This window comes from Lygodium microphyllum, chromosome 17 (genome assembly GCF_053477565.2).
Source record: "Lygodium microphyllum isolate KBCC chromosome 17, Lygodium_microphyllum_v1.1.10, whole genome shotgun sequence".
NCBI lineage: Eukaryota > Viridiplantae > Streptophyta > Polypodiopsida > Schizaeales > Lygodiaceae > Lygodium > Lygodium microphyllum.
Window position 1 is genome coordinate 21,659,794 of NC_141151.1, and position 72,089 is coordinate 21,731,882.

The 72,089-nt window shown below is 39.1% G+C and overlaps 1 protein-coding gene across 4 annotated transcripts; it reads right to left on the reverse strand.

The window, feature by feature from the left end:
• Positions 1–21,761: 21,761 nt before the first annotated feature.
• Positions 21,762–45,816, reverse strand: LOC148021667 (ethylene receptor 1-like). 4 transcript variants are annotated; one of them, XR_015694374.1, is made up of 8 exons: positions 44,790–45,813; positions 43,348–44,353; positions 42,863–43,231; positions 42,442–42,708; positions 42,162–42,286; positions 41,862–42,056; positions 22,159–22,605; positions 21,762–22,072 (listed from the first exon to the last, which is right to left on the reverse strand). XR_015694374.1 is itself a non-coding variant. In XM_087697151.1 (8 exons), exons 3-8 carry the CDS (start codon positions 44,239–44,241, stop codon positions 22,248–22,250), a joined length of 2,208 nt encoding a protein of 735 aa, XP_087553277.1. In that variant the 5' UTR covers positions 44,242–44,353; positions 44,790–45,589; positions 45,666–45,816; the 3' UTR covers positions 21,762–22,247. The 4 variants fall into 4 exon arrangements, 2 of the variants coding, with proteins under 2 accessions (XP_087553277.1, XP_087553276.1); XR_015694373.1 differs by having other exon boundaries at positions 21,762–22,084; XM_087697151.1 differs by having other exon boundaries at positions 21,762–22,605; positions 44,790–45,589; positions 45,666–45,816.
• Positions 45,817–72,089: the final 26,273 nt, after the last annotated feature.

Below are 72,089 nucleotides of genomic sequence, written 5' to 3' on the forward strand. Positions count from 1 at the left end.
TCGATATCCAGGAGCATCAATTGCCTTTCACCTTCCATTTCGCGAATAAATGTCCCACGGATTGCTTCTGGATAGAGGTCTGACTCCTTCAAGGGAATAGTGTCATCATCTGATGTTCTACTAGAACCAGTGTCCTCCTTCTGAACAAATGACTCATTTGTTTGTTGGGATTGCTGGAAGGATATCAGAGCTTTGTTTGTTTCTGTGTGAGTGGTGATTTTTTCTAGACTTAGGGATTCATCTTGAGAGGATACGTCTAGGAATGTCACATAGCACAGACCTTCTGTAAGCCGTGGCTCTGATGGTTGTGGCTTCTGTTGACAAGGGGCATCATCATCATCTTTTCTCCAGAATGAATGGTCAAGGTGACAGGAGCCACTGCTGAACTTAATTTTTATACCTTTGATTCATAGCTTATGCAGATTCTACATACTTTGTGGTCTATTGGTCAACCCAAATGGAACCATGGTCATTCCATCCAACACCCCGAGATCTTCAGCCTCTGAGGTCTCTGTAGGGACATCAACAAGATCGTCTGCTATCAGAGGAACGTTTTCATTTGCACTTTAATTTGTTTCCAAACAATTTGCCACCAAAATGCAAGTTTCTGTTGCTTCAACAGGAAGAGGAAATAGTCCACCACATAGATCTTGCATCATGATGGTAATATGTTTCCGCCATTGTGGAATGACTTCTTGTAGAAAGTGGATTTGGCAATAGGAATCTCCAAGTCTTCAGTGGAGGAAGGAACTTTGCAAACATCCATTAAAATCTTCTCTTCTTGGCAATGCCGTTTCTTTCATTTTCAGTCTCTTCTAATGCTTGTTGATGGCAAGTTTCCCCGGCTGCACACCAAAAATATAGAGCCCCAAGAGGAACACCAAGGAAAAGGGGTTTCTACTACAAGAAAATCTATCTTGTAACATCAACAAGCTTTTGTTTCATTCTTTAGAGGACCAAAACATCATAGTAGATATCTCCCATAGATTTGATAAAATCAACCATAATCTTTAATTTTTTCATAAAATCCATCATAACAAATAAGAACACAAAGGAATACACCACTTTTTAATGGAAATCAATCACATAGTATTCATCTTCAATGTCTTCATAGTTCTTTCTCTATCTCTCATAATAGATACATTATTTTTAGGCATAGAACTGAGTTTCTCTCACTTCTCTCTCTCTCATACTCTTGCTCTCTCAATAATACATCATAGCCTCACTACAATACTCTAGAATGGCACTCAATTCTCCTCTCTTGGTCGTGGATACACCTCCCAAAAGGTATGCCTGATGCAAAGAGGCACCAAAGACATCATAGTGTCATGTGAGATCTTGCTTCTGTCAGTGTTCTTCCGTAACCTTCTGTGAATCTTCAGCAGCTACTTCTTCACTTCAATTAGCTTGAATAGAGCTTCCATTCATCCTTTCCTAAAACAAAAACACTTCCCAAAACATCTATACATCTAACATAACACTCAACAGAAACGAATAGAACAGACTACAGAGCAACAGGACAACAGAAGCTACAAAGCCTTATAAAAGATCAACAAAGGCTATAAAAACCAAACCAAAACCAATCCAATCTTTCATAAACCTTTCAACACAACCTCAATCATCTCTTAAAACATTCATTCAACCATCTCAACTACCAAAACAGAAACAAAACATAAGAAAATAGAAGAAAATCAAACCTTACAAATAGAAAAAAATACAGAACCCTACAAAACAACATATCCTCATCAAAAACCATCATAAGCCCTTCAAACATACTCAAACCATTCCAAACACTTCAAAACATCTTCAATTTCAAAAAATTCATCACCAAAAACAACCATTCATCAACAAAAACAACAAAAAATTAGCCCAAAAAACATATCATTTCAGCACTCAACAATGCTTGCTTGTGGTTTGACCCATCTCTCAGTTGCATTGGCACATGCACAAAAGTCACAACATGGTAAGTTAGACACCCCCCCTTAGGAAGTGCACATATTCTTCTATGGTGAGAATCTAGCTTGAAAAGCAGCTCCACTAAAGCAATGATATCAGTGGCCCATATCATCTTGATCCCTCTCTCTTTTACCTTGACGAGGAACCTACATCCCCGAAGCTAGTCCCATTCCCACCAATAGTGATGCAAAGCACAAGGATACTAATGGTTACCCTCTACACGTCCAACCGACACCCACATATAGATCCCACCAAAGCATAAAGTGCCATGGGACTATTACAAATCTAGGAGGAGGGTATAATTAACCCCTTCTAAAAGACAAAATCGAGGAGCATGTAGAAAAAGGCAAAAGATAAATTTAAAATTTTATAGAAGCACAAGAAAAGCAAAAATGAAGCAATGGTTTAGTGCATGCAATTTTTTCAAACTAGAAAGTTAATTGAAATTATTTTTATAAAAGAGCACTGAGCTTGCTCGTATGCAAATAGTAACAATGAATCTCGACCAAGCCACTCTTAAAATGATTGAAAAAATGTAAATGGTGTGTGCAAGTGAAAGAAGGCCAATATCTAGGCAAATGCAAAAGCAAGGTGCCAAAAAAATTGAGGCCATTTATAAAAATTGGAAAGTGAATGGATAAGCTCATACAAGTGTTACAAACTTTACAAGACTTCATCATAACCTGCCATGAGGCACAAAAATGGCACAGCCAAAAGGTGCACAAGATGTATCAATAAGGAATCTTTGTGTTCATGATATTGAAAAATAAAACATTGAGGCACATCTCAAGGGACTACACCCTCCTGATGCCACATGCGTGAGGGTTCACCATTGAGCCTAGGGAATCACATGTAGAAACACAATCCAAGTAGAGCTTGAGTGAGTACTACTCCCTATACAGGTGTATCCATAGCCATCCTCATGGTATACCTACAAAGCCCTTATCCTTACACTAGTGTGCAAACTTGAGAGATCTCTCCTTATTTCTTGCTTGCATCTTGTGTGTGTGTGTGCATGTGTGTGTGTGTCTGTGTGTGTCTGTGTGTGTGTGTGTGTGTGCGTGTGTGCGTGTGTGCGTGTGTGTGTGTGTGTGTGTGCGCGCGCGGGGGGGGACTATGAGGTGAGGGATTGGTTGAAAAAGCTCGTATGTGAGAGTGAGAGAGTGTGTGAAGAACTTGAGAGGTGAAGCCTCTTCCTTGCATGTGCTCTTGTCTTCTTCCCCTTCTTACATGAGAGGAAAATTGGAGGAGAGGTTGGGTTACTTCTCTTCTTCTTCATGTTTCCTCTCATACATTAGGTGCTTGCATATCAAATCAGAAGCTATGCAAAGGATGATGTAGATCGAATACCATCACAAAAATCGTGGAGCCACCATTGAGCTTTTACTTCATTTCATTGAGGAGAAGGTAAGACAACAAGTTCACTATATCTCATCAATTTGTTTGTTCTTGCTTTCATATGTTTTGGGAAAAGAATGGATAGATTGATGAGTAGAAGGGATATAAAGGCTATGTGAGAGGTAGCCATTGCCCAATTGAATAAAGTGCTTGAAATAATAATCATTCCAACAAGTTCAAGGTCAAGCTTATGAAAGTTTTGATACCTTGGCTCCTCTGGACCTCTTTCCCTCTTTCCCTTGGTATCCTTCAAGGCATTTCTTGTCTTTGAAGTTCCCTTTCTTTTATTAAGGCTAGGTGGTGGAGAGTTCAAATGTTCAAAAATATCCACATGCCTACAATAAAAATCTTGGTTGCTTTAGAACTTACAAGCTAGACATAGTTTCCTTTGTAGCAATCGAATGTGAAGTGCACAAATGAGACCATGGATGTTAGAAATAGTCAAAATAAAATCCCAACAACTAGGTGGTTCACTTAAAATCATCTTCTTCTTTCTAATCATAAAATTTTCTTCCAAAAATCTCAAAGCATTTGCTATTACTCTCCATTCACAAGTAGTACTATCTAATTGATAAGGGTTTCATTCACCTCAACCTTGCCAGACCCAATGTCGATTACCTATGGCTTTTATGTCCCTACTTCTTTTCTTATACAAATTATCAATTTGAATATCATCATGAAGTATATCATTAATATTGGAGTGATTAAGACCCAAGTTTCCTTAATGATAGTCTTGTAAATATTTTCATCATAGAGATATGATTAATGAAAGCTTTATTCACAGCCTTGGTAATGGGTCTTTTTGCAACGATTGGAATGTGCTTAAAATGGCTCTTCATTTTCAAGATGTAGTCTAGCATGCTCTTCTCTTCTTGTTGTTCAATATTCATTAGTCAAAGAACAATGAGATTATCACCATAACTAGCTGTTGCAATGTATTTGTCAAAGAGAACCTTGAGCAATGTAAACAAGGCTTTTTCTATACCTCCAAATCTGGTGAATGATATTCACCCCTTTTCTCCTAGGCATATCAAATTTCTTGTGCATGCTAGCATAATGCGTAAGGCTGTTTGCTTCTTAGACTTGCTCGAAATGTTCAATGAAGCTATAAGGGTCATCCCTTGCCCGATACTTTCCAAATTGCTAGAGGATCTTTGCTCTTTATCCCTTTTTGAGTGGGGGTACTTCTCCTCCATTGCAACATATACTCTTCTTCAAAACCCATTTAAAATTTAATAAGGGTCCACATAATAGTGGAGACACCTTACTTTTGGAAAAAATGATGCCTATAATAGTTTGATATTCCCATGAAATCCATGAATGAAATACTCTAATGTGAACTCCATGGGAAAAAAACCAAGATTAGGCTGCTAGAAAAATTCAAATAATTTAACAATCAACATCAAAAAACCTTAGTGCTCATGATAGTGCTAACAGCCATGTGTGTCTTATGTGGTCATCTCCTACCTTTGAGCCTTAGTCTAAGTCAAACGAGGACATTAGGAGCTCTAACATTGTCTTTGTCTATCATTTTATGTATTTGACACTTTAGGTGGAGGGCACATTAGTGCATTTCTTTTTGTGTACTTTTGGCTAATTTTTAAGGGTTTGACCACATTTAGAGTTTTCCCTCTTTTTCACCATATATAGGCAACATGCCCTCCCACTTTCATTATTCATTATCCATCATTGATCCTTTGTGGTCAGCCAACCCTCCTCATTCTCTCATCACCTTGCTATTTTTGGTGCCCACACTAATGTATAGAGCTGCATGTTAGGGCTGACTATTACAGCCTTGTACCTTCAGCCATTGTAGTCATATTTTTCTCTCTCCTATGTTCTCTTTGTCTCCTTTTCTCCGTGTTCACTTTTCACTTTTTATTGTGCACTCTCACATGGTATCATAGCCACACATAGGAGCCAAAGATGTTGAAGAGGAGCATGTTGTTTGCAAAATGAAATTTGTTGGGTGCCTTCTACACATGCTGCAAATCTTGCATTTGGAGTCAAACAAGGCAAGGCTGCCTATTTTTAACCCTTTATTATTGTATTACCAAGGTAGGATTTCATTTTTGGCCTCAAGAAGCTTTTTCCTCGCTAGGCAATTTCAATCTACACCTAGATGGCTTCTACCAAGCTAGCAAGTTGTTTTCTTCCTATTCAGGTTTGCATTTCTAAAGGCAAATCCCCTGCTTACTACATTTTTAGGTTTGTCATATAGCCCCTATATCACAACATATTATTCCTATCACAACACATTCCAAAATATCATTAAAAAGCCATGCATATGAAGATCAATATTCTATGCATACAGGCTCAAATACATGGTCCATGCAACACGCCTTGAGAGTGATCAAGGAATGGAATCTCTTGTTCTAAAGTTAAAGCAATGTTGTGCATACAGATTTTTCCATGGTAGCCTATTTCCTGGGCAAGCCATTGACAATGATAGTAGGTGCTTTATATTCAAAATATCAAATACTACGCCAACCTCAGGGGGGATTGACTAAGTGAATTGTATGCGAAGGAATGGCATTGGGGACCCACGCAATAGTTGGGTATGCTTTGACCACGTGCATCGCATTAATGATTGGACCATCGTGGCAGCACATGTGTATGACCCAAGGTAGTTTCTCTTACGTGATTCTACCGTCACAACATGAACTTAAGTAACATAGTTCTCCTTACTCTCCCATTCCTTTCTTTGTTTCTATAGTAGTGTACAAGAGTTAATGGCTCTGGAAATATGTGAGATTAAGGAAGAGGATACATATGCACAAGCTCTTTTTTGGACAAAGATGAATGAAGTGATGGGCAAGTGTGGACACCCAAGTGCTGATTTTTGAGGATTCATGGTAGATGAGGCAACCACCAATTGGAGGGCCATCCGCACAGTGTTCAATGGTGGTCCGGACAACGTAATGCAAGGAAGGGAGAGATCTTGCTTATTTCATTGGGAACAATGTCTCCAAATACACACATCAAAGTATATGCACAAGAGTTTCCAAGATGAGCATAAGCGATTGTGCCGCATGTGGAGTTGTGTAGTCATGGAAGATGATGCAACAATGCAATATCGATTCATTTGGGCTTGGTAGGCCTCATGGAAAGTTGTGGATTGCAATATACCAACAATGGATTGTTGGCTTAGTTGATGGCATATCAAATATCCATGTTGGAGGCAACACTTTGTCAGGATAAGACTAGTTCGTAATAGTAGGATGTGACATGTGGTGCATTTATTTTCTCACACTCCATACCTTCTCGTGTTGTATTTATGTCCAGTGGTGGAGGACCTTGCTCATATGCCAACCTTGAACCTAGCAAAGCCAATGCATGCAAGTTGGTTGTCAAGGGAGGGATTCAAGGGATCTATCAGCTTGTACGATGCATGTGTCTGTGATTTGGCCAATGTTCTACTATAGAGCACAAAATGACATGCATTCCTTTTTGGTGGAAAGTTCCATGGTGTAGGACCCAATGCAGAGAATCTTTTGAGTCGACTACAATAAGGAATTAGCCCCACACCACCTCAAGCAATAGTAAGGATGGTTGGGGAGGTGGTAAGAGGAACTGAATTACATAAATGTCCTAATTTTCAAGGGGAAAATGTGATTGTAGCAAGAAAACGCAAGGTTGGTGGGAAAGTGGGGTCCGAGGAATTCAACGCCTTTCACACGCATGAGTATGTGACTGAAAACATACCTAGAAGAAAGGGTACAAGAAAACTAAACTTTGAGGATCCTTTTCCTTTTGACCAATCAAGGGCAGTATCACCCAATTGTTCATAGGAAATGGTGGTGGAGATAGTCCTTCATGACACCATTTGGGCTATAAGAAGAATACCAACCCGCGGCCATGTGGCACAAGGCACTAATTTGACCATAGAAGAAATCCACACACCGCCCAAGGTTCCACAATTATGGCCAATGGCACAAGGCACTAATTGACCGTAGAAGAAATCCACATGTTGGAGAGTGGGGGGTTTATTTTACAAAAGGCGACACAAGAAGCGGATGTTAACAAGGGCTCGTATAGATATCGAAGAGGTGTTTCGTAAGCTGCAGGGAAAAGGATAAACTTAGCTTTGGCTTTAGATGCAATTGTGAAGGGCCACATAGTGGTGAAGCCCTTGAAGCATGAGGCTTTCAAACTAGAGATAGCTAACTCAAGTGTCATGCATGAGTGTTATGATGTGTACATTGCAAAGAATCCAACAAGTAATTGCCAAGATTTCATGAACCATGCCGCAAAAGGAAAAGCATATTTGGCATGCAAGCACCTATACGATGTGTATCTTCGAGTGTTTGGGATGGATGCAAATGCCAACATGTTTATACACCAACCCACACTCACTGAAGAAAACTTGCACATTGTATTTGGAAGCAGAAGAACTTTTCCAACGCCACCTCTACAATGACCAGCAATGCAATGCCAACACTACCTCTTAGCACAACCGCATTCTGATTTGTTGAGAAAGTCACCGTTATACAATCGAGTTGGATGGCAAGCCTTTGGTGACCTTGTCTCTCTTAATTTGACAAGCAAAATAACCTTTTCTAGAGTTAGCACAATACAAATGTACATTTGGATTGCTTGTATGAATTGTCTTGTACATATTTGTTGGAGAGAAGGGGGGAAGGGAGAGAGGGGGGAGAGGAGGGAGCTATCAATCCATTGAAATTAAAGTTCTAAAAACACCAAGTGGCTAAGCATTCACATTGTGTGTGTGTGTGTGTGTGTGTGTGTGTGTGTGTGTGTGTGTGTGTGTGTGTGTGTGTGTGTGTGTGTGTGTGTGTGTGTGTGTGTGTGTGTGTGTGTGTGTGTGTGTGTGTGTGTGTGTGTGTGTGTGTGTGTGTGTGTGTGTGTGTGTGTGTGTGTGTGTGTGTGTGTGTGTGTGTGTGTGTGTGTGTGTGTGTGTGTGTGTGTGTGTGTGTGTGTGTGTGTGTGTGTGTGTGTGTGTGTGACATATTTAGGATTTAAGAGAAGTGTTTGTTACAACACGTGTCGTCCATGCAAGTATGCAACACAATGGATATATTCAAGAACTCGAACTTGCACAATACTATGAAATAAAAAGATTATTTAATATTTTTTAAGAAAATGAAAAAATTAAAGTCTTAAACTACTTTACTTCCTACTCAATGTCCAACAAGTGGTTGTGTCTTGACTTGGCCTTTCTACCTAGCTGTAGGAGCATCTAGTAAGAGACTTGATCCTTTAACCTAGCTCAACTTCTTAGTCCCCCACTTCAAATTTTTCTAATTTAGTCATGCATATTTTATACTAGCCATTCCTTCTCTAATGAGAAAGTAAAGCTCAATCCTTTTAAGCAATCATGGCCTCCTATTCCAACATAAGGTGAGAGTATGGGCTCTCATACAAAGAGGATTATGTCCTTGGTCTTAGCAACAAAGCCAACAATCATGAGCATCCAAGGGTTGGGACTTTGGGTGGACTCATACTCTAAAAGGGATTCCTCAATGTGTAATATAAAATTACATCTCACTTATCTGACTCATAATCTAGCTCCAATTGTCAAATATCTCTCCCTCTATCCCCAAGAAAGCAAAGAAAGCATGGATGGCTCAAAATCTAGTGGTTCACTCACTATCTCACCTCCTTCATTTTATTCCATGGTCGAAGGAGAAATAAATAGCCATATAATCTAAGTGAATACCTCTCTTGCACCAAGATCTCAATATCTTACTAATTTGCTCCACTCCACACTGCCACAAGAAGAGGTAGAAAAGAAAAAAATGAGAAAAAGGCTTCGCCTTCCCAATCCCTCATTGTCTTTAACTCTCAAGAATAGATATGGAGACCAAAATCAGCCCTCATGGTATGCAAGAGGGGAAGAAGAAGAGAACGAGGTTAATAGAAGTAAGAGAGGTCTCTCTCTCTCTCTCTCTCTCTCTCTCTCTCTCTCTCTCTCTCTCTCTCTCTCTCTCTCTCTCTCTCTCTCTCTCTCTCTCTCTCTCTCTCTCTCTCTCTCTCTCTCTCTCTCTCTCTCTCTCTCTCTCTCTCTCTCTCTCTCTCTCTCTCTCTCTCTCTCTCTCTCTCTCTCTCTCTCTCTCTCTCTCTCTCTGAAGCTATGTTGGAATCAAGAAAGTGAACAAATAACTTAAATACTCAAAACACATACACAAGAATGAGACTCTGTATAGGTTTTTCGAGTGGGTAGCCTCAACTCTTGACTCTTTTGGATCTTAAGGGTGCATGTATATACCATGAACAAAAGATAAGATACAAAATATGACTTTGGGAGATATTACAATTTTCATGTGACTCTCACTTTTATTTACAATGTACGGTATCATTTGTTGAATAGTTACTAGCTTTTAGGTTTGAACTCTTGCCACCTATAGACTTTTTATGCATATCCTATATTTATTATTCCTCCAAAAGCATTCACTCTATATGTCTTATTATCATTTTATGTGTAGCTAGCCTTATATCCTTCTCTCAATCCACTAAGGACTAGTCTGCTTTCATGCCTTTGGCCAAGCTTCAACCCCTTTGATCCACTATTGACTCTGATGTTTTTTAATAAATTCTTCAAACGTTTTAAGCCTTTTTTATTTAGGGTTAACACCACGGTATAAGATATGCACTATAAACACGATTGTAAACATTTTGAGTAATATTTCATCTTAGGAAGAACATTTGGGGATGTTTTTAAATATTCCCCAAAAATTTTGCCTTTTTAAACCACCTATTTTTTAGTCAAGATTTTCAAAAGGACTATGAAAAAGCCTAATTTTTTAAAACTTGAATTAGATTTGTTCTCTTGAATAGTAATCTGATTATAGGAGACAAATTGAAAGAATTATAAGAGAAGAGAACAATTGTTATCTTCATATAAAACTTGCTAATTAATATGAGACCCCATGTAGGCATTGTAATGAGATTTAGTGACAACTATTAAATTTTTACTAATTGTAAAAATTATGGAAATCTCAAAAACCATGCATGTTGAGCCCAATTGGACATCCTTCTCTCTATTATTAGTAATAGCATTTCTTTCAACTAATTGCATGTCTTTCTTTGCAAAGTCTTCAAATTTACTTCTAGCACATCCGCTTTCCCTAGTTTCACATATGATCAACATCATGATCATCTTTTTCAAACTAAGAACTTTTTCCTTGAGAATCACAATGGTTGACTTTCTAATATCTCTATTCTTTGTGAGGAAAAGATCAAATACCAATATGCCAATACTAGAAAAAATCGAGTAAAGTCAAGATGATGCATAGGCCCATTGAAACTTGATATTTATTGTTCACTTCATGGCTAGTGAACTTAACTATAAGCAAATGCTTATGTTTTATTTAAAAATAATGCTCCTCTATAGAGAAAATAACTCTTGAATTTTCATACTTTTTAACTTCCAAGACTTTGGCTATTCAAATGGATGACCCGTCTCATCACTTTGCTCTTGTTCTTCTACTGCCAAGATACATTTATTTTTCTTCAAGATGTAAGATCTTCTAGATCTCTTTCAACATTTGTACTTCACTCCCTTTAAGTTTTTTTTATTAGTCAACTTTCTAAGCCGAACAAAGAGACATGTAAGTTACCAACTAGCATATTGTATTTTAATAAGTATTTTCTCTTGATCCTAAAAAAACTCCTCTCACCAAGTCAATCCTACATGCTCACATAATTCATACTTTTATGCTTTTTTGATTAATTTCCCTCTTTCTTCTATGCATTTAAGATGGACGATGTGCCAACTCTTCTTGAACTTTTTTTCACTTCTTTCATGGAATCAAGCAGCTATTGTTTTTCTACAAGTATGACCATTTTTGGAATGTATATCAAGGACTTAAGTCTCCTTGAAAGCATAGGTCATTCATCTTGTGCAAACATTTTACATTTTCCTCTTTTGATTAATATATAAAAATCTTAGTAGATACATCATAAAGATCCAAAGACAATGTAGGGCATGCTTTGATAGAGATAAAAAAGATAACTCATTGCTAAGAGGAGAACTAGACATAAATAAGTGAGGCTTACACTAAAAACCAATGTTAAGGCTAAAGGTTCTTTATGAGCTCCAAGATTAAGCTTAGGTTTAGGGTTACGTTTTTAGGGCTAGGGTTAGGTGTAATTTTAATTAAGATTAGGACTACAGACATGTGTAAAGATGGCCTTTCGATATAGGACTTACTACATTTGGTATATTTCATGTATAAGAAGTGCCATCTATCTCATTTCTCTCATTTCATGAGTCAAAGTTCAAAACAATAAACCACCAGCATTTGGAAAAAGCTTGCAAGGGCAATCCGCACAAAATCTAGCACAACAACTTGCAACGATCACACAAAATGCTAACGTAAGCTATTTCTAGCCATTATAAAGAGCTCTCAAAACATTCATTTATTTGCAAAAAAAATTGAACCGCATATTTGCGTTCTAAGGGTTTGATAATTGGGTCTTGCACATTACTTATTAGATGCTTAAGTGATTGAAATAAATGGTGCATGACATTAGCTTAACTTGATGCAAGGCATTAAGATTTAGATAGGACATTAAACCTAGTTGACAAAACTTTACCTCAAACCAATGTAATGAATCATATTGTTGAGCATGTTAAGAATGCAACCAAATTAACTTCTTTAGATTTAAAGGCAATGTGATGAAATGCATGAAGTTGCCAAGAATAAGAAGTTTTGGGCTAACTTGATGCACTCTATCAAGTTGTTAATATAATCTAATAAATTTTCAGCCAACTTAATGCAATGCATCAAGTAACTTAGAGATTTTGATAAATTTGTACCCAAGGTAATGCAATACATAAAGTTGTTTATAGAATTTGTTAAGTTTTGAGTCAACTTGATGTAATGCATCAAGTTTCCTATAAATTTTATTATAAAATTTTTGGTTGACATGGTACATCTATTAGGCCTTTCAACAATGTTACTTTTTCAAGGAACTTGAAACTTTTTGATATTTTTATGATCGTCAAGTTTTGTCACTTTTCCCTTGCTTTTTTGTCACCATGGTTGGAAACTACCACATTACGTAATTTTTTAAATCAATTTGCTATAGTGCATCAATCTTGCTTTGCTCAGTTGAGATTTTTCAATTACGTAATTTTTCCAGTCAATTTGATGTATTGCATCAATCTTGCATTGCTGAGGTGAGATTTCCCAATAACTCTCCTAATTGCATGGTTTTTCAAAGGGTGCATCAAATTCTGCTCCCACTTTTACGATTTCTTGAGTTGCTTTTATATCCTCCTTCAACTTTTTCCTTGCTTTCTTTGCCTTCTTGCTTACATCATCATGCTCTTCTTCATCCTTGTCTTCATGGTGAGCATGCAATTCTCAATGTTTAAGTAATCCTACATTTTAGGAGAAACATTGGAGTTCATTTATTTTTCCAAGGAAAGGGAAGATACACTTTACCATTGGTGGCTTGATTTTTTTATTTTTCATCTACTTTGCATTTCTCTACTAGATGAAAAGCTACATATTACCATTGACAAATTCAAACCATAATTTTCAAATCTTTCCAAGTCCTATACATAGCATAAGAAATCATCTAAATTTTGATTCCTTGAGATCCTTGATGACAAAATTCCAATTATTATTTTTGTGTTTGAATATACTGAGAAAACACCCCAGAGTTATAGTAGATTGAAGCCAATGAAGCATAATTACAAACCATGGTTGACCATCAAATAACTGCTTTAGAAGGTGAAGTACAACCTAAGAAATTTATGTTGCACTACCTCTAGGCTAAGACCAACAATACTCTATGTGACTTGCTTCAATGCCATAGCATGCCCCTGCTGCTTAGAGTCATCATACTAGATAAAGAAATGGATCAAAGCATCAATTTATTTTGAACATGGTTGTGAGAATGAAAATAGAGTCGAGACACAATAGTCATATTCTAATCTCATAGAGGCAATGACATAGGAAACAACTTTTTTCCGAGGTTTACCAAAAGCACTCTCTCTAAAATATTAGGCACATAGATAGACTTGACATTTATCCTTTCTCCATCTATTTATACCTACACAATAACAACATGAAAATTTCTTCTAGCCATGAAAATAGCATGCTCATTGAACTTCGATGCATGACACCCATCACTATCTAATATCACTTCTTATAGAGCTATAGTGACCAGATGGCTTGCACTGGGATATAAAAGACTAGTGAGGAGCTAGCTTGGAGGTGTCCTCAGATTTTTCCACCAAAGTTTAATGGATTGGTAACTACCCTAAACACTTAGCTGAGACCCAAAACTTTTTACATTTGAGAAATTGTGTACACTATTAATAGAGGAGAAGTTGGGGCTTAAAGCCTAAGAAGGTAGCAACAGTGGAGATGTTGCATTTTTCACCAATGCAAAAGGAAAAGGTGGTTCCTCTACTAACAGTGAAAATAAGAAAAAGGGTGCTAAGAAAAAGTTTCAAGAAGAGTGCTTCTACAATAAGAAGAAAGGACATGCAATGTTGCAGATTGTCGTACCAAGAAGGAAGATAAAAAGAATAGCACTGTGAAGACTAAAGGAAAAGAGACACCCAATATGGCTGTTGAAGCAGAGTTGAAGTTGTTCATGGCAACCATTGAGAAAGTGTATTCCTTTGGTGCAAGAAATATCTAACATTGACTCATGGGTATTGGATAGTGATGCCTCCTATCACATGACCAACAAGAAAGGTCTATATAGTTCTATGAAGCCTCTACAAGAATCCATCACTGTGATGGTTGGAAATGATGTAAAATGCCATGTTGAGGATGCAAGTACTATTTACTTTGTTACTGCAAATGGTAAACTCAAGAATCTTTCAAATATTTTGTATGTTCCAAAGATTAAGAGAAATCCTACTAATCAATTGTTTCTAAGACTAATTTTGGCCATGAGGTGAGGTTCATTAAGACAAATGTAGAAATTATCGACATTGCTGGCAACGTTGTTGACAAAGGAGAAAGAAGGAACAACCTATATGAGCTAAGTGCTCTTATAGCCACTGCTAGTGTGGGCACAAGTCAACTTTGGCATAAAAGATTTGGTCATATTGGTTTTGTAGTGCTAAAGGAGATGCATAAGTAAGGTATGGTTACTCACCTACTTGTAGTAATTGAAATGAAAGAACCATGTGAAGCTTGTATGATGGGCAAGCAACAAAGAAATGCACAAGAAAGAACTAAGTGAAGGTTCCTCTAGAGTTGGCGCATGATGACTTATGTGAAAATATTCCTACAAAAGCCTTGGGAGGATCTTCTTATTTTATGTTAATTGTCAACAGCTATAGTAGAAAGATGTGAATGTACTTCCTTCGTGATAAGGTTCAAGATTTTGGTAAGTTTAAAGAAAGGATAAAACTTGTTGAAAATGAAATAGGCCAATGTGTGAAGAAGTTTAGAACATATAGTGGTGGTGAGTTCAACTCAAAGGAGTTTGAAGACTTTTGCAAGAGCAAATGGATAAAGTGTCAATTGACGACACCTCATAAACCTCAGTATAATGGCATCGTTGAATGTCAAAATCGCACCATTGTGAAAATAGCAAGGTACATCTTAAGGGCAAGGGATTTTCTAACTAGTTTTGGAAAGAAGTTATTAATACTATAGTCTACGTTCTCAATCGGAGTTACACAAAGACTCTTAAGGGCAAAACTCCTCATATGCCTATTCTAATAAGAAACCATCTGTCTCACGTTTTAGAACTTTTAGATGTGAATGTTATACGCATGTTCCAAAGGATAAGAGAAATAAGTTAAATTCAAAAAGCACAAAATGTATCTTCTTGGATTATAGTGATGAGCAAAAGGCTTACAAATTGTATGACTAAAAGGTAAAAAAGATCATAGTGCATCGTGATGTGGTATTCAATAAGTAACCACATACAGTGGAGGAGGAGAATATAAGTTCTTCTACTTTATCATCCAACAGAGAAGTAGTCTACTATAAACCTATATCAAGAGTTGCCTCTACTCTCAAGGAGGAGGAACCATCGTCTTTTTGGATGATGAGGAAAAAGTTCACCAACCTGCAATCATGCCACTTGAAAAGCCATTACCATGATGGGTGAAGCAGTTCTATGATCGCAATAATCCTATGCCTACTATAGTTGAGGATTATGGACCAAGAAGGCCTTTGAGAATAAAGGAGTGAAGAAAAGCTTGTGCTCACATAGTCAATATGGCCTTGATGGTTGAGATTATGAGAGAAGTAAAGAAGCCACTAGACTTGGAAGAAGTGCTTGTCGATTCAGCATGGAGAGCAGCTATGCAAGTTGAGTATGACTACATAATGAAGAATGATGCTTAGGAGCTAGTGGATCGGCCAAAAAAGAGAAAGATTATTGGCACCAACTAAGTCTGGAAGGTAAAGTACAAAGCTAATGGCAGCTTAGAAAAGTACAAAGCCAAATTAGTTGCACAAGGATTTTCATAGTTTTCATGAAGGATTTGATTTTCAACAATCTTTTGCTCCAACTGCTAGAATGACCACTATTCACACAATACTTACAATGGCTGCTCATAAGAAGTGGCTAGTTTACCAAATGAATGTCAAATTAGCATTCTTGAGAATGGTAACCTCAAAGAGATGCACATGACTCAGCCACCAAGGTCTGAGGCCCTCAATTCTAAGAACAAAGTTTGTAAGTTGAAGAAAGCATTGTATGGGCTGAAACAAACCCCTAGAGCATGGTAACAACAGATAGATAAATTCTTTTTAGGCTGGAGTTTCAAAAGATGTGCCTCAGATGCTAACTTGTATGTTTAGAGGGATGGTGAAAAGTCTGTAGTAGTGATTGATCTATATGTGGATGACCTTATTACAAGTGACTACAAAGAGATGATCCATCAGACTCGAAAGGCTTTGAGCTCTGAGTTTGAAATTGTGGACTTGGGCTTATTGCACTATTATTTGGGATTGAAGTCTAGCAAGTGCCTAGAAAAATCTTCATCTCTCAAAATAAGTATGCATGGGAGATCTTAAAAGCATTTGGCATGACCGAGTGTAAGGAGAGAGCCACACCTATGGAGTTCAACGTGAAGTTATCCATTGAGGATACATCAACACTAGTAGATATTGGGAGGTACAAGAGGTTGGTTGGCAGCCTCATCTAGTTGTGTAACACCAGGCCAGATATCAATTTTATTGTTAGTGTTTTGAGCAAGTTCTCAAACAAACCTTGAGAAAGTCATTAGAAAGCTAGGATACAAGTGCTTAGATGTTTTAAGGGAACTCTTAACTATGTTATCACATACAATTCTGGAAGTGCTCCTATGGGAAACTATGGCTCAGATTGGGCAGGTGACAATGATTCCAAGAAATCAATTTCTGGATATTATTTCTCTTTAGGTTCAAGAATCTTTTCTTGGATCAGTAAGAAGCAACCAACTATGGTATTGTTTTCTACCAAAGCAAAGTACAATGTAGCTTGCTTCGTTGCATGTGAAGCAATATGGTTAAGGAGGATCCTGTGGCATATGGGAGTACAAGATGAAGGTTCAACAGTGCTAAGATGTGACAATCAGAGTTACATCGCTATTGCTAAAAATTTGATTTTTCATGCACACACCAAACACATTGAGATCTGATATCACTATGTGCTTGACTCGATCGAGCATGGGATAATAGAGCTAGTCTATTTTTCAATGGAGGAGAATGGAGCAGATATCTTCAACAAAGCTCTTACAAAGGATCTCCTTCGAATTCATCTTCAGAGACTCAACATTGCGTCGAGAATGTAGTTTACCTATTGATGAACATAGAGGGGGAGGGTCGGTGTTAGATATACTCAATGCCCCACCCTCATAAGGTGCCACCAATGATCCATGGTGCTCTAAGTTGTAAGGCCCCTATTATGAGGAGAAGCCATGTGTGAGCATGGATATTGGGTGGGTCCTGACTTATATGTCAAATGAGGTCTATATGATCAGATGACAAAAAGGTGACCTTTGTAAATCTAGCCTTTGAGTTAGATAGAGTAGTTATGCTAGTAGCAACTGAAGGCACAATGCATCGAGTTACGCCTAACGGTAAAGAGAATGTTCCCTAGTCAACTAGGGAAGGTTCATAATATGGTCGGACATGCCGACTAGACTACCTTCCTAGGCTATAAAAGGAAGACCCCTCTGAAGCCATCGTCAATCTATCTTTCACCCAATCAAAGTTCTTACAGCTACCCTTAAGATTTTCACATATCATCTATCTGGATCACCAGCTAAGCTTCACAATGGGAGCACACCAATGGATAGAGCCATCTTTGTATCACTTCGTTTAAAGATAAATTTGTCTTTGTTCTTCTCATATTTGTTGTATGTTCTCTGCTCCTTGCTCAGATTCTATCCATTGTGCCGTGTAGTTTCTACAATAGTCACCCTTGTAGCCAGCTATGTTGCACAAGGCACAATCTCTCCTAATGATAGAAAATAAAAGAAGACCACTACCATAAAATCCAAAGCATAATGTTTCCTCAACAGATGTTAGGAGAATACACCAAGAGCTCTATGGATGCGCTTCTCTCCCCCAACATAACCAACTTTAATCTTGTTTTACTGAACAACTCCAAGTTCACATAAGAGCGCTTTCTCCACTTCTAGCATGTCGCACTGCACTGACTTTTGTTGTACTCGATCCTACTATGCATATACACCCATCAAAACACGCCCCGTATGTGCGCGCGCACGTATGTGTGTGTGTGTGTGTGTGTGTGTGTGTGTGTGTGTGTGTGTGTGTGTGTGTGTGTGTGTGTGTGTGTGTGTGTGTGTGTGTGTGTGTGTGTGTGTGTGTGTGTGTGTGTGTGTGTGTGTGTGTGTGTGTGTGTGTGTGTGTGTGTGTGTGTGTGTGTTAAGCAATCACGTACACTTATGCTCTCCATGTATAGTTAACTAAATTATATGATGAGGGGGTTTTTTTCCCCTATTTGTATTTGAAAGTGTCACAACTTAGCACAATATAACTATGATATAGGTAACTTAATTTCAGCACATGATGGAGAGAGACGAGGACAAGGAGTAAAAGAGCATGCTTAAAGATCAGCATTGGGCAAACAAAGAGAATGCTCCACCCCAAAATAGTATCTTGCTTAGGAGAAGAGCTACTAAAGGATTAATCTCAAGAAGATGGCCAAGAAGCTTCTTAGTTAGATCCACTAATCCCTAATATCTCACTTAAGAGAAGAGCTATGGGAGGAGTAAACCTAGTAACACATCCTGGAGGGTCGTGCAATTGGACAATGTATTTCTATGTTGTTTCTCGAGGCAGAGGTGCTATCAAAAGTTGTTGCGCCTTATCATTTTCCATTGCTCATCAAGTTTGGTTGTATCTTGTTTGAGAGGTCTTCCAAAGGGCTGCCACCTTTCAAGCTTAGATGTCTCTCAACTCTCTCCTACAACCTCAATTTCCTGGCTGTAGCAAGAATGGCAATCAATACCAAATTTAGTGATTAAGATGTAAAAATCAATGTTATCGTTAAAGTTTGCAAGGAGACTAGGAAAACTCATGCTAATAAATGAATAATAATGGTGTCTCAAGTCCACATACCTTATTCATAACTAAATGATGTACCAAACGGTAAAATTGTATATAACTTATTCCAAGAAGTAAAAGATCACTTGGAAAAATAAGAAAAGTTGAGACTTCAAGGCTTTAGAATTCAACAATTAAGAGTAGGGTCACCCTATGTATCTTTGAACACCAGAAGGAAGAAGAAACGGTTTCAGGCAATTTGGAGTGGAAATTGGAACATGAGCAAGTAGTCAGAGATGAATACACAATTAATTGATGAAGCTCTCACATATTTTTGTTTGACCTCATTGGTGCAAGACCGTCGTTGGATGACCAACATTCTAAAAGGGTACTCAAGTCTCTAAAACCAATCCCACAAATCATTCCAAAAAGCAACCAGGCTTGTTGATTGAAGAACTATAACCAATGACATGAAAGAAATTAAGAAAAAATATCTACAAGAGATTAAGGACTTCTTGTGGAGGGTCCTTAAACATGCTAGAATTTTTGTGCAGTGAAGAAAGACTACGAAATTTTCAAAACTCGCTAATGCAGGCATAATCAAATCAATTCCAAAGAATCTTAAAATACAATACATGCTTTAATGGCAAAAGCATTGGCTATGAACATCAAACTTATTCTAGCGACACAAAGTACAATGGGATTTAGTCCTACATCAAAATAAGTTTGCATTTAGCCCTAGTTTTTGTGGTATGATGGCAATGGCAATAGTATCCTCAAATGCATCTACTTCTCCATGCCTCAATGGGTATTTCTAGGAACCTTTCCGGCTCAAAATATCAATTTGACAAGGGTGTTCCCTCTCTTCATTGTTGCTTGCAATTACATCTAATTCTCTTCTAAAGATTATTCACCCCTTAATATCTAAGGGAGTCGTGAAGGGCTTGCCAATTCCAAACAGATCTACCTTAAGTTCGCATAATTTTGTTCATGATAATGCTAATAGTGTGGAAGAAGATAAGGGGTATATTCAACAACTCTTAGATCTCTATGACAAGTTCTCGTGTCCCAAGTCAAAGGTGAGCCTAGAGAAAACAAGTCCTTCAACTACACTTGGATGGACTAATGATGTCCTTAAAAAGCTTGGCGTAAGTATCATTAGAACTTGAAAACTACTACAAATTTGGAACGCCCAATAGTTTAGACATTATGAGGAAGCATAGATGCAATTGGCTCACAAACACGATTGATGAAAATATGTTGAATTATTGCAAGTAAGAGATGAGAAAGTGTTGACTTTTGGGATGCTCCTTTTTCTAAACAATCCAAGTTAGTGATTAAGGAGTTGGAAGTGACCTATTCCCCCTTTTGTAAATATGTTGAGTAACATATGAAAGGGATGTGGGAATCCCATAATTGCAAAAAAGGGCTACTTAAAATGGTTTAAAAGTGTTTTGTTTCCACAACCATTAGCACAATTTCATTTTGAAGGTGTCTATTGCAAGTTAAAGATGAGAAAGTATTGAATTTTTGGATGTTCTTTTTTTTTAACAACCCAAGTTAGTGATTAAGGAGTTGGAAGAGGCCTATTCCCCTTTTGTAGTAGCATATGGAGGGGATGTGGGAATCCCAAAATTGCAAAAAAGAGCTATTCATCTATAACGAAAATGGTTTAAGAGCATTTTGTTCCCACAACCTTAGGGAGTTTTGCTTCCCAATTACATTTTGAAGGTGTCTATTGCAGATAAGATATGAGACGGTATTGGACTTTTTGGATGTTCTTTTTCCTAAACAATTCAAGTTAGTGATGAAGGAATCAGAGGCCTATTCCATTGTAAATGCATGGCTAAGTATTTTGAAAGATGTCTGATTGGACAGATTCAACAATTGAGGAAGATTCATCTTTGCTAGTCAATATGACTCAGCCTGACAGCATATAATGGTAATGTTATTGCTGTCTCTATTTGCCCATACGACAGCTCAATCCATGCATAAGAGACTTACGAAATCGGCAGACCTTTGGAATGCAAAATGCTGGACAGGAAGAACCTTGAAGAGATCAAAAGACACTATAGACTCTCCAAGGATGAATGTAAAGTGAGGAAGGAGGAAGTATGGCCTTCAGCACCAAGGCTAACTACACAGCACAAGCTTACTTATTGGCAAACAGGATCAACTCCTCTGAACAGATTCAAATTCAATAAGGAAAATTATGGTATGAAGTGGATCTTGAAGTCCAATGAGTATTGGAAATTATATAATGGAGATATTTAGCAGAATAAGTTAGGGACAAGCAGTCAAGGCTAGGCTTAATTTCTTGTTATGGAAAATTGTAAAGGTTGGTGCCAATTAGAAGCCAGTTGACTAAATGGGCTCGGCTTCCTGTACTGTGTCCTTTGTGCCATGTAGAAGCTGAACAATTCACCATCTTTTTAGGGGCTATGAGTTCCAAGTATGCTATGATATTTGGGAAGGAACTTCAGGAGTGGGTAAATAGAGCAAGTGTCAAGGATAGGTTGCAATACAAACAAGTTTTTGCTTTGGATTCAATGGCAACATGAGCCTAAGTGTTACTGCCTCTATAGAACATCATTAGAGAATTAGCTGTGCATATTTGGAAAAGTAGGAATCCTGAAGTGTTGAGCCATCCCCATGGTAAGTTTCGAGTCAAGGCTAGAGAAATCTGCTCAATATGCCATCAAAGTGAGTAAGATGTGTTGTAAGGATAATCCCACGATTTTGAAGCTCAAAAAGTTCAGTTTGAGCTCGTAGTCCTTTGTTAAGGCATGTATATATTATCTTAATACAAAGCTAGCATTATGATCAACAAAAGTTCAATATTGTTTCATGTATATTATGCTATATACTGCCTGCTATACAAAGACAATAATCCATTGGGAGAAAACATCACATATATTAGCAAAAAGAATTCATAGAGACTCCCAGATGTCTGCCCACATGACCAGAAGTAAAATAAATAAATTGTATGCTAGGAAACTCTCCAAATATGCAGTGGCTGTGCTTGGCCAGCCAGAGATATCATTTGGTCTAAATCAGCTATACAATGAAATCTTGACTTTGCTGGCAATAATGAATGCAGCTTAGTACCCGAACACAGGAGCTCACATTTCACAGATCTAGTTCATTTGGAGGGAAAAGCTGTGCAGTTAGGCATGAAGAAAGCAATGGTATCTTGTCAGTATAACTCTTTGAGGTGAGTCATAAGCTCATAAGCAGACTGCAGAGAGCAATATGATACAAGTTCTGAACAGCTGCACGCATTCCTTCAAAAAAGTCATGAATCACAACATAATCAAAAGTAAATCTGTTCAATGCTGCTCATTTACAATGAGCTTACCTTTCTGCGCAAGTGGAGCCTCCGCTCAAAGCCTCACTTTCGGGCTCTTTTGATACAGAAGCAGCAATGCTGCAGAACATAAGCACCAGTCACAAGCTGTGCCCCCTATGCAAAAGCTCATTAAGCATACTTCTCATCTGGTCGAGTGAGAATGGCTTTAATAGTACACCATCCATGCATGCACTCAAGCATCGCTCCCGTGTGAAAGAATCAGTATTGGCAATTAAAGCCACAATCAAGGGTCTTTCTGATAGAAGGGGGATTTTTTCCTTTAATACTGCAGCAACCTCGAACCCGTCCATGTCACGCATGCATATTTCAACAAGCAACACTTTAAAGCTGTGGCCAGCTTGCGAGAAAGCTAAGAGACCCTCCCTGCCAGAGCTAGCAGTAGTAACATCACATCCAAGACGATCCAGAAGAGCCTTGGTTGCCATGCGGTTGACCCTGAAAAAAAAGCATTTGCCGCCTTCAACGAAATCAGACAAAAAGCAGTAGAAATGACACATGAAAAAAAACTCATTTACAAAGATATAAATAGAACTTTTGAGACATACTTACTCTAAAGTAAGCCAATTTACAACTACTTCTGTTCAACTCAAGAAAATATTTAATCCAATCCCACTGTTTGTGGCTGGATGAATACAAATAACAGTAAACCCATGTGCCAACCAAACTTTACACTGCTCCCTTATATTTATCCCTGTGATTGAACCTCTGTGTTTTTCCAACTGCACACTAGTGTGCAGATGGCTAGAAGTTGCTCCACACTGCTATTAAAACCTGCACTTGTAACCTCAAACGGTAAAGACGTCAGTTTGTGAGGGTCCCTTAAGCAGGCAAGTCTCAAGAGGATCTGTAGGAGACTGACAACCTTCTACCCTGTGCATGTTACAAATCGTCCTCAAATACCGGCATTTGAAAGATTTCTTGCTGGTTGCAGAGTACAAAGCTCGCTATCCAAGTGATATTTTGTTGCTTTTGATGTCTATGGTTCTTATTTTTCTAATCGGGATATGGTAAACTTTTATTGCTGCAAGCCTAAAACAAAACTTTATAACACATGAAAAAAACCCTCTTTTGCACTGATTGCAGTTTAAATGAGGAAGGAAATTCCTTGCATCACTCTAGTCACAACTGTGAGAAAGGATGACCTAGCACCGGCATGAGTTGGAAGAACTTCAAGGCCCTTTATGATACTTTCACTTCAGAACACATGCACAGTATTCTACAAGAGTTATCAATAAATCCACTCCAATCATCCCCAGAACCTTTAGTACCACTGCTCTGGATCTATCAAGCCTAACTTTCAGCAAGCTCCGTGTAGTGCTTTCTCACCTACTAGACCTAAGCATAGTTTACTTGCCTACTTGACTTCCATTAATTGTAATACGGTATCTATTTCACAATATACGAAATCTACAAGTCGTTATTGGCAGTGAATTGGAGCATTAAGGGCAGTAAGATGCTTGTGTTACAAATAGGCATAATGATCTGGCCCTGCCCGAAGTAAAATATTTTGGCTCGTTGGTGCCTTGGATTTATGGTAGTTTTGTATTACATAACCTATATTTGATGACAGTTGTATGTGCTACCATGCAGGATAAGCTAGATGAGTGAAAAGATTTTGTCTTCTAGAGGACTATCAACTCTCCGCGAAGATGCCATTTGGACAGAGATTTCTGCTCAGCTGTAAAAGTAGGAATATGACAAGTATCTCCCTAGAACAAGACTGAAAAAAAGCTGATTGGCAAAGCTATGTTGCTTTTGGGTCATCCTGCTTGTTCCTAGCTTCCTTTCCTTTAAGTCAACTTCCTTGGACTAGCCTGCCTTCCAAGAACCAGACTGCCTTCCTCGTGCTTGCCCTTGCTGACATCACTCCACTCTTTTGCCACCACTTCACTCGCATCAGCTCCTGCAGCTCCAACATCGAGCACCACCTGCATCTGTCCCTTCATCATCACTTGCCATTAGCAAGCCTATTGTACCCCTTTATCCTAACAAACTCTGCAATGTCTTCCTATATTTTGCTATGCCTTAAAAGCTGTAACTCACTTAAGTCGCCTATCAGGAGGACTCGGTGCAAGCACCTCTCCCATCCTGCACCAGATCCAGTCACACAAGTGGGCACTTTTAAGTCATATTAAATGGGAAGTATTCTACCTGCAAGTGCTTAGATTCCTTCTCTCTCATTCGCAAGATCATTTGGGATCTTACTCATCCTAGCCCAACTGCAAGACCATTGGATCTCACTTTCCCAAGCAACAGTAATAGCAGAACACGGTGTAGCTCAAAAGAGAGAGTAAACACCCCAAACAATGTAATGTGCCCCGTACATTATTAACTATAATATTCACTTATTTCCAGTTTCACATTTCAAGAAAATGGAAAGAGCAAATACTTGAAGCTGAATACAACAATATTCAGAAAATTACAACCATAGACACACAAAAGAGATGGTGAAAAGTTGGGGTTGAAGATGGGCCACCCCCTCCAAAGGAATGTTTTACTACTCAATCCAAGTACTTTAAACTTGAGCTCAATGAGAAATTAGAATCAACCTAAGAGTGAGGAAAGTTCAGCTCCCTCTCATAAATCATGCACGGATGCACAAATGCACACATGCCATAACATACATAAATTTATGATGCAACAAACAAACCAACTACTAACAGATTGGAGAGTAGGAGAGAGAGAAGATCAGCCTCTCTTCATAGCCGTAGAGCTATATATCAATATAACTTCCATCATGATCCAAAAAAGATGAAGAGAAGGCGAAATGTTTGGAAAGTTGTGTCGATCCAAAAGAAGAACGCAGAAAAGGAAATGCTTGTAAAGAAGCGCTGAAGATGGATTTACAGGCTTGCTGTTCTAAAAAACAGCAACAAAAGACGGGAGGAATTGAGAGACTAGATGATGAAAGGGTGGGAAATGAATAGGGAGATGGCTGTAACCAAGTTTAAGGCTACCTTTAGCTACTATTCATGACTTTTCAGCAAGTAGACTTCATCTATAAGGATAGGAAATGAACTCTTTTTAGAAGAGAAAAGTAGACTTAGTGCAAGCAGGGAGAGTAAAGTAGCACCAAAAAAGTATCCAACCACATGTCATGAAGTGAGACAAGTGGAGGGACACTTGGAAGCTTGAATAACAAGTGCCCTAACACTTGTATCTTCTTTATGGCTTTTCTTTTTTTAGCTAAGAACAGTCTATTGAGCTAACATAAACATAATGTGACAAGGACACAAAATCTTATTGTTTTGCTTAGCATTCGATTAAAAGTTAATCAAATGTGCTAATGTGACTTGCACATGTGAGATGCAAGTTAATTATTTCATAGTGTGGAACCTAGAATGTCACAAGGATGTGAAAATTTGATGCTTTGCTTATGTTTAATTGACATTTGATTAAAGGATTAATCAAATGTGCAATTAAAAGATGCACATGTGAGGTGCAAGCTACTTTCTCACAGTTGAAGACCGAAGGACCCTGTGAAAAATATGGGTGTCAAAGGCAAAAGTTGTAACAAGTTACACTTGTTAGATTCTAGGTGAATTTTGATGTCGGTTTGCCCCTAGGACCATTAATTGGCCATTAAGTGTCAGTGGTGACACTAGGGACTAGGCATTAGTTAATGGATTAATGCTTGTCCAGGGTCAATTAATGCATGGGACCACTTTGGGTTGCAAATGGCCTAGCCAATTAATTTTTGGATGGGCAAGGTCAATTTTCTGGGCATGGATTAAGGGCTAAATTAATTTTCAGAATTAATTAATTCTGAAAATTAATTAAATGGCTGGAAATTGCTGAAAATGGATTAAGAAAGCTGCCACTTGGCAAAAACTTTCCCATGCAAGTGGGGGAAAGGCTAAATAGGGCTGAAGGAAGAGGAAAATCTCGTTTTTTCACTTTGGAGCTGTTGGAAAGAGGTGTTGGACTGTTGCTGCCAACTTTTGGGGCCAATTCCCAGCCATTGGAGACCATTTTGGTGATGGAGATTGCATATTCTTGACCTTGGGAAGTTGACAATTGCTGCTGATGCACTTTCTCTTAAAGATCACAATCTCTGATGCTCCTATTGTTGTTGGTGCATCCGTTTGGGGCTGGTATAGCAGGGTAGCAACTGATTTTGATTATTTCTTCGCGACAAATCTCAAAATTCTCTCTCTCTACAGCATTCTCTCATTTCCTTCAGCCTATGCTCAGCCATTCTCAACAATTCTTAGCCATTCAAAGATCTCAGCCATTTTTGGTGGGCTGATCTGTAATTTCTGCAGTAAACTCTAATTCACAACAGAAATTAGGGTTTAGCAACCACCTTGGGATCCGTGCCAAAGATTGAAGGCTCAAGGGACTAAAATCAGCAGCTGATAATTGAAGATTATCAAGGGATTTCAAGAGCCAACCCATCCCGAATTGATTTGGGGCAGCATTTGGCCAGCCAAGTGTCAAATTGGAGAAGAAGTCATGGGTGAAACAAGGGGCAAATGACCCAAAAGGCTTACTGGACATTTATGACAGCAAGAGCAATTGGTTAGCAAGAGGAGATTGAAGAATCTCAAGTTGTACTCCTTTCAATTGAATGAAAGCTAAAGAAATACCGCAAGGGGCGCCAATTTTTGGGGCCAACAAGGTGTCTACTGTCCAAGAATGTTATGGTAAAGTGTGTATTTCATTTTATGTGCATTTATTTATTGTTGTAATTAACTCTTAAATCAGGTTATCACCACCCATTCCAAGAAGGAAGGCTGGTTTCATAGGACCTTGAGATATTAGTAGGTATCAAAGGCAAAAATTGTAATAAGTTATACCTCACAAGTACTGGGAGGTATCCCGTGTTAGATTTGGGCCTAGACCAATTTATTTGCCATAAATATCAATGGTGACATTAGAGATTAGACATTAGATAATTAATTAATTAATGTCAATCTAAGGGTCAACTACTTGACACACTTGGAAGACAAATTGGCCTATGCAATTTAATTACTAGCTGGTGAAATTACTTTTTTTAGCACTAGAATAATTATGATATTAATTTATAGAATTAATCTTTTAAAAATTAATTCAATAGAATAGATAATGCTGGAAAATGGGATTAGAAAGCTGTCACTAGACAAAACTTGCCCATGCAAGTGTAAAAAACGTTTTTAGGGGATAGTGGAAGTTTGTTCCAGCCATTGTGAGAGAAAATGAGGTTGTTAGAGAGCAAGAAGATGCTACTAATGTGATTTGCAGCCAACATGGACCAGTCCTACAAGTCACGACAGTTTGGAGCCCTCCAAGAGTAGACGACAGCAGCCCAAGGTGTTTTTGGTGTAAGTAACAGCATACAAGAGGAAGCAAGAGTCTTTCTTGTGATCCTAAGCTCTAGGTGACACCTTCTATGGCTGTTTGAGTAGGGCAGCAACAATTTTTTAGCTTTCCTTATGATGAAACTCTGAAATTTCTCCATCTACAACATTTGCTCTCATCCCCTAAACATCTCTCAAGTTATCTCAACAAAATCCAACACTTTGAGTAATCAAAGGTGGAGATATTGGAAAATCTCTGTTGTAGACCCTAATTTAGGGCACAAATTAGGATTTTGTGCCACAAAGCCGTGTAATTTTAAGATGCTTTAATCTTGCCGATAACACTTAATTAAGTTATTAATCAAATGTGCAAGGTTGTTTAGCACATGTCATGCACATGGCAATTATTTCATAGTAACGGGCCAAGAACACCGAGCATGGAGTGGGTAAGTTGTAATAAATTATACCAGTTATGCATTGGAGATCAATTGGTGTCAGTTTTGACCCTAGGACAGTTATTTGGCCAATAAATGTCAATAAAGGTTGCCACTTGGCAAAAAATGCCCATGCAAACTAAGAAAGCGTTTTTGGGAGCTCGGTCTCAACCATTTAGTTAGTTTATAGCTGAGAGAGAGAGAGAGGGAAACTGTTTTGGTCAATTTTTCCATCAAAGAACAACAATTTGTTGCACAAATGATAGCCATCTAGGAGCCTCAACAAGCAAGGGACAGCAAGGAGACACCTTCTAGAGGCTGGCAATAACATTGCTGACCAAGTGACAACATTTTGAACATGCTTGGCGATAGGTGACTACATTAAATGCAAGTTGGAGCAGACAGAAGGCAAATTTTAGGATTTTCTCACAATGAAAATCAGATCTCTCTCTCTCTCTCTCTCTCTCTCTCTCTCTCTCTCTCTCTCTCTCTCTCATTTTCCAATAATTTCTCAAAAGATCTCAGCATTTCTCAACCATTTGATGCAGATCTCAACCATATTTGATGGACAGCAAGAGGATTTCAACTGTAAACCCTAAATTTTTAAAGAAATTAATGATTGACGTTCACCTAGGGACCCATGCCAATAGGATAAGGCATCGTACATTGAATTCAACACCCTGAAATTTGTGTAATTGTTAGGGAATTGAATTCAAATGCCAACCCATTCATTGTAAATTAGGGCAACATTTGGCTAGTTTATGGTTCCAATTGTGCAAGTCCTAGGTGAAAAGTCAAGGGGCAAACAATCCAAATTGCTTGCTGATTGTTATTACAACAAGGAGCTTTTGGAACAGCAAAGGAGATTATGGACTCTCAGCTCGCACTCATTCCATTAGCAATCAAAGTTAAAGAAATACCAAAAGGGGCGCCAATTTTGGGGCTAACAAGGTATCCAAATGTCCAAGATTATTAAGGAAAATTGTGCATTTCAATTTATGTTTATTTACTGATTGCTATAATTAAGTACTTAATCAAAGAATTACCACCATCTTCAAAAAGAAAAGTTGGTTTCATGGTTTCATTGTTGTGATACCACTCAATCCCTTGATTTAGTGGGCCTAAGGCACTTGATTGCAAACCAAAGCTTTGTGCTAGTGCTGATTTTTGCTCTCATCTGAGAAATTACAATAATATATATTCATACACTCAAATGGAATTAAGTAGTGCTAATGCCTCTGAGTATGAACATTCACATGGGAATAAAAGAAATGCAATGCCTAATCTTGGACAAGATTCAAACATTAAAAATGTTGTTGTTGGGGAAGATGTACAGCCTTAAAAGCATAATGACATTGATGACCAACAAAGTGAAGAGAAATTTGTTGACCGACTTAAGAATCGGATTAGAACAGTAACAAATCTCTTTGCTGAATTGGCAAAGGATCCTCAGTTCACCCGATTTTGAATGCTTTGAAGGACAACAAGGGCAATAAGAAGAAGTCATCTTCTACATCATCCAAACAATAAGGTGCATCGAACAAAATGCCAAAGCCTTCATTTGAAACTCCCAAAGATATTATGAAAGCAAAAGAGTTAGTACCTACAAAGCAAGGAATCCAAATGCAAGGCCATCATGAAAGTACCAATCCAATGGATTTTGGTCAACCAAGCATCGACATGCATACTATGATGGGGTAGCCAAGACACTTTGGGGGTAGCACAATTTTTTGTGATATGGTTGAACAGTGATCGTATACACCAATGTATAGCACAAATCCCTATGGTATGCAACAGCCAATGCATAGTGTGCAAGGCCCAATGTATTCCGATATGGTTGGAAATATGCAAAACCTTATATATGGCAGCATTGGCTTGATACCTATGGCACAAAGTAGCATTTTTGGTAATACATCTACAACCCCCAAAGCTTATGGAACTTAAGGAATGAGTATTGGTCATGTGAATGCTTCGTCTGGTGCTAGTTTTAATGTTAATTCAACGAATGCACCCTTTTAGCAACGACCAGTGTATGACAACTTGGCACCCAAACGGGGAATAAAAGACTATGAAAAGGGTGGAAAAGCAGTGAAAAACAAGAGTCCTTCAGTGGTGCACAAGATAGGTTGAAAGCTTTGACTTTCATTCAACAATTTGATGAAGCCTATTTGGAGGGAAACTTCACCGAGTTCTCAAAGATCCGAAAGGGAGCCACTTTTTGAAAGAGGAATACATTACAATGGTGGGCAACTCTTTTGGTGCGAGGGAGAGCACCGTCAACATAGGTACAATTCAAGCAAATGTTTGCATCGAATTGGTTAACAAGTACCTTTGAGGTGGACATCATGACAGCTTGCAATAAGTTGGATACTAAGAAATGTAAGAATTTGGAGCAATATAATAAGAAGTTTTGAGATGCATTACTACCTATTACTTCTCATCGTCGGGCACCCCTTCATGAGCAAGTGGAAAAATATGTTTGTGGGTTGCCTAAAGGAACCAAGGATTTTTGCATTAAATCCATTGTCTAGCATATCTCAGCTCATGGAGACTGCTGCTACAACAGATGCTTTGCTGTGTGGGAAGGATTTGGGCTTCCTAGAGAGTGGGGAGAAGCCGAATAAAAAAGTTGTTTAAGATTGAGAAAAGGGGCAGATCTGAAAATTAGCCTCAAAAGAGGCCAAAACAACAAAGAAATGATTCGAGAACATTGGCACAATATAGGGAATTGATGGCTGCAAATAAATGCTTTATTTGTAAACAAGAGGGTCACATTGCAAGGGACTATCCCAATAGGCAACAAGCTGAAAAGTCAAAATCAGGGTATGATAGGATATGGACTATCACTTGCAAGTTTAGTAAACAAGCCCATTTCATTCTGGTGAGGAAGAAAATAAAGGCTGATTGTATGGCATGATTGTTTTCGTAGCATATCTTTAAGTATCATGGTAGGTTAGAGTCGATCGTTAATGACCAAGACCCTCAGATGACCAGTTTATTGTGGAAGGGGTTGTTTGAGAATATACGTACCACGCTGAAATTATCATCATCCTTCCATCTGCAGACAAATGGTCAATTTGAGGAAGCAAATTCCACATTGTTAGATGTTTGGAGGTGCTATGTCTTAGACCACAAGACACAATGGAAGCAATACTTGCCCTTAGTTGAGTTTGCTTATAACAATACAGTGCAGAGTTCCATTGGCAAAGCTCCATTTGAGGTGATTGAGGATGGCAGACTAAGAATAAGATCATTGAGGCTGATTCTTATGTGAAAAACTTGGATACATCCTATGAAAAGATAAAGTATGCACTTCAAAGATCACATAAAAAGCAAAAGAAGGCAGTTGATCGCCATAGACGTGGTTTGCAATTTACAAAGGGCGATTACATATTGTTGCGTTTTGAAAAGGAAAGGCTGAAAAAGATGAAAGGAAGAGAGAGATTGTATCCAAAGTTAAGTATGAGATACTATGGGGCCTTCTAGATATTGGAAAAGATCAGTGATGTGGCATATTGGCTAAAATTACTTCCACGCTGCCGGATACACAATGCCTTTCATGTCAGTTTGTTGAGGCCTTTTTGTGGTGATGTACCAAAGAATATGTCTCCTGAAATTCAGCCTAAGGTTGAGGAACTGGATGAGATTTTGGTATCTAAGCAAATCTTGGCACATGAAGAAAGAAATATTAGAGATAAAGTTTCCAGGAGATATTTGGTGAAGTTTCAAAATTATTCACCAATGGATGCAAAATGGATGGAAGAGGATGACTTGGCAAACCATCCTTAGTTGTTGCAGCTTTACCTAGATGCCTTTTAGCTAGAGCCAACTTCAGTTCGTGGGCTCACTCAAGTTCAACAAAGCAAGGATCCGGAGTATTACCTGAGGCTCAAGGGGGAGGTAGCATTTCCACTCCTCCAATTGTGGATAGCTCTTGTATGTAGTGGATCTCAGATGTATTTAGCATGCATACAAGGTATTGTGTCCAATTTGGAAATCGAGATCCAAGGATATAAAGATAAGCTTGATTTTCAAATTATGAATATGGAAACGGCCGATATTGCTCTAGGGAGTGAGTGGCTATGGGGATTGGAACCATCCTTAAAGCGTAGTTATCATCATAATACACTGGAATTTACCCTTTGATGTGTTTCCTTGAAATATCGAAGTTGATGAAAAAGAAAACTTGTGAGGTATACATGTTATGGTCCCTCCTTGTACAGGGCACTTTTACTTCTTGTAATATAAAGCTGCAATTTTCTTATGCTTGTGAGTTGAATGTAAATAATGAATTAAGTGGTTTGTTAGATGAATTTAAAGATGTGTTTCCATCTGACTTACCTAGTGGCCTTCCACCAAATAGGGGTGATATAAATCACCCAATTGACATAGATAGGGATACACGCCCTGTTTCTAAACCACCTTACAGGCTAAGTGAAACACAACACCAAGAAGTCGAAAGACAAATCAAGGATTACCTTAATAAGGGGTTTATACAACCCAACAATTCACCTTGGGCTTCGCCAATTTTATTGGTGAAGAAAAAAGATGGCTCTATGCGACTTTGTGTTGATTATAGAGTACTTAATAAGATAACAGTGAAGAATAAACTTCCTATGCCCAAAATGGAAGATCTTTTTTATCAATTACAAGGGGCAAAATTCTTCACAAAGATTGACTTAAGATCAAGCTATCACTAAGTAAAAATTAAGACCCAGGATGTTCCTAAGACGGCATTTCGTACTAGATATGGGCATTATGACTTTTTGGTGATGCCTTTTAGCCTCACAAATGCACCAGCTACATTTCTGAAGCTAATGAATAGTGTGTTATGGCCCTATCTAGGACGCTTTGTAGCAGTCTTCTTGGATGATATCTTGATCTTTAGTAAATCAAAAGAAGAACATTTAGAACACTTACGGTTAGTATTCTAATTGCTAAGAACCCATTTCCTTTATGCGAAGAAAATTAAATGTGAATTCTTCGCACAAGAGGTTAAATATTTGGGGCATGTTATCTTGAAAGAGAGAATCAAGATGGATCCAAAAAAAATAAGGGCAATTATTGAATGGCCATCTCCAAGGAACCTGGAAGAGCTGCAGATCTTCCTAGGTTTATCTGGATTTTATCGTAGATTCATTCAAGATTATGCTAAGATAGCTCTTCCAATGACGGACCAACTTAAAGAGAAAGGGAAGAGCTTTAATTGGGAAACTGACCAAAATGAAAGTTTTGAAAACCTTAAGGTAGCTATTGCTACAACTCCAGTATTATTAATTGTGGATCCCAATAAACCATTCGTGGTTGAAGCTGATGCCAGTGACAAGACAGTAGGCGCGGTCTTATTACAAGAGGGCCGACCGGTTGCTTTTAAAAGCAAGAAATTAGACCGTGCAAAACGGAATTATTCCGTTTATGAGAGGGAGTTGTATGCAATAGTACATGCAATGAAGAAATGGAGGCACTGTCTGTACGGTGCCAAACGTTTGATCTTGTCTGATCATGAAAGTATTAAGTGGCTTAATGACCAACCGGATCTACAAGAGCGTAAAGCCAGATGGGCCAAACTCCTCCAAGAGTTCGACTATGAGATAAGGTATAGAAAAGGGAAGTATAATATAATGGCTAATGCACTCAAATGAATTGAGTTTTACTCAATTCTCTTCCAATTTACTTGAATCCTTAAAAGGGAAATGCCAAGTTGATCCGGCATATTCCAACATATGGAAGGCAATTTTTAATGGGGATCCAAATGGAAGGGCCTCCACTGAGGAAGGAACATCTGAGGATGTTCAACAAGGAAATGGAGTATCAGGGGTTGCTCAAATGGGATTCAAGTGGAAGAATTTTACCATTGATAATGGTTATTTACTCTACAAGGGTAGGGTATGTGTCTTGAAAGATGAAAAAATAAGGCTCCAAATACTCTTTGAGTGTCATGATACCCCTAGTGCGGGACGTCAAGGAGTTAATAAGACTTGTAGTCTTAATAAGACTTGTAGTCTTATTAAAAGGCAGTTCTATTGGCTTGGAATGGATAAGGACGTCCTTGACTATGTGATCAAATGTAATAAGTGCCAGGTTAATAAAGCTGAAAGATTGAAAATGGGAGGACATCTCCACCCATTAGAGATTCCTTCAGGAAAATGGGAAAGTATCTTCATGGACTTTATTGTCGGGTTACCCAGGACGTAGAGAAGGCACGACTCTGTGTGGGTGATTGTGGATAGGTTAACCAAAATGGCTAGGTCTATTCTAACTCAACTGATGTTAAAACACCAGAATTAGCTAGATTGTTCATACAAAACATATACCGATTATATGGCCTTCTGGCAAATATAGTTTCTAATCGGGATAGAAAATTTGATAATCAATTTTGGTGTGCTATATTTAGGAAGTTGAATACTAAACTTAGCATGAGCACGACGGAGCACCAACAAACTAATGAGTTAACTAAAAGGGTTAACCAAATCCTCGAAGATATGTTGAGAGCATATGTAAGTAAAAGGCAAACTAATTGGAAACAGTATTTACCGATAGCAGAGTTTGCATAAAATAGTGACAAACACTCTTCCACTGGATATAGTCCATTTATGCTAATGTATGGGTTTCAGCCCAAAGCTCCTCATGCAGTAGGATTGCATAAGGAAAAGGTTCGAGCAACAAAAGATTTTTTGGAGGATATGAGTAGTATGTTAAAATTTGCTTAAGAAAATATTAAGAAAGCTCAAGACCGAGCTAGAGCTTAAGTAGATCATCATCGAAGAGACATCTTCTTTGAAGAAGGGGAATTGGTCTATCTTAAAGTGCCTAGACAAACTAAAACAACGAAAACCAGACGATGTCCAAAGCTATGACCCAGGTATTGTGGTCCTTTCACAGTACTTAAGTGGATGGAGAAACAGGCTTACAAGCTCCAACTACCTGCTAGTAGTAAAACACGTCTAGTTTTCCATGTAAGCAAGCTAAGAAAGAAGTTGGGTGATATCGATAATCTAGTCTTAAATGATAAGATTGAGGAGCTATTCAGTGACCAATCTATTCCACATGAACCAAAAAGAATTCTAAATGTTCGTAATAGACGAGCAAGGCATACTATTTATCAAGAATGTTTGGTAAAATGGAGAGATTGTTCACAAGAAAGCTCAACATGGGAACAAGTAAGCACCTTGGTTTCCCAATTTTCAGTTAGACCTTCCAAGTATCGTTTTCGAGGACGAACCCGATTCTTAAGGGGGAGAAAATATTACATTAATGATTGTAACTTATGGGGAAATAGCACGAGAGATGAACGTCCGGGGGAGTTGGGCACCCGTACGGGGTTCCGGGGGCTTAGAAAGTAAGTGGAAACAAGGCCTTAAGTAAGTGAGTTATAAATTAGTATAACTCATGAGAAATTGATGACTGGCAGGATTCGATACGCACTTCTTCTTGCATCTTCCTTAGCATGGCTGGGAGGTGAATCGAGGGACTCTCGTGCTTCCCTACACTAGGCAACTGCAAAAATAGTATTTCACGATAGTCTGGTACCTATTTCTAACCTCCACTTTGCTATTCTCTCACCTTCCAAGTATCGCCTTACTGATCCTGCCCCACAGTTGCTGCATTTGCTGCCTGGTGACCTCTCTCCACAATTAGCGACTACTTCTGGACCACTTTGTACTACAACTTGCTAGATTGTCTAGCCTTGTATGTTAAGGCAAGATGGGCAGTTTTCTTTTTCCTTTTCCTTTTGGCCTTTTTTTCTCAAAGAAAAAGGTTAACGACCATCCAAACACTATCACCTTGCTATTTTGTTGTCGCCTTGCTGAGAGGACCACTTAAGCATTTGCATTTTAGTTTTCTATTATCGCCCAATTTTTCTCTCTCCTCAAGTACTTGCATTTTCAATTTTTCTCTCTTCTCACTGTCTATTTGCATTAGATCCAAATTCCATAGCCGCATTTGCTGGTGTTTGACTCTTGGAGACTGCCTTTGCTGCATTTCGAGATCCATTAGGAACATGACACACTCTCCGCTCGGGGCCTCTGCTTGGGTTCTTGAGACACCAAAGTTCAAGGTATAGTTTTCATTCCTGCACGGTTTCTTTGCTGCATGAGCATTGTATATTCAATATTTAGTCATTCATTCAAATTCCGGTGTGTTCATTGTCTCTGAATTACTAATTATGTTCTTTTGAGTTTATGCTTTATCGTACATTTTCATTTATGTTTCTATGTTAAGGTATTTCTTCACACAATCGAGGGTAGAAACAACCAAATTTAGCAAGAACTATCACAATAAGCTTATGATTTTAGAACATCATTTCTATTTCTTAGGATTAGCATTTTTGGGCCAATCAAAGGTTTCCTAAGATTCAAGACCAATATGGACACCGTATGAAGCTCTTTTCGAATACATTGCAAAGACAATTATAGAATCTTAATATGAGATTTCTAATCAAAGATATGTGCATTCTAAACTATTAGCCTACACATGCACATTACAGAAACTTTTCAAGAGCATGTCATCTTTCTAATTGTAATTGTCTATTCTCATAGGTTTGGCCCAAACTCCAAGGTGTTAATCCTTTTTTGGGTCATGTAAATGGAAGTGTCTAACCCATTGCGTGGATACATCATAACCAATGACCACTCATTGACGACCAGCTCTAATTTTCTAGATATCTATTAATTACCATTGACCAAGCAAACAAATTAAATTAGTTGACTAAGCACATTAATTCAAAAAGAGACAAGTTCTTTTCCTAATGTGTTGTACCAACCTTCTAGTTATTTTCAATTATCCTTAGTTGAAAAGCTTATGGGGTAATTCTTCATGAATTTGTCATCTACCCACTTTGTATTTGATGTGGGTAAATCTTTAAATTTAGCAAGATTTTTTGTCACAAGGCCAATTCTTGTGGTTCAATCCTTGTGAAACAAAATTTGTTCTAATTCAAAGAATTCTTCTATTTCTTGGACACCTGGGGGATCTTCAATAATAGCTCCTCTAGCTCTAGTCCCTTGTAAGGCTTGAGCAAACTAAAATGGAAAGCATCATGTATTTAGCAATTAGCAAGAAGCTCAAGTTTATAAAAAACTTCATTTTGTTTGTCAATTACTTTGGAGGATCCAAAGTATCTATTAGATAGCTTTGGTAAAGATGAAGTTTAATGAGAACCTTATTTCAACTTGCCTTTATCAAATTTCAACAAATCATATTGAACCCTTCCAAAAACCAAATATCTTCTTTGTTTGTCAGCTTGCTCTTGGACTTCTTTAAGAGTGGCTGAAAATCGATCCATTGTTGTTTTTAGATCGAAAGCACATTCATCAATAACAAAAACCTTATCTTCAATAGGAATGATTAGAGGGAGGGATCATTTTATCTTGTGTTATCTTATTTGAAGCTTTTCCATGAATGAGTACATCATATTGTTTTAGGCAAATTTCACTCACCTCCATTCCCAAAACCTCTTTGTACAGTCATTAGATGACCCATTCTTCCATTGCTAGAGTCAATCCCATTCTATCATTGCATCTCTTTTGAAATGAAGAGGAACAAATGGTATCACATCTAGAAGAGTGAGATTCATCAACTTGTTGGTCGTTAATTTAAGGATGAATAGATGAAGAGAACTATAAATTTACTTCCAATACCTCTTTGTACAATCATCAGATGACTATTTCTTTCATTGCTAGAGGCAATGCACTCCATCTTACATCTCTTCTAAAATGAATAGGAAGACATTGGCCTTGTATCATGCAAGCAATGGACCTCCACAACTTCACGGCAACATGATCGTATTCCAATCCCGTCCACCAAGTGTGAGCAAGATTGATGAAAAGTATAGCTGCAAACTTAATAAAGTTTTAAAAAATATCAAGATTTAGCAAGCTAGCCTACATGTTGAATCCGATCTTCTTCTCAACCTAAGATAGCGACTTGTTTGGGGATAAAGCTAGAGATGAGGGTGAAAAATACCGCCTTGTTGGTGATGAAATCTTCCATGAGAAATGTGTAATTGTTCGTCACTTGATGAGGGACCAAGGTCCATCAAAGAGGCACTATATGACTTTAAAAAAGATAATGGACTTCAATCATAGTCTCTTTCTTTTGTCTTGAAAGTAGACTAAATCTTTTCATTTAATTCACTTTGCCCCTTGGAAGTAGTTGGGCTTCTTAAATGGCTCCATTATTTCACATGGTTGTCTCTTGAAAGCAAATTGGCTTATTTCCTTGGATTCCTTAAGCTTCTCAACTCTTTCTAGTTTGAGAAGTTATTCACGAACATACTAGTTCTCCTCTTTAATGCTTTGAATGCCTTGAAGGAGAGCACTTGACTCTTTCATTGAAACTTTTAGAAAAAAATTATGCTCAAGTAATCAATGCCAGGGCTGAAAACAAGCTAACTTATTCTAAGTACTACTAGTGTTGAGGAGAGGATCGCGCTAAAGCTAAATTCACGTGGAGGACTAGCTAGCCATTGAATTTGGGGCATTTCCATCGTCTATGAAGTGGGTGAAAGCCAATTAAGTGCCTGAATCAAGGGAAAAATTAGATTGAAGACATACTGGTCACTCTGGACAGCAAGGGGAGTTTGGATTGCAAAGGGGATCGAAAGAATCCCATTGTAAATCAACTTCTTTTTCAATAAACCTAAAGAAATACCGAAAGGGGTGCCAATTTTGAGGCCCATTGGGTGTGCATTGTCCAAGATCAGTAGATAAATTTGTATTTTCAGATTTGCATTTATTGTTTGCTGCTGTAATTAAGTTGTAATCAGGGATTTACCACCCATCCACGAAAGGAAGTCTAGTTTCACACTAACTCTCACAAAAAGACATTGTTGTCAATGTTGATCGTACCAACCTTGACCACAAAAAGTAGAAATAGTTGAATCTCAATGCTTATCACGAACCAGCTCTACAAAAAGCACATCATGACATGGATTCCTTGCTTTCAGCCAAACTGCCAAAGTGTCCCCTCACGTGAGCTTAGACTAGGAGCAAAGAGTGCTCTCTATTACAAAAACAGCCCATCATGAGCCTAGAAGTCAACCCGGCTCCTAGATTTCAAAACATGCCAACCTTTGATAATGCATGTGGCAAACCACAACTTCGGTCCACTACACATGCATATCAATTAGGCTGAGATGCTCCACCACCACCATCCTCTCAAATTCTCTTGTGCAGTAGAGAGTCTCAGAGTCGTAAGGCAAGCTAGCACCACTAGGGCTAGAAGGCGAAAGAGGAGGCCTTAATAGCCTTAGCCTTCACTGCAAAAGAGAAAGCCTCCATAGACTTGGCCTTTGCCTTTGCCAAAGGGCTTGAGTCAAAGTCAAGTCGGAAGACGACAACAATGACAATGACAATGATGACTCTTCGAGAAAGTCCCCACTCTTCTTCTCCTCCTCCTCCTCCTCCTTCCAATGTACTGCAAGTTCCTTGTAATCCTTTCAAAGATGCCCCTTCTTCCTACAATGATAACGATGTGTCTCCTCCTCCTCCTCCTTCCAATGTACCGCTAGTTCCTTGTAATCCTTTCAAAGATGCCCCTTCTTGCTACAATAATAACGATGTGCCTTCTTCTACTTGTCACCCCTCTCTGAAACTATAAAAGCATCCTCATTACTACCATATCAAGATGTTAGCCTTCCCTATAAACACAAAGAAGCCTCATGCTAACGCAACATAGAGGTCATATACTCAACACTAACAATTGTTGCTAATGTCCAAGCTCGTAACGCGTTGGCCACGCCATCAAACTCATGAGAAAGCTTGTAGAGAAATATCCCCACAAGATGTGCTTTTGGAAGGACACACTACATGTGATGAAGCTTATCTTGTATGTGTCACAAGGAATGACTAAATCGTATCAATTGCCTCAAATTCGATAGTCTAAAGTTGACCATAAAGGGTCACAGCTTGCATGGTTGACAAAGCCTCATTCATGAGCTATAACTTCTCACGTACTTCTGAAGAAGTCTTGCAAGAGGTAACAATTGAAAGAACTTCTTTAGAGATGCATCAAAGAATAGCAAAGTACGTGTGGGAATCATTTGTCTCCCAAGTAAGAAATGCTTCCAATCATCAGGAATAGGAGAAGGTATCCAGGGAAATAAGATGGCTCTAAAAACGACATACCATATGCGCTTCTACACAAACCAAGCTTTCCTAACAACACTCCCAAGTAAGATAGTTAGGTCCCTTGAGCTTGTTGTCAATAGAGTAACATGAAAGTGCCATTTTACATTATGTGCAAAGAAGATAAAGGAAAACAAGGGTTTAGATAAAGGCACTTGCGGAGACACAGACCGATACCACGAGTTCAATAGTTTAAGCAATATCATGCAAAGTATAGAGAGAGGAACAAAGGTGAAGAGAGTGGTGATAGAAGCACAACAACTGACATGTCTAATTCATCCTCTAAGTATGTCAAGATCAGGCTGAGAATGCAAACTTGGCTGAAAATGCAGACTATCAAAGAGCAAATCTATGGAAACAAAAAAGTTGAAAATCACAACGAAACAACAAAATCATCAGCAATAGATCCAAAATGTCCATTTTCCTAGCAAGACAGCAGTAAATTGATCGCAATGCAGTCTGTAAAACCAAAACACAGGGAGCAGCAGCAAAATGTAGGCTGAAAACTTCCGCCCAACAGTCTGGAGTGTCACCAAAGCCTGCCCGGATGTAGACAACAGAAACCACAAGCTGTTGCAGCAAGTACGATCAGACCTGAAAATAGCAATCAAACACAACAGGCGTGCACTCAAAAACCAAGAAGAACCAGCCCTGATACCATGTCAGAAAAGTGTGGAGCGACAGAAGCAAAGAGACCACTATTGATATAGACTGCAGTGAACACAAAGAAAAGAAAAGAGAACAGCAAGAACACAAGAACTCAAAGAGAATAGACTTGGGTAATGGAATCCATATACCAAGGCTCACGAACAATACAATGGCACGAGCAATGAGTCACCGGCAGTGTGCACCAGTCTCCCTCTCTCAGCTTGGAAGCGATTGTGCTGTAGGATGTGTATCTGATAGGTGAATGAAGGTGGGAGAGGGGCAGCCTATAAACAGGCTGAAATAATGCCCCAAGAAAACACCAATCAGCCAGTAAAATCTGGCACCCAAAATACAAGTTGGCCAGCCACAAAATCTCTGGCATAAAAAGTGAAATGCACACTAATGCACTGACTCTGACACCCAAGAGATGTACTCTGTTAACACAAGAACCATGCCATCTGGTCTATTAGAGGACAGCTCCAGGTATCAGATTGCACTATTTGGGATGTCATATATCCATACATATTACATCTAAACAGCAGGAGGCTTCAATACTTTTGTTCTCCAAAAAACTGGTATGCTGGAGTACCATGGAACTCCACCTTGCAAGGTGAGTGCTTGTGTCAATCAGAATTAGCTTGCTCCTATGGGATACACAATATCTGCTCACACTCTGCATTAAAGGCAGTTAAGCTGCAACATCTAATGGTTTAAACAAGATGATAGTCTACCCCTAACCAAAGTTACATGGGGAGAACTTATATCAATCATTGAGCATTATGTATCTAGAGGATTGCAGCTGGATGAAGCCATCGAAAGCTTGCTTATCTCATAAACAAGGTTTATACACCATTCATGACCACCTACCTCGAGTCCACCCTGCCTAGATGCCCTAGAAACTTTCCTTTCTAAACTCAGGTCACCAAAAACCATGCAATGCTTCAGCAAGGAGCCAATCTGAATCAACTTGTTACCTTTTGTGCTGATTCTATTGTATATGCAGTACTACCTTTATTAAAATGGAACTCAACAGACACTAGATTCAATGTCATTGCTCCATTAGTGTCACTTGGCAATAAATACTTTGGAATGCTAGCCACAAGGACCAGCAAGGTTGGTAAGCACCCATCGCAGGAAGCCAACAGAATTTACCAAACTGCAAACAAAAACTGCTAGCTTCTTTATCAGGCAAAATAACTCACATGGTGTCATCAATCACAAGGACCTTGAGTCCCGCAAAGTCAGTCCGGCTAGGAGGAGCTGTAAGCAAAAGCCCATTTTGGCAAATTTCATGCTGCTGGTCAGCAGTCTGAAGTTTCACAACAAATGTCACAGTGCAACCCTTTCCAAACCCTTGACTTTCAATCCAAATATGCCCTTGCATCAGATTGACAAACCTGAAACATAAAATTTGTAGATTCAGCAACAACCAGACATCATAACAGACCATTAGTAAAGAGAAAAAACAGTAGAATTGTACGTCTGGTTGATGCAGGGCAAACCTTTTACATATTGCCAAACCTAGCCCTGTAGTAGCATAGTTCCTGGGCCCCCCATCACCTTGTGCAAACTTGTTGAACAGCTTGGGAATATCAGCAGGATTGATTCCACGCCCAGTATCACAGACCTATGAACAGTTTTTGTCAGTAACTACAAACCCTCTTCAGTAAACAGAAATGAGATGAGAATATATCAGGCTGGTAGGAAGCCTAAATGAGGAGATATACAGATCAATAAATTTGGATGCCATGAAAAGAGTCATTTCATAATATAAGAATATACCTGCACTCTCAAATAAAAATGACCATCTCCATGCACTGGCTGAAAGTCTGGTACTCGAGGATCTCTAGAAAACTCTTTTCGTTCCATACGTACAATCAATGCTACACTCCCATCCTTGGTAAACTTAATGGCATTCCCAATCACATTCAAAGTTGTCTGCATCAGACGCTTATCATCACCCTTAGCAAACTCTGGGAGCTCTGGATCCAAATGTAGAGAGACAGAAAGTTTCTTGACTAGAGCAATGGGTTTCACAAGATTCAGGACCTGCAAATCCAGACCCTTCCACATCAATCTCCTATAATACCTTCAGAATGTCAATTATAAGGAACAAACACAGACAATGCACATGGAAGACAATTTCACTGAAGCCATGAACCAGAAGAAACAGTGTAAGGAAATATTTTATGTTAAAGGGTACCTCTCGAAAAACAGAGGCAATATTGAAGTTCTGAACTTCAAGCTCAAAACTTCCATCCTCCAGCCTAGGAAGATCAAGAACATCCTTGATAAGAGTTGCCAGGAGACTGCTGCTCTTTACAATAGTTTCCACCATAGACCGCTGCTCGGGATTGAGATCTGTTTCTTGTAGAAGAGATGAATAAGCCGTAATCGCATGAGTTGGAGTGCGCATTTCGTGATTCATAACAGCCAGAAAATCATTCCTTGCTCGAACTGCTGTCTCAGCTTCTCTGCGTGCCATGTCTAAAGCCATGTTCTGTTCCATAAGCAGATCCTGTGCCTTTTTCGACTCTTCTAATATGGCAGCATGTGAAAGAGCGACAGCCACCTGACCACAACAGAAATAGCAGTTGTAAGCAACATTTTGACTGACAAACAGGAGCTAAGTAAGGGCATGCAGCAGTGGGTCACAACAGCAAACATTGATATGCAAGAAATACACACCTGTTCTGCCACTACTTCCACCAACTCTAGTTCATGTACATGCCACCTGCGAGCACTATCAGATGGAAGCATAAGGACCATAAGAGCATAAGGTCTCTTAGAGGGATCGGGCCAGTCCCTAATATGAAAGTTATTTAAATGCAGCAATGGTACACGCATGCCAACAACATCACCGACCATATATTTCCCAGCACGAGGCCGCATCATTGCCACTGGGCTGTTAGGAGAGATGACCATTGCTCGATGGCTACTAAAGACCTGTTTTATTGTTGGGTGATGGACTGGTACAGTCACAGTGACAGGATTCTGTTGACGGAGCGTATGAGAAAGCTGTAACTCCAACCCGTTTCGTGTAGGCATCCAGAGGGTGCACTCCTCCAGTGCTAGAGTTTTCCCAAGCTCAACCAGAGTGGTGTTTAAAATCGTGTGCCTGTCAAGGGTGCTTCTTATTTCCTGGGTCAGCATCCTCACATGGCGCCCCGTCTCTTCCTGTGTTCTGATCATTCCCATCTCTCTATCAAGCTCCGCGGCCTTGTTTTTCAAAAAAAGCTCCCTTGTCTTTACACTAAGTAAATCAGGGATGATATGAACAAGCATCAGTGCAGTAGCACATGAAACAACTGCTGTCAAGACCTTGGCAGCTGTCATGACCACTGCAACTGTCTGTGAATGAGCTCCAAATGTCCACAAATTAATCAGATGAGTTGCCCCACAAAGCACAATAAAAGCACCAAACTGTACCAGCACCCATCGATATGGAAAGACAGCTGACTTTTTGACAAAGTATATCAACTCCAAAGGGATTGAAAAATATGCCAAGGCTATAAAAAAATCAGAGATATACTGATATCGCAATAGCAGATCATCAGGTGACCATTGACAATCGCAGTCCATTGTTGATATATGGTTCCAACACCACACCTCAAACTGGTCAAAAGTTTTGGTCTTGGCTGTTAGTATCAGGCCTGAAATCCATAGTCTTTTTCCCAGAGATCAAACCATCAACCTGCCCAAAAGCACATTATGTAAAATGTAAGAATTTCAGGCAAACAGGTGAATTTAAGAGCAATTTGGCTTGCTCCATTACCTCTCATTCTATACAGATGCACACACTTGCATATCTGTGTGCACATATCCGTGCATCTCTTTCTGTGTACATGCACGTGTGCATGTGAATGTGTGTGCACAGGCACGCATGTGCATGTGTGTGTGTGTGTGTGTGTGTGTGTGTGTGTGTGTGTGTGTGTGTGTGTGTGTGTATTCCAGCATTTATGGGCTCAAAATTTGAATGATGAGCACAACCTAAGAGCTACCAGAGCACAAATTTTCACACCAACTCCCTATTACAGTACATATGTTTGTATACTGCAGATCTTGCACAATTGTTGCCATAAGAATGGAAACTGTGAAAAGCAAGACCACAGAGATTTAGCAATGCTTGCCTGTGTTGTAGTGTTGTAGCTGTGGACACCTGAAAGAAACCAAGAGGTAAGGTTATCAATGGTCAATTTGAGCTGCTTTATGTGGATCCTGATTATTGTCCTGGTTCTATATGTCTGAAAAGCCTTATCTCTTCATCTGTTCTTGATACTATACGCAAAGACTTGCCATCACCTGTTATGTACAGACCTCTTTACCTCAATCTCTGGTCGAAAGATATGCAACCAGTGGAAGCGATCTAACCACGTTAAGGTAACGTCCTAATGAAACATGGACTTCCAAAAACCATTACTTTGCACTATACTGCTTGCTCTTCTTTCTTTCCTGGAACCACGCTTTGAGAGATGACCTGCTGTATATCTTCCGTGGGTCCCGATAACTTGGTTAATCGAGACACTGGCAAACGGATTTCCGATCCTGGCGTTACCTATCGCCAATCGAGAACTGTGGCCGCTTCAACTGTTCTTTATTTCGGGAACCTGCTTGGAGTTCAAAAGTGTGGCATTTCCCGTCACTCGCGAGGGCAAGCCAAACTCCTGCAATAGCTGTGCTGCAGCACGTGTAACGAGGCTCTCTGACTTGAAATAGGAGGACTACAAAGCGCTGGAAACTTTTCAGAGCGGCATGATTTGTTGGAAAAATGCTTCGCCTGTTGGATAAATGCTTCACCTGTTGAAAAACTGCGCCGTCCGACGGAAACTGCGAGCAATAGCGGAGGAGTGTCACTGCAACGGCTGTGGCGAACTGAAGGCCGACTGCGGGGAGGCGATGCGGCGGGAGGAGTGATGGCTTCCCGATGCACCTGCACGAGAGAGAGAGAGAGAAGAGGGATGGAGGGGTGAGAAGGGCGAGGAGAAAGAGAGAGAGAGAGAACGCACATTCATGAACGAGAGAGAGATGACGAGCAACACATTCATGAACGAGAGCCCATATTCGGTGCTGGCTAGCAGAGGCAAGTTAATAGCTCTACATACATAACATACATAATACAAACAAAGGCTACATTCAAGGGCTTGAGGTTGCATACAAAGGTCTCCAGACTCCCATGCTAAATCCAAAAGAGCTTAGCGCGTCCTACGTGGTAGAACCAAAGGAAGGGGGGGGCGCTCCAAAGTTTCACACCGCCCTCCCGCCCGCCACCGCCACTTGTCAACGCCCCTTTGGCTAATCTCCTCCACGCGTTGGCGGGCCCCATCTCGTTCCCTTTATTCCCCTTTATTTTAAGTATCTCCAGACTTCACAAACATTTGACCATGTGATCCCCTGCCATTCTTTAATTTCTCTTTTCCCTTAATTTTTTTTGAATTTTTGCCCCACACTCCCCCCTCATCATGACATGTATAATACCGAAGATTTTACCTCGTTGTAAAGCCACCACCCAAAAAGGGTCCAATATGGGATATCCTCTCCCTTTCTTAAATGCAAGTGACGAAGATCCAATTTGCATGTCCACATGTGATGCTTTGTTTTTCTTGTGAACATGTGATCTCAGTCCATATACTTTTTGTTTCTCTTGACATACACTTAAAACCCCTTCCCGCACCTTAGGGTTGCAATGCATCAGAGGAAAGATCGCACTCCTACAAATATCTCCGGCTTCAATGCATGGAGGGGCACACAAAATTTGAAGAACTAATAGCACGATGCTAGCAAGAGGAAAAAGGGAGGTGCTTGGCTATATTTTCAAACATAGTAGATATGATAACATATAGGAAACATAAAAATGAGATATTTCGTCTACCGCTTGTCAACAATGGCTCTCCTTTTGACATTTACTATTTGAATTGTTGCTTCAAACTAGTCCCACTGTAACATACTAATCACATCTCCTTATATTATGTTGCCCTTACAAATGTTGGGCATGAAGGGGCTCTTAAACTACTAGTTAAGGATAGCCACGTGTCACATTTTAGCTATAAATAACAAGGCCATGTGACATGCGCAAGTGAAATGTAATCCAACAAGCCATGTCTCCTCTTATTTAAAGAGGAACCTTGATAGGGATAAAATGGTTAGTGGAAGAGTTTCCAAATGTTCAAGTTTCAATCCACCAAGTCTCAAATCTTGAATTTCTAGTATATCCCTTTAAAGGCAACTTGGGATTGTTCTTGCCACATCTCTCTCTCTCTCTCTCTCTCTCTCTCTCTCTCTCTCTCTCTCTCTCTCTCTCTCTCTCTCTCTCTCTCTCTCTCTCTCTCTCTCTCTCTCTCTCTCTCTCTCTCTCTCTCTCTCTCTCTCTCTCTCTCTCTCAATAACAATAAAAGTCAACCATTATCGCACTAGTTCACATGGTAGATGGCCCAAAAATAGTATGAGAGAGATACTTGAGATAGCCAAAGGGGAGAAATAACCATTAGAGCTATTGCTTAGATCATCTTCATTGATAGTGACCATAGCTGATGGAGAATATAAGTTGACCATCCTTGTGCTAGTTCATATAGTAGATTGGCTGACAAATAGTATGTGAGAGAGACACTTGAGATAGCCAAGGAGGGGAGAGAGAAGTTTAGTACAACAAAGTTGAGAAGTGTGAAAGCTCATCATTGCTTTGCCTTAAATGCTTCAAGCATTCAACCAATAAGGTTTATGGAAACATCACCATTTCATTTTTAAAAAAAATAAAATTCGCAGTAAGGAAACATACCAAACCCAAGAATGAGCACAATGGGCTTACACTAAGGCAAATCGAAAAAGAATAGCCATGTTTCAAGTATCCTCCTAAGGGAAAGTCCCTATATGGCATTTCCCTAACCAAAGGTGATGTTGATAATATTTTTCCTACTTTAAAGTAGGTTCATTCACAATCCTAATCCGTATGGCATTTCTTTATTGGTGTCAAGTTCAATTGCATGGCATGTTTAATGGTGAGTTGACCTTTGCCTTACTCTCATGACTCCATTGTACCCCACAATGAGCAAGCCAAAAACACAATTATGTTATTCACCTCAAACGTCATGCCCAATCTCAAATTTGAATGTCATTAGTGTTAATTACCTGACACTCACAATTAGATAGCAAATCATATTAACAAATGTAAAGATAATCAAAGCATTAAATGAATTAGTGAGAAAAAATAGCAATTTGAACCACAAATTACCATTTTGTGCTAGGTAATTCTAACTATGAATTAAATGACAAGGTTTTGCATCATCCATTTTCAAGATTATGGGTTTATTTGTAGTCAATGGTAACTAGCATAAAAGCATCATTAGGATAACTACAAGTAGTATTACTCGTTTTCATTGCTATCATGTAATTTATGGTTAGTGTTACTTGTTGTAAAAAGGTATTTTTTGTTGGGAGGACTCTATAGCATAGGCTCCCTATCAAAACCCTAATCACTTGGTTGATTCCCCAAGAGTGACTTGTGATTAGGTGCTCCTTAAATAGCAATAGTTAGTATCATTCATGTTCATTATTATTGAATTATATGTGATTAGTATTACTTCTCATAAAAAGACAACTTATGATTTTATGTTTTGGTTGATGTTTCTATTTGTTAACATGGTTTCATGTTTAGTAGTGATTCTTTGAAAAAAAGGGAGGGCATGACTATTAGTTTAGAGGTTGTTGCACTTCAAGCACGCCTCGTTGGCTCCAACATAAGCTTAAACTTCATTAGCCGCACTGCACACAAGTAAGATTGCCAATAAGTAATAAGGAATGTTACCTCGTACATAGATTCTACATAACAAAATGCAACAACATCATACGCCATCTTGGAGAAGGTCCTAGAGCAAACTAAGAAATGAGATATGAAATGAAATATCCTAGAAATATATACTTGAGCTTCATTCGAGTTGCAATCATTCAAAAGATGTGCCTCACCTAGCACTAATGTCATACTCTAGAGTACCCCTCAAATACTTTAGTAATCACATTATTGCTTTCAAATGGCTTTCAAGAAGACTGTGAGAGAATCAACTCCATAGCTAGCACACCACAATGGCATGATAGCCAAGGTTCTCCTCCAACTTTGATCATGTTGTATACTAAACAAAGTAGCAAAGTGTAGTTCAATATGTGTCTAACTAACATCCATATGTATGACCTAGCCACATGCTGAAATGTCTTGACTAGGTATTGCATTATGCAAAAGGAGGAGCTTGTTTGAAAGCTAGGCTTGAAACTAAAGCTCAAAAACCTTTGACATTTTATGGTGGAACCAATATTACTATTCAAATAAAACCATAGTAATGCATTTCCAATCTAAATCTAATGTACCACTACTAGGACACATAGATATTTACTAAAGGATTGTACTTCAACGCATGAGAACTAGTAAAACATGTACAATAAATTGTTAGTTGGTCTACATCATATTATTCAATGCAAAAATCGAATGTTTAGAGTTGGAATGCTCCAAGCATATACCACATAGGAAAAGGAGTCTTGAAGAGTCATAGAGGCCCATACAAAAAAATTTGTACTTTGAGCTACTATTAGCTCTGACTTGCAAGCTACATGTGATAAATCAACTTTTACAAACAAGATGCATAAATAACTTGGATTAGTGAGATCAAACTACTATTTAATGTTTAATACTGAAGGGAGGTGATCCTTGAAGTGGAAGCATGAGCTGGAGTAAGAGCTATTGTGGAAGCAGCAAGACCAAGAGAGAGACACACACATGATGTGGGAACTCCAACAGTCACAATGTGTGACCGGCCTTCTCTTTATTCAAATGTCACTGAAAAAATAAAGAATGAAGTGGGGCGGCTAGGTAGAGGCACCTTTACCCCCAACAACCTCCCACTTAAAGGCGAGTCTACCTTAGTGAAGTGTGAAAAGAAAAGAAGAAAAGACAGTACAACATATACATAGATACAATAGGATGAGGAAATATGGCATCTCATCCAATGCCCATCAACCTCCTAAAGAAGGCAAAGTGCTCTATAGAGAGGCTTTTCGTGAGCAAGTTTGCAATATTCTAGTCAGTTGAGATCTTGACAAGGTCAATAGACCTATCCTCAATGACATCATGAATGAAGTAATACCTCACCTCAATGTGTTTGATCTTCACATGGAAGATCGGATTCTTGGCTAACTCGATAATACTCATAGAATCCGAATGTAGTGTAGGGATAGCATCTGCAATACCAAGGTCAACAACCAAACAACCCAACCAAATGGCATCCTTGCAAGCCTCAATGGCTACAACATACTCGGCCTCTATAGTAGAAAGGATTGTGTATTTTTGCACCCTAGACATCCATGAAATAACACCTCCAGCAAAAGTGCACATAGCCAGAAGGGGACTTCCTACTATCTGCATGTCCTACATAGTCAGAGTCAATATATCCCATAACTCCTATATCCTGGCTGCCATAACATATGTACATATCAGCAGGGCCCTTCAGGTACCTCATGATACCCTTCATGGCATCCCAATGCCTCTTGCAAGGTGTAGCCATATAACGTGCCACAATACCAACTACAAATGCAATATATGGATGTGGCTATCATGGTATACGTAAGACTGCCCATTGCGGATGCATAGGGAATCTTGGCCATCTCAGCCCTCTGCTCATCTATTTGTGGACAATCAGCATGTCATACCTAATAAGCTTCACATCCTGCATATGGAAGTGCTCAAGGACTTTATGGATATACTCCTTCTGTGATAGATACAGTAGTCCTTGAGACTTGTCACACATAATGCGCATACCAAGTATATGAGAGGCTTGTCCCAGATCTTTCATCTTAAAGCTCTTCTTGAGCTGATCCTTAAGAGCATCTACTTCATTATGAGATTTGCCTGCTAAAATCATGTCATCCACATAGAGTACCAAAATCAATAATGAACCATTACAGGCTTTCTTCGCGTACAAGCATGGGTCCATAGCACTATGGTTGTAGCCTTGTGACTGCATGAATGCATCAAATTTGTGGTATCATTCCCTAGGTGCTTACTTCAAGCCATAAAGACTCTTCCTCAATTTACACACTAGGTGTTCCCTGCCAGGTTTTGCAAAGCCTGTAAGCTGCTCCATGTATATCTCATTATTCAAGTCCCCATATAAGAAAGTCATCTTGATATCCAACTGATACAAGTCCAAGTTAAGTTGTGCAGCCAAAGCTAAGAGTAAGCATAGGGTGGTCATCTTAATCACAGGAGAGAAGACCTCATCAACGTCAATACCATGCTCTTGCTTAAAGCCCTTTGCTACCAATCTAACCTTGCATGTCAGCTTGGGGTGTCCAAGGGTACTTTTCAACTTGTACACCCACTTGCAAGGCAAAGCTCTCTTGCCACTAGGAAAGGAAACCAAATCCCACGTAGTATAATTCTTATGCAGTGAGTCAATCTCAGACTGCATAGCCCTTTCCCAAGAGTGACTACCACCCCTGTGCATGACCTCATCATAGGTGAGAGCCTCTTCTGCATCTGTAACCAATACATAATTTATGGAGGGCTCATAACGGTCAGGAGGTTGTCTATCTCTAGTAGAATGCCTCAATGTAGATTGTGTTGCATGTCTAACATCCTAGCCATGAGGATTGGTTGGCTGGTGTAGGCTGCCTAGTTGGCTGTGTGGGAGCAATGGCCTCCTCTTGAAAGATAACCCTACGTATCTCAACCACTTTCTCAAGTTGCATATGCAATTTATCCTCATGGAACAAAACATCATGTGGCTACGGATCACTTTCCGTGCTTGCGAATTTTGTGTTTTTCCTTGGGCACATGGTAGAAGGCCTCACATCCAAAGACACACAAATGAGCATATGAGGAAGACTTTCCTCTCCATACCTCCTCTGCAACCTGGAATTCAATACCACTGCAAGGTGACTTGTTAAAATGAGATGCACGACAATAGAGACTGCCTTAGCCCAAAAATCCTGTGGTAAGACTGCTTGTCTAAGCATATTGTGGACCCTCTCCTGGATAGTCATATTCATACACTTAGCCATACCATTCTAGGGAGGGGTGTAAGGGGTGGTCAATTGACACTTAATACCCGCTCATCACAAAACTTCTCAAAGGCACGTGAGACATATTCACCCCCATCGTTATCAGTCCTGAGGCATTTCAGTCTATGCCCGGATTGGTTGTCTGCTAAAGCAAGCCAATGTTGAAAGACTTCCAAGACATAATTTTTTTGCTTTATGGGATAAGCTCAAACCTTATGCGAATAACTATCAATAAATGTGACAAAGTACTTCGCACTCCCTAATGACTAAGAAGGCATGGGTCCACATACATCTGAATGCATAAGAGCCAAAGGCTCACCCATGCGTGGAATACCAGACTTTTTATGTAAATTCGTAGTCTGCTTGCCATATAAACAATGATCACATGACTCAAAATGCAAGTAGTCATAAGGCGGAAGATATTGCAAATTACTAAGCATTTTCATTACCTTAAGCAACATATTCCCAAGACGACATGCCAGAGAGATACATGTGGGATAGAACACACTGAAAAAACATGGTCCATAGTACCAGATACAACCAAGAGGTTGCCAAACTTGGCACCTCTTACAAGAACAAGCCTGCCACGAGTTATCTTCCATGCAGAATCACCAAATCATATATGATAGCTTGCATCATCAAGTTGCCCAGCAAGCATAAGTCTTTTAGTCAATGCGGGTACATGACGTACATTATGCAGAACAAAAGTGCTACTAGAGGGAAATTGTAGAGTGACATCACCAATGCCAACTATAGTAAGAGCGATCATCACCTAAGTGCATAGTACTAGATATACAACGATAGGTATAAAGCCACTCATGGTAGGGGATCACATGAAAAGACGCACTCAAATCCAAGAGCCAACACTGTGCATGCATACATTGAGCCTCAATCAGCTAAGAGGCATCACATAAAGAGGTTGCTAAGATGTAGTCACCATCAGACTCCTCAAGCTACATGACATTTATCTCCTCAATATTTACGATGGACTTTGCAGGTATAATGATGTGATCATTGGATCTCACCTACACTTTTTCTTTCCCCTTTTCTTTGCACTTGTCATCATCGCTCATATTATGGCACTACGGCCGTATGTGTCCTACTTTCCCACAATAATGGTATGTAAGATCAGACTTACATCCACGATACTTGCTATGTCCACATGACTTAGACCAGGACTTCTAAGAGTCCTTCCCATGACGATCATTATCTTTATTGCCACTTCTCCCATTGCTAACGGATAAAGCATGTGAACAGTGGGAAGCATCATTATTTTTCCTGTTAATTTCTTCAGTCATCAAAAGAGCACTCTTTACATCTTTCAATTTCGGCCCATCAAGTTTGTTGGTATAGATCGCAATGCGAAATACATCCCAAGACTTAGGTAAAGTGCCAAGTAGAAACAAAGGATGCAAATTATCCTGAAACTCAATACCCTGTTGAAGCATATTATTCACGATAGAATGAAACTGGCTAAAGTGAGCAAACAATGGGGTCCTCTCTTTCATGTGGAGATCCATCAACTATTTAAGCCAATACATTTATGAAACAAGGCTTTGCTTTGCATAAAGTTCATGGATCTTTTTCTGTATATTCCATGTACTCTGATCTTCATCTTCAACAACATTATTATGGACCTCTTAAGAGAGTGATAAAATGATAGTGGACTTGCATAGTGCATCTAAATCAACCCAATCATCATCATCCATGTTCTCGGGTTTAATAACTTTGTTTCTTAGTGGCTTAGTCTGCAATTTCTATTGCCATATTTGAGACTTCCAGTAGCCATACTTGGTGCCATCCAACGTGGAAATGTTAAACAAAGCCGTACTTTTGAGATGACCAACCATAATGAGTCAAACAGAGACTGACTATGCAAAAAATAGCCTGCTGTAATTAGCAATAAATAGGCCAAAAGCATTGTCAAAACAAGTTGAAAATAAGAGAAATAGCTAAAATGACTAGTTGTTCACCAAATAGTACCGAAACTACATCAAAATGACATGATTAAGCTTAGTAATAAATACATCATAGTCCACATAAATAGCTTGCTATAATAAATCATAATAGTTAGAAAAAGAGAGCAAACAACGAGCTAACATCCAAATTCAAGTTGTAGAGGCGAGCTCAAGCTCAACTACAAAGACCCAAGCTCAGTAATAAATACATCATAGTCCATATAAATAGCTTGCTATAATTAATCATAATAGTTAGAAAAAGAGAGCAAACAACGAGCTAACATCCAAAGTCAAGTTATAGAGGTGAGCTCAAGCTCAACTACCAAGACCCACGGACTACTTATTCTTTCAAGTGTTTCAAGCCAAGCACTAATGGCTATCTCTTACATAGTTGACATGCTATATCTCTCTATGAGTGTAGTGAGCTTACCTCCATGCCTGATCGAGTTGCCTTCTCTCCTGAGCACTCTAGTAGCTCTACAATCCAAGTACAAGCTTCAAGTAAGCTCGATCCTCAAGCTCCACGCGCCAAGGTCCATTGCTGCGAGCAAGAGAAGAGAAGAGAAGAAGATGGAGAGCTTCTCCACCATAGTCCCTCACCCTCGCACACTCACTCCCTCACACTCTCACACTCCCTCTCTCAAGCACAAGCTCTAGCAAGAAGAAGAAGAAGAAGAGTAGAGTTACTTTTGGCCACACACAAGAATGAGCTTCTCATTCACTTTTCAACTTTATATACAAAACCCTAAATCCCTTTTGGGCCGTCATCCCCTTATCCCCTTTTTTACATGGCCAGGTGTAGCCTAGGCCATTTTTCCCATTGTCCTCCTATCTTCCTAGCTTCCTTCCTATCGCCTACTATCTACCTTTACAATTTGCACGGGTGAGAGCCTCGACGCTCTTTTACAAAATAAATCATGGTGTGCCTTGCACTCTTTTACAAAAGTATTAACTTGTGCTTTTTTTTGTGCGCCTCTCTCCTTGATTTATGACTTTTTTGCACTTCTTGTGTTTTCATATTTTTCCTGGTGCGCCTTCGTCTTCTGTTTCACTTTTGCCTTGGCCTTGTTTTCTACTTTAGATTTTTCAAAATTTTCACCTTGTTCGTCTGAGGGTTAACATTACCCCCTCCTAAACGAGGTGTTAGTCCCATGGCACTCTCTGGTAGATAGCAGGATTTGTCATGCACCGAAGACGTGGGTGGAAGGAACTACTATGTTTTTGCCGTGGAGGAGTTTTGGTAATGCTGCAGATGAAAGTTGTTGGTGGTACTTTTTTGGCCTGATTGGCTGGTGATAGGGTTGTTGTAGTTGGTGATAGGGCTATTATTTGTTGGGAGTTGCACTCATGGCTGGCACATGTATTGGTTTTTGGGAATTCTACACGTGATGACTCTTTGGTGGGCTTGCATGATGATAAAGGACAAGAGTTCAAAGTTGAATGTTGATGAAGAGCTAACAATACTTTCGTTGGAGTCTTCAATACCTGGAATTGAAAACCTCACATATGGTCTCTCCATAGGGGTTAGTGCTAGTCTTCTTATCGTGCACAATACATACTTTGATTAGTTTGGGAGATAGTAGGTCAAAGCTGAGAGTATATATTGTCCTGCATTTGAGAACCCAAACTATGTATAGATTGTATATGCAAATAATATGTGAGTGCACGTGCATACTTAGATATTACATAGTTAGAAGACTGCTGATATGGTTCCTCGTAGCAATGTGTGGATGAAGCGAGGGTTCAATGGGGTGGAAAATTTTGTCGATTTTGAGGAGAAGTACGCTTGAAGGCTTCTTGAGACATCAGTTGTGATTTTGACAACACGATGTAGCATAATTGAGCTCATTGATGCCGAGATTAGATTGCGGAGGCCGAGATTAGACTTGATCGAGTAGTGGAGGAATCCAATGTTGGTCATTGATCGCCAATGTTGAGTATACTTGAAAAAAGAAAAAGGAAGTGCACTACTTGGGGGTGTGTCTACCTCAGTGTACTGTGTTGCATGGTCTTCATGCTGCTAGTGAAGCTGGGAGTTGGGTCGAACATCAGGGAAGCCTGTGGTGTTGTCCCACACTTGAGGACCTAGTTTTTGTATAGGGGAGGTGTTGTGGGGGTGACACTTAGGGAGACATATCTAAACATAGGCGAGCACAAACTCCCTAAGTGTGTCATGCCCTTGATGTGCCCTAAGTGTGAAGTGGGGGGACAGGAAGGGTTAGGGGGTTAGGCACGATTGACTAAGGCCACTGAACATACCTAACCTGAGGACCACTAGGCTGAGTGTTTGTGGCACTTGTTGACTTCGATGCATATCACATGTGCTTGATTATCATTGCTTCTGTGTGTGTTGGCTTTGCTTTTTTTGGTATTATTTATACGCAGTCACAAAACACATTGTTTATTTATATACATGTTTATAAATCCATATCATTTCGTGAGGATAAAAACCAATTGTAAAAATCAAGATAGTGTGGCATACATATCTAGTAATCGCGATAGCCTACTAAGTTAACAATAGATATTTTGCAACATCGAGTAGAATGGTGCCTTGTCCGAGTCTACTGGCAACATGTAGCTCCCCCTCAGTGAGAATTTTATTAATCAGAGAGTTCTCTTGGCTAGTAAGTCCATATCCTAAACGGTAGTCATTACTTGAAAGGAAGTTGGCCCCACATAAGTCAGCAGGTCTCCTTGAGACCGTCGTCATTGGGCTAGTCACTACTCTAAGACGCTCCAAGTTTGGCCATTGTAGCGCGGTTTTCAAACCAACATTTTTCAAATTGACTTTGACCCTCTGATTATCACTTTAGTTGCTCTATCTCTAAGAGATTTGGTTGGCAAAGTGCTTCGTTGAATGTCACAGTTAAGTGTAGGTCATCAGCTTCCTCGTCAAAGATGAGTTGCATGCGTTCATGTAGGAGCTTGTCATAGTGCTTGTTAAGATATTCTTGCTCTTCCTAGGATAGATGATATTACAAATATTCCTCAAGTTGCTCCTTAGGGAATGTGCCCATGTTTACAAGGATGTAGACATGTGCGAATAATTTGAGTTTAGCATCCAACTCGGTCAAGTACTCTATGACACTACTATGTGCTATGAGGGCTTGCTCAGTTGCTATCTCATGCAAGGTTTTGGGAGTTTCCATAGGCTTTAGCATAGCTAGGGGCTCAAGCCTAGATGAGTAAGATTGGTCAATGCTAGGATTGCTCATGTCCTCGGGGTTTTCATGTTTCTCCTGAGGCTTTACTACTATTGTGTCATGGATCTCCTCGGATGTGGTGGTATAGTTTCGTCAACTTGTTGTGATAGTGTTATATCTACTCTTTATTGGTCAATGTAAGTTCTGTTGTTAGTGGATTGAGCATTGTAAGCAACTGTTGATGGTAATGGTTGCTTTGATTTATGAGAATATACATATGTGTCTGAGGTTTCACCGATCTTAGGAGAGATGGCAATGGCTTCATTCATGGGTGGACTCGATGCTTTATTCCTCAGCCCTTCAGCACTCTTGGTCTCAATCTTCTTGGTATCTACAGCTACTTGCAACTGCTATTGTTTTCATTGTTTTCTCCTCTTTTTCTTGGGCAATCGAGGTGTCGCATTTAAAGACTCAGGACCCTAAACTAGGTCAGCCTCGTTTATGTGCTTGGTTGGTGGCCTCAACATTATCTTTTTCTAGTGTGTCCTCATGGGATATAGCCTCGCTATACAACTGCCTCTCTTTTTGGAGAGTTTACCTCTTCAACTAATTCCCCTTCGTTTAGCCCCTCATCTGATTGCATTGGCAGTTGCTCATGGTCGACGGGTGTTTGCTCTAGACTCTTGTCCTAGCCCATTGAAACATGCCTCCACTGCTTCTTATCAGAGCGGGTGTTGTGTTTAGAGTTGTTTTTCTCTTGTTCTGGAGGCTCGGGTGACTCTAGTGTAGAACCAAGAGACAGTTTAGGGTTCCCGTCATGTAGGCTTACATAAAACCAACTAAAGAAGTCAGGGTTATATTGATTGGGAAGCATAGAGATCTAGGATTGCAGGGTCATGAGTGAGGCAGAAGACATATGTGCTAACATCAAGTGCCATGCTCCCTACTCCTAGCTTGCTAGCCACATGTAGATCTTTTTCTAGAAACAATTTATCATACAAGGGATGCTTTTGGATAGTGGTAGAAAGCTGGACCTCATGGACCATTTCCAACACTCTTAATGAGGTTAGGGCAACGTACGTGGAATTATGTATTGATGTCCAAAGGGCTTTCCTTTGCTCAGTGAGTGTCATTGGTAGTCGGTGTGGCACATGTGATGGTTGTTAGCTGTGATCAAGCTTCATCAGGCACTTGATCTTTGGCTCATTGGTCAGATGCACCATCTCCTTGGCCAAATCTTCGAGATATTTCTCCTCAAGCCTAGGCTTTAGGTGCTTTAGAAGTGGTGGAGGTGTCAAGGATGTTGGTTGTGATACCTCTTTTGCATGTGAATTGCTAAGGACATGTTTTGCAAGGGGCATCGTCACGCCCAAAGCTGTGACTATCGTGATTCTTGATTGGAAGTAGTAGCGGCTAGTTCAGTGGACTAGCTACTATTGGTAGACTGTGGTGTTGAGTCCTTAAGCAGATCAAAAGTGGTGTGTCTTTTGTTGCCCTTTGCGTTATTCGCTTATGTAGATTGAGCACCAGTTAAGCTAATCACACGGTGGATTTCATAGGCATATCCTTAGGCTGAGAATTAGGGGTGGTGTCATGTCCCACTCCTTGGACATTTGGAAGCTTAGATGGAGATAAAGATTGGGATTGAGTAGCTGCACTTGACGACTGCCATTGTGCTTCATCTGTCTATTTAGGAAAAGAGGTTATAGGAGATTTGGGACTCCTAGGTGGACTTGGCACTATGACTGGAAGATTTGCTCCTGGGCTGCTAGATGATTTTGCCATTTGCTTTGTTGAGCAATCAGCCTTATTATGAGCAACATTGTGCGTGTGGTGCTCATTATCCTCTTGGGAAGTCAAAGGATCCTTGGGCACTAGTGGTCTTTGTGCATACTCGACGACTACATCTAACATCCGCTTGTTAAGCACGCTAGTAGGTTGAGGATCTACATTTCTAATCGTCATGTTTGGTTTCTTGGTTTCAATTGTCGTGAGGGGTTTAGTCACTCCAATGTTGTTGACTTGAGACTTAGACTTTTATTTAGATTTCCTCCTGCGCTTCTTTGCTTTTGATACAATCTAGCCTTCAGCTTCATAGAGGTGGTTTAGCAAGGGGTTTTGGTACTCAAATCCATTGATTACCTGCATAATACCCTTGAGCACGTAGCAACACTTTGGATGTCCATTGCGGCATTGTGCTAGCTCTCCATCAATACCTTCTTCTATAACGCTTGGGCTTCTTTTGTGGTCTTCTACGATATTTGTAAGTTTAAAGCCTATCCTCGGCATTGTCTCCTAACCTTCTTGTTTCAAGCATGGCCTCACTCACTAGTTCTCTCTATTCAACATGCACTTGTATCAACTCTTTCAACAAGTCCTTGCTCTCATTACTAGGATCGCCTGGTATGTCAAAATATTCCTTGTCTTTCCCTCAAGGTTTGATGAGGTCACCCTTGCTAAAGCTTGTGATTATCCTCACACCATGTAGTGTGAAGCGTATCCTTTGTGCTACATAATCGGCCTCACACTTTGTCGCTCTTTTGAAGGGTCTTCCTTTCCACAAATAGCACTATTTAGAGAAACATTGAATAGGATAAGCAAGCTTTCAGTTTCAATAGTTACAAGGATTTTGCACTTCCCTATAAGTGCTTGTGGGTGTCCCCTATAAGGATTAAGAATTGCATTAGTTGGTGTGGTTGGCCTATCGAGTCCATGCTTTATAGGTTAATATATTACAATATGCTCCTTCATCGATGAGAGCATTGACACTATGCTCTGTTTTTGTGGTGAGTTTGACCCTAAGATAAGCAGGCAATACTATGTCTTCATCTTCCGAGTCTTGGCTTATAAATTCAAGCCTTCTGATACATGCCTTTGAGTCTCCAACTACACAACTAGATGTGGATTCTCCATTGATGTTTTGGGTCGTTTGTGCAGTGCCGCTCAAGCAGGACTATCTTGTCTAGTCATCCTTGTAGTTGTAGCTTGATGTTGTTGCATTCCGCTTTGACTAGATGTAGTCTGAATGCAACATATACATGTTTTTGTGGTGTGGCCCTTTTGCCCTTGTTGGCTAGATTGGCCCATTGAGGTTTTAGGGTCTCTATTCGGGTATGGGCTTTTGGTTGTTATTTTGCAAGTGAGAGTCTATGCTTGTGCAGAGCCATTACTACACTATGATCTAATTTGGAGGACTTGTCATGGTGCGCGTTTTCTCTCGAGCCTACTCGGGGGAGGTGCGGAGGGGGCCTCTGCGGGGGTCCGAGGGGTATTCCCCTCCCCCCCCCCTCGGCGGCCCGCAAGGCCGTTACACTAAATACCATGTGCAATTTAAAGGACTATTCGTAGCCAAGTTTTGAACTACTTGCTCTAGATTTCAGCCGACTGATAGATCTATGATGTGCTTTCGGCTCTATATGGTCTCTGGGTCAGTTTTAGGGCTTAGTTGTGTCAAATTTGTATTATGTTCACTTGTTAGATTTTGACAGTCAGTTTTCTGTCTAATTCTTAGAGGTCCAATTATTAGAATCATACATCCGATTTTGGGTTGGTCTGATCAGAACGGTTTGAGTCTGAGCTAAAAATCAGAAGTTCGATTTGATAGGTGTCCGATTCTAGATGGTCTAATTTTTGTGTATGATTATGGGATGTTCGATTTTCAAAATCGGACAGGGTATGTCCGATCGAATAGGATGGGTTCGTCCGAACCCAAAAATCTGACCATCCGATTCTGGGAATTGGATCGTCTGAGCCTGATTTTGGGAATCAGACTCTAGTAATAGTGTATAATTCTTGCGGATGAGTTTCTAGGGATAACGAAAATAAACTCGATTCTAATGATTTTGGTTATTAGGGGTCACACAAACTTTCAGAATGTAAGAATAAATCCTAATGAAGGATTGTATATACCTGGAATAGCAAATAGGCTCCAAAATACAAATCGGCAAACAAATCAAACCCTCTTGCCTTGTTATGACATCAGAAATCCTAATGCCTGTTTTTCTTGTTTTTCTTTGTTTTTTCATATTCCAATGCATCCAAATCACAAAGCAAACACCTACACTACTCCAATCTACTTTTCCAAATCTAAAAATCTAGAAACTTACTTGTTAAGGAGCTCGAATATCTCTTCAAACTCCCTCGCTTCCTACTTATCTAACTCAAGCACTGGTTCGAGGAAAACCCTACTTCAATGTGCTCGATTCGAAGCATGCAAGCACTCAAGGCTTGAAATTGTTGGTTTCAACAATGGAACCAAAATGTAGAGGCGAGCTCATCAACCACCAAGACCCACGGACCACTTATTCCTTCAAGCATTTCAAGCCGAACACTAATGGCTACCTCTCACATAGCCAATGTGCTATCTCTCTCTACGAGTATAGTGAGCTTATCTCCATGTTTGATCGAGTTTCCTCCTCTCCTGAGCACTCCAGTAGCTCCACAATCCAAGTGCAAGCTTCAAATGAGCTCGATCCTCAAGCTCCATTGCTGTGAGCAAGAGAAGAGAATAATAGAGGAGAAGATGGAGAGCTTCTCCACCACGGTCCCTCACCCTCACACACTCTCGCACTCTCTCTCTTTCAAGCACAAGCTCAAGCAAGCAAGAAGAAGAAGAAGAAGAGGAGAGCTGCTTTTGGCCACACACAAGAATGAGCTTCTCATTCACTTTTCAACTGTATATACAAAACCCTAAATCCATTTTGGATGGTCATCCCCTTATCCCCTTTTTTACATGGCCGGCCGTGGCCTAGGCCATTTTTCCCATTGTCCTCCTAGCTTCCTTCCTACTGCCCGTCTACCTTTAAAATTTGCGGGCACTCTTTTAGAAAATAAATCATGGTGCGTCCGTCTACCTTTACAATTTGCACGGGTGAGAGCATGGCACTCTTTTATAAAATAAATCATGGTATGCATTGCACTCTTTTACAAAACTTGCATTTTTTCTTGTGTGCATCTCTCCTTAATTTAGAAATCTTTTGCACTTCTTGTGTTTCTAGATTTTTCCTGGAGTGCCTTCGTCTTTGATTTCACTTTTGCATTGGCCTTGTTTTTTGCTTTATATTTTTCGAATTTTCCACCTTGTTCGTCTGAGGGTTAGCACAAATATGACTGCCAGGTTAGATACTGCATGAAGTGGGCATGTAACAAACATTGTAGCCGCCAAGATTTATGAGTCAAACACCCAAATGTGTTAGGGCAATCAATGTCAGTAGGAGGATACATGCCCTTGCATAAAGAACTTAGAGAGTAAGCCAATATATGTTTACGCCTAACTGATAGGACTTAATAAAGGTCAATGTATGCTCAAAGAGAAGACGGATCAAGTTAGCCCAAAAGCATTCAATGAAGACAAGTATGTATCAAGAGCATAGACATGTAAGAGATCCCTGTCTCATCTACTTAGAAAGCTCAACTGCATAAACCACAAGCTCTACAATATCCAAAGGTAGCATGAAGCTCCCACTGGCAGAAAGATTGATGTCAATCAAGAAACCAAGCTCGAAGATAGCATGTGAATACATAAGGCATCATTGAGTTAAGATCGTATATCAACAGACCATCCAGAGCAAGAGATCGATCAAGCATCACCTATGACACACAGTACATCATGTAACAGTCAATGTCAAATCTCTGACAACCCAAAATAAGCATCCAAGAGCTCCAAAGTATGCAAATGAATGCCCAATTGAAGGTCTAAGTGGCAATCAAACATAGACAATGTAAGGAGCATGCATTTCTAACATATGTGTCAAAGCATGTACTGACAAAGGGTCAAGCGTAGACCAGAGGCATAATGACCGACACAAAGCATGCCACTATAGACCAATGTCAATCAAATGCCAACCAAGATAGAGTTCAATCAAAGCTCAAAAGGCATTCTGAAGCAATACAAGACACGTGCCAACCTCTGTATACATCCGTGTTGTCATACGAGTCACCCAAGAAGCACTCGTGACCAATAGGTAGAGCATACACTGACCAAATAGGCTTCAACCTTGGTTATGACAACAATAAATTCCCTATCAAAATTGAGTAAATCGGTCCTTAAATCAAGCTTAAAGCCACCTCAAATTATGGGCATATGATATACCAATGTACTAGCATCAGTAGTGCATATAGAACACCCGAATCATAGCCAGAAGCAACATGCATATAAAATCCCTATTAAAAGATGTTCACCTCTGCTGTATACAACTGTGAGTACATTGTCAAAACCAAGCTATTTCAGTACCAAAATCAGCTCCAAATCCAACCCATAACACATGCATAGCATTCCTATACATGTAGACATCACCCCAGCATAACCAGGCATCATAAGACCAACAAAGTTGACCCCATAGAAGCATCAAATAGAGTGCTACCCTATATTTCCAACTAGCAAACCTCAGCCAAAACATAGTAAATGAAGTGCTTAAATCAGTCCAAAATCAACTCCAAGAAATGACATATCATCCTTGAATACATAAGCATCAACCAGGCATCATCCAACCAATGGCAATGAGTGTAGACATCAAAGATAAGTACTGGCCTATTTTATGAAAATCCATGGACTATTATAATAGTACAAAACTAAAGCTTAGCACTCAAATTGAATGTCAAGATTGGAAGGATCAATGCCAAGCATCAAAACCAAGCGTATAAGTGCTTGTATAGTTGCCCGATGAAGAAGATATGTTGTAGGATATGAAAAACGAGAGTTGCTGCTAAAAAAAGGGCATGTTCCACACAACGTGATGCTGCACTAGTAGGGTGAGGGCTATGGGGGGTTGCTCCAACTTGCTTGAGAAGGCTCAAAGAGTGCCCAAGAAGAATGTAACTGATAGGAAGCTCGAACGGAGTGGCTATGGTTGCCAACAAAGAGATGACTGCTATAGGTATTTGAATGGAAGCTGAGAGTGTGCCGGGACCAAGCTCAAGCTTGTGAAGAAGAAGGCTCTGATACTAGTTGAAGGGAGGTAAGCCTTGAAGTGGAAGCACAAGCAGGGGCAAGAGCTATGGTGGAAGAAGCAAGAGCAAGAGAGAGAGAGACACACACAATGTGGGAACTCCAATAGTCACAATGTGTGATAGACCTTTCCTTGATTCAAATGTCACTGAGAGAATAAAGAATGAAGTGACAGTGATGGGCGCCCACCACCTGCAGTGTGCAGGCGTGGGTATTGTCAATGTAGTGATACATGGGCAGCTAGGTAGAGGCACCTTTACCCCCAGCACATACTCATGTAATGCAACTTCAAAATCACACCTCAAAATGCCATCTCAAAGTTGGTGCTACATTGTTGAAATCAACAGTGGTGAGATACAAATATGGTAGATTGTGTTAACATATTTATCATCAATTAGGCCAAATCCTTTGTGTTGATAATGAGCCAAAATGGATTTTGCAACTTAGATCTAACATCAATTGAGTAGTCCATAATGGATTTTGCAACTTAGATCTAACATCAATTGAGTAGTCCATAATAAAGAAAACTCTAAATGTATGTCATTTGTTCTCTTTAGTTATCGCTCTCACATCATGCGCTCATAGCTTTACTTAAGAGCATCTTGGAACTTTTGGCAATGAATCAACAAATTCACCTCCTCCTCTCTCAACCATGTATGGAATTTTGGGTATCGATATAAGAGACATTTACATAACTTGATTGGTGTCCTCAAGTCTCATAAGCGAGCCCCCAAATTAGGAGATTTGCAAACTCATGCAAAAGGAACTAATCTAAAAATTTATTATTCATCCCCTAAAAATAGTTTGGCATGTTCTCCCCATAGACAATTGCTAGAATTGTGAATCACACTTGTCAAATTAGCATTACGATGATGATGCACATGATTTAAGTATTTCTAGTCTAGTTTTTGTGTGCACTTGCATTTTTGGGGATAGAATAATTATACAAATATATGAAGGCACACAATTTGTGTATGTTCTTTTAGAAAGAATGTGTTGATAAGTGTTCAACCATGAGGCTAAGTAATGTTAGTGTTTGACCATGGATATGAGTTAGTGAAAATTGAAAGGACTAACTTAAACTAGATTGCTTGAGTGCCATTGGCATACTTAAGCTAACTTGTGGATTAGTGTTACTTTGCAACAACTCTATCTTTGAGCACATAAAATCTTTGAAACATTTGAAGTTCTAACATTGCATTTCACTAATTTTGAGTTCTTAGTTAGTAGCTTTATATGTTTTTTTTAAAACATTTGGGATGTTTGGAAATACAAGAGCTTCGTTCCAAGGCTAAGAAAAGTAGTGAGTGAAAAATGCATCTAAGATCAAGACAACTTAAAACTAAGGGTGAATGTAATTAAAGAGGGAAAGAGGAATTGCCATGTGTAATGTGCTATCTAACCATCATTCTTGAGGTTGTATGGAATAGTGGGCCTATAGTGACGACATACCTATTATTGTAAAAGATATTTAAATCCTACCTAAGAAAGTTGACCTGTGGTGAGCCATGTGTTGCATGTAATCCTCTATTGAGTGCTAGCTGCTTGAGTGATTGGTTGAAGGTGTTATGGGAAGGCTAATAGTAAGCCATACAAATGTGTATTAGAAGGCATGGATGTGGAGTAATCGAAGGCCTTGCATGGAAGGGAGATAGACATGTAGGCACTAGTGACAACTTCACACAAGTCCTATGTACAATAAAAAAAGACAAGTTTAGTTGCACAATAGAGGCAATGGTGTTCCCAAGGTTCCTTTGCTCTTTTTGTTGGGTAGGCTAAGGAAAATATATGTTGGCTTTTCTCTTATAGGTTTGTATTTTCATTTTATGGAAAGGGTTGTTCCATATGAGAAAATATTTGAAAGGTGGTTACTGGACAAAAGCTTCCATGCTTTAATATAAGTTTATGGGCAAAGACTTCTACTATGCAATGGTGGGGTCAACAGTGGAATATGAGTGGATTGTCGATAGTGTAGCTAGATGTAATTTGGTTTATGTTGTGCCATGGTCTACCAAGTTTAAACCTAATGATATTCTACAACATAGATGCTTAGTATGGGCTTCATTTCTAGATTTTTCTAATTTCTTAAATTAGAACTTGTTTGTACTTGTTTGTCTGTATCTTCTTGGTCTTCCTCATCTTCAGCTTCTTGTTCTTCTAGATCTTCATCTTCTTGTTCTTCTTCATTCTCCACCACTCTTGTTATCAAAGTATTGATCTATGTAGTAGATGATCATGTGATAGCAGATTGCTCATTGTCTTTATGATGGTAACACCCCGCAGGTTTGCCATGATTCTCCCCTATGTATAGATGTCCATAGGAATCATAAGAGTTACCTTGCAGTGCATAGAGATATGTAGAGGAATGCTGTCCATTAGGTCATAATAATGTCCATAATGATGCCCCATAGCATCATAAGAATGACCATGATTATGTCCATAATGCTAGCCCATAGTTTTCCCCATAGAGTCATGTGATTGACTATGGTTATGATGCTGAAGATTACCATAATGTGGTTAATCAACATGTGAGTGCCTTTGCTCATGCAAAGGTGGAAACCTATTTTGGCTCATTATGTCCTTAGTAAGCCTCTTTTTGTTTTCCTCATACCTAGCATGCAATTCATCCTAAGGTGTTGGATATTTAGATTGCATAGATGATACTTCATGATCCTTACATGCATGTTGTTGTCTATGAAAATATGCATCCTATACATTTGTATTTTGTCCATATGCATAAGCTTGATGCTACTTAAAATTGCATGATGACTATCCATGTGTATGATATAATCCATTGTCAGGCATTCAACCATGAGATTCTCTATCTAGCTACTATCCATGTACCTCATATTCTTTGATGCATTGGCCATATGTTTGATGTCCATATGTCTCATACCCTCCATATAAAATTGTGTCTTGAGTAGGTTGAGTGATAGATTGAACCATTGTGCCTAATCTCTTTAAGTTTTTGACCACTTCCCATAACTTTGCTATTTTTGACTTCCTTTCAACATCTCTAATATCCTGATTGGACATTGAAAAAGTGATGTCCATAGAGACCTATAATCACTAATTTGCTTCTAACTTGAGAAATACTTGTTCAAATGTGGTGTTTGATAGCTCCACTCGAAGATTATAATGTCCCCTTCAATGTGGATGCATTGATGTTATGTTAGAATGCAAATACAAATTTATCAAATCTATCCACAATAAAACAACACCCTATCTAGGCCCTATTTCAACCTTGGCATGACCTATAAGCACTATTGTGGCATGACCTATAAGCAAGTAGAATATGTGATAAGTCAAAATTTACCAAAATACCTTGTTGTAGCACCCATAATTGCATAATTCCTTGTAGTACCTTAATAGGCCTCACCTTCAACAAATGCCTCCAACTCTTCCTTGCTTTGAAGAATGGGATCACCCAATAGCATTCAAGAGTCATCAAATAGATGACCCATACATGATACACATGCAATGTGCAATAGCCTTCAATATTATTGCAAAATTGATACGAAAAGATTGATCATTCCATAACGAAGCCCCAATACTTGCCTTCAAATTTTCCCAAAGAACAAAACTGCATCCAATGCCATAGAACCACCAAGTATTTGGTCCAATCATTGCTTAAGTAAGATTTTCAAGGTGACATAGAGTACTCCTCTTCAAAAATTTACCACCTTTGAACCAAACTTGAAGAACCTCTTGTTTTCCATCTTTCCCCCATAGCTAGTGTTCATAAAAACTTCAGAAGGTAAGATAAGGGTCAACGCTGGACCAAACATTGTATGTTAAGTCATCAAGACAACTCTAGGGGCTCAATGAACAAAAGCCCCATGAGATTTCTTAAAATTTCCCAAAATCTCTAAAAAATTTCCCATCAAGTGCTAGCCCTGCTTGTACATTAGTGAATATTGCTTCCATCTTGCTTCAAAAGTGAAAATAGGCTTCAATGTTGAGCCTAGAAGCCACCATTGATCATTTACAAGGCTTAGACCTTGAATAGAAGTACAGAGTGAGTAAATCAATCCATAAGGTTTGGTGTCCTTATTTACAACTGTCGTAAATGACATCTTATGACTCTAAGCATACATAATGTTCATCAATGATTGTTGTAGAAGCTTCAAGTGTACAAGGAGGCTTGATAGAATGGATTGATGGCTAAAAGTTTCACTCATAATAGAGGTGGACTGCTGTCTTGAATTGTTCAACTAAAACTACACTTAAAGATAGAGAAAATGCTCAACATGAAGGAATTAGGCATTCAAGAGTAGCCATTGGAGCTTCCAATTATCACCAAACCTGTTAGAATGAATGTAGGTTGAGATTGAAGATGAAACAATGTATGGCTAGTGTTGTCCTAGTTTATTTAGCTTTAAGGACGAAGCTTATGCTAAGAGGGAAGAAGAAAGCCTTCAATGTGATGAGCCAGGGAGCTTGACCATCAAGAAGAACCAAATCATGTAGGGAGCAATCATGGATCAACAAGACGACCTATGCATTCAGTGCATTTTGCGTTGTAGTAGTAAACATGGATGACCTCCCAAGCAATTAGCTATTAGATCTACTCCAATTGATGTGAAGAACCAAGTATAAGAGGCATTTGAAGTATTGAAAGCTTAACGGTAGAGTTTTGAGCCACATCCTCCGTGGAAGCTTGAGAAGACAAGAAGAAAACCTTTCTTGAAAGGGTAACCAAGCTTTTAGTCTTTTCTAAAGTCTGAGAACTCCCTTTTTGTCTAGTCACCTCCAAATTTTCTTGGAAAGTTTACCCCAACTTGTTAAAATGGTAGGAAGACCACCATTTCCTCCATGATATTGCCAATAACCCCAAAAATGATCACTATTTGTTGTAGTAGAACTTGCCTAACGATTACAAGGAATAACCAGACAGAGGAAATGGTAGGAAGATCACCATTTCCTCCATGATCTTGTCAATAACCCCAAAAATGATCACTGTTTGCTATAGTGGAACTTACCTATTCACTGTTTGTTGTAGTAGAACTTGCCTATTCATTATTACAAGGAATAACCAGACAGAGACTAGATCCTTAATTGCATTATAAAAAAACAACTGTCAAGACTCTATCTCGACAATATAGTATACGAGATACAATCCTCTCACATGATATACATTCCATTCTCATTTAAGAATAACAAAAAAAAGGCAATATGAAAGTTTCTAAACAAATTCATGGCTTCTGATATATTTCTACTTTCAATAGAAAAGTTAAATTTTTCTCACCCTTATAAAAATAAAAAAAGATAAACATTGTAAAATAATGTGATAGACATGCAAGAGAGAAAATTCTTGAACAAATGGCTAACTAACAATAAAACATGTGTTAGAAAGTAATAATACATATGGTTGCACCAACCCACCACCTCTTTTAATAAGGCTTGGTTTAGATGAGGTGGTGGCCATGAAAATCACGACAAACCTTTTGCCTCTTTTGTGTGAATGGTGAAGTCATAGGTACTTCTGTCTTGGGCTCCCTCCCAAGAAGCATCCATTATGACTTGCTGCCAAGTTGTAACAATCTTTTGTGCCACATCAGACTACCTAATCTTTTGCCCTAAGAGGATTGAGTTCCTCCAACTAAAGATTTCATTGTATATATCAAATTTGTTCATAATATATTGACTATTGCATTATTAAAAAAACCACCAATCAATAAGATAGAATACAAAAAATAATATAAGATACAATCATCTTGCATGGTATACATTCCATTCTCATTAATAATAACAAGAAAAAACAAAGAAACGTGAAAGTTTCTAAACAAATTAATGGCTCATGATATATTTTTCCTTTCGATAGAAAAGTTGATAGACATGTAGGAGAGAAAATTCTTGAACAATGGCTAACTAACCATAAAACACATGTTAGAAAGCAATAATACATATGGTTGGACCAACCCACAACCTCTTTTAATAAGGCTTGGTTCAGACGGGGTGGCAACAATGAAAATTATGACCAACCTTTTGCCTCTTCCATGTGAATGATGAGGTTGGAGGAAGAGTGGGCAATAGGAAGGCAATACAATTTTTGTTGAATACTAGGGCTCTTCCAAGGGGTGGAGGTCGGTAGAAAGATGGTGGGTCTGAAGGAAAGAGGAGGGAGGTCTTAACCACTCAGAGCCTGCCCATGCCCTTGTTATCTAGATATCTTTAGTATTGCTCTTTTGAACCCAACCTAATACATATGGCTACATGATCATAGAACATCAAGTGGTAAAATGTAATTAGAGCATATTGATAAAGAAGCAATTTAAAATTATAAAAAGAAAAAATAAATCACCCATTGACTTGATCTACAAATGACAAAACCATGCAAATGAAAAATTGTGAATAGTAAGGAGAATAAGTAATAGTTGCTGTTGGCTTAATTTGCAAATGATGAAACTAATGCATGTGTTTCCAAGCTACATTGATGGTTGAAAGGATGCTAAAGGAATAAAGGATACAACCATGAAAACATGATTCGAAAATCTTTACTAGTAAAAATGATGCAAATGCTACTTTAAGGCTACAAAAAGATCCTTTACATTAGAGAAAATAAGGTCATACCTTTGAAAATACACAATATGAATGGACTATGAATGCCCTTAAAGAGTTGGGCCAAAGAAAATCCTCAAATAGCCTTCAAAGAGAAAAACCATCAATGAAGGCCATTCAAAAAATAGACTCATAATAGAAAAGAAGGTAAATCATTTGATTAGGAGAAAGAAATAAAAAATAAAAGGAAAAAAATTAGCCCATTTATAACAATTGAGCACAAGCCCTAATTGGATCACTTTCATTGGATACTCACTGGGAGCACCACATGGACACCAACTAGAACTTTGTAAGAGATTGAAATTTAAAATAATAAATACAAAATTTGCCTATGAAAATATGGAAAAACCAAAATATTGATTTAAAAATTGAACTAAATTTAAAAGAGAGTGCACTTAATGAGAAATCAAATGAGCCATTGTCTAGGCCAAAATATGTAAAATTGACATAAGAGATTATCATTTCTATGAATTAAATGATTTATATATTCAAACCAAATAATATCATGTGACTCTCACTGAAAGACTTCAAACAAATGTATACCAACTTTAATGAAGACTTTGGATTTGGCTCAATAAGGTGTATGCTAGGCTATGTCCTCCCTTTTGGCAAGACTTCACAAAGAGAGAGAGAGAGAGAGAGAGAGAGAGAGAGAGAGAGAGAGAGAGAGAGAGAGAGAGAGAGAGAGAGAGAGAGAGAGAGAGAGAGAGAGAGAGAGAGAGAGAGAGAGAGAGAGAGAGAGAGAGAGAGAGAGAGAGATGAGTGTTGGAAAAGCAATCACAAATTACTTATCACTACAAATAGTCACTACTAATGTAGTAAATCAACTAGCACTACATAGGAACCACTTCATGCACAAGGCTTAGAAATACATGTAAAAACCATTGATAACTTAAAGGATACTAAGACTTACAAAGCTAATAAAAAAGTCCATTCCTTAGGTTACCATTTGGTAGAGCAAATAGCTAAGAAATAGGTGCAAATACTTTGTTCTTAACATGTGCCACCCTTGCAATAGAAACAACCTAAACTATACATGCGAAATTGTCATCACCTTAGTGCAAAAGCCAAGAAAGAACACATCAAGTCAATGCACCCTTAATCAATGAGGCAAAAATCTCCATGCACATGGTAGATTGTAGTCATTTGTGACAAAAACACTTTATGTATGCATGCATGCAAGTGAATGAGTGAGTACATATGCTTGTGTGTGCATTCTTGTGTGTGTATGTATGCACACATGTGTGTATGCATGCACGTAGTATATATGGATGCATGCTTTTAGTAAGTAATTAGATACATACATATATGGATAAAGTGCATGTAGTACGTAAGTAGGTTGGTGAGTATATATGTATGTATAGCATGCATTATGTATGCATGCATGTACATAAGCATTCATATAGGCATCATTATGCATGCATGCATGCATGTAACATAAAAACACATGCTTAACACCTATATGCATTTTATTAGCATATAGCAATGTACATGTATGTTTATATGCATGCATGCATGCTTGCGTGTATGTATATATCTATGTATAGACATACATACATGCACCTCTAACTACTCAAGACAAAGGCATGAGGGATCTTTCATGCTTGCAAACTGCTATTTGAAAGAGGGACATATAAAAGGCATCCGAATTTCAAGTCATATCGTGATATACATAAACACAAGCACAAACAAACAAACAAATAGATATATGCATGCATGCAACGCATGCACACACACACACACACACACACACACACTCTCTCTCTCTCTCTCTCTCTCTCT

Coding starts and splice junctions, on each gene's coding strand:
- LOC148021667 (XM_087697151.1), bottom strand. CDS start 44,241: ATGGACTGCGATTGTCAATGGTCACCTGATGATCTGCTATTGCGATAT. Junction 43,232..43,347: donor TGGAAGTAGTGGCAGAACAG/GTGTGTATTTCT, acceptor TGTTGTGGTCAG/GTGGCTGTCGCTCTTTCACA. Junction 42,287..42,441: donor ATTTTTATTTGAGAGTGCAG/GTATATTCTTAT, acceptor AACTGTTCATAG/GTCTGTGATACTGGGCGTGG.